This window comes from Aristolochia californica, unplaced genomic scaffold (genome assembly GCF_029961685.1).
Source record: "Aristolochia californica isolate CCGP_79_NKW_82.1479 unplaced genomic scaffold, dmAriCali1.0.hap1 SCAF_15, whole genome shotgun sequence".
Classification (NCBI taxonomy): Eukaryota; Viridiplantae; Streptophyta; class Magnoliopsida; order Piperales; family Aristolochiaceae; genus Aristolochia; species Aristolochia californica.
In genome coordinates, this window is record NW_027181826.1 from 4767087 (window position 1) to 4839175 (window position 72089).

The 72089-nt window shown below is 37.3% G+C and overlaps 2 protein-coding genes across 2 annotated transcripts; one reads left to right on the forward strand and one right to left on the reverse strand.

Annotated features, from left to right (window-relative positions):
• Positions 1 to 14857: 14857 nt before the first annotated feature.
• Positions 14858 to 15551, reverse strand: LOC137951126 (secreted RxLR effector protein 161-like). Its single transcript, XM_068797725.1, has 3 exons — positions 15437 to 15551; positions 15165 to 15328; positions 14858 to 14899 (listed from the first exon to the last, which is right to left on the reverse strand). The coding sequence occupies exons 1-3, from the start codon at positions 15549 to 15551 to the stop codon at positions 14858 to 14860; spliced, it is 321 nt and encodes a 106-aa protein (XP_068653826.1).
• A 10410-nt stretch (positions 15552 to 25961) lies between these two features.
• Positions 25962 to 38853, forward strand: LOC137951481 (guanine nucleotide-binding protein subunit beta-1). The gene is made up of 6 exons (XM_068798157.1): positions 25962 to 26170; positions 26268 to 26362; positions 28406 to 28830; positions 36272 to 36635; positions 37025 to 37138; positions 38555 to 38853. Exons 1-6 carry the CDS (start codon positions 26065 to 26067, stop codon positions 38588 to 38590), a joined length of 1140 nt encoding a protein of 379 aa, XP_068654258.1. The 5' UTR covers positions 25962 to 26064; the 3' UTR covers positions 38591 to 38853.
• Positions 38854 to 72089: the final 33236 nt, after the last annotated feature.

A 72089-nucleotide genomic window follows, 5' to 3' on the forward strand; every position in this document is an offset into this window, starting at 1 on the left:
CATATTATCTACTTGAACTGGTTAAATCGACATTTATTAAGACCATGCTTTTCGTTTTTTTTTTCTTTAGCAGCATTGTGACACATAACATCTCTTGTTACCTTGGTGGTTTTCAACTCAGTGTTATTTTTTAACGAGTTTTATACTTCATTTCACTTTTGCTTTTGCTTGATGAATGGACAGTAGAAAATTTCTTCATCATATGGAATTGTTAAATATGACATAGCCTTTCCTCATCATATTCTTTGATCCATCTCTCAGTTTCTCCCTTTTGTTTTTGTTGTTATTGGATTTATGCTTTGCTTTTTACAACTAGTTGCATGCTAGAAACTCCATTGTCACAACAAACGAAATACAAATGTAAAATTTTCTCTCTCTATGTTGTCGTTTTATTTCAATTAATTACCTCTATTTTTCTTTTGATATTATTAAAGTCACGACTTAAATATTGAAAATTGACGGTAATGTATGTGAAATGTAAAAACCGAAATCCAGAATGTTGACTTTACACTGTTCTGTCCATAGGAGGTTGATCGCTTTAGTGATCTAGCTGATTTTCTCCATGAGGATGGTTACAAAGGTGTTAAAAAGGTATCTAAGAGAAATTGGCTATATACACTTAAGTTGTAGTGCTTCATTTCAAGGCCAATGTTTAAGATCTGATTCCCTTAAAAAAACCTGTTATAAGGTCACACAAGGGAAGCATGTGATGGGTGTGCTATTTTTTGGAGGGAAGACCTATAAGGCTCGTAAATCTTCAAGCTTGTATGAACCTGTTATCTTGGTTTCAATTTGCTCTTTCCATTGATTTTAAATGATTGTGGGCATCATGACTGTCTTCCAAAGTCTAGCTAAAAAATGTTGTTAAATCGAAGCAGCCACCTAATATCTAGTCACAATCTATTTTTAGATAGGTAATTAGATTTAAAATATATGAAGCTGCAAGATAAGTGTTAAAATATATGTTGAGGGGCATTTTAGTCACTTCCGATTAGTAGTATTTGCTTCTGGAGTTAGCGATAGGTTATATATCATGTAGGGAACCTATGGTTCAGTTTTGGTTAAATTCTAATGCGTATTCATAAGTTATATATATAGAAGCTATGAGGAGCATTGTTGTTATTAGTTGAAACAAAAGGAAAAGGAGATCAACTTTTTGAGCCTATGAGAAGTGCGTCACATGTAGGGGTGGCATCGAATCGAGCCGGTTCACGAACGGCTTGAACTCGGCTTGGTTCCAGCTCGGTTCGATTCGCCTTATTTGGATCTTAAACTGAGTTCGAGATCGGATAAGACTCATTTAAATTAACGAGCCGAGCTCCACCGACCGAACCATTGTTCGGTTCGAAAGTTCGCGAGTTAGCTTGTTAACTTAACGAGTAGCCCGAGATTTGGGGAGGGAGTTGTAATTTGATATTGATATTTTATTTAATTTTTTAATATTTGATTATTGTATAAAGTTTAGTCATAATATTATGTAGTGTTTATGGAGTGTATAGATAATTTTATGTAGGTATTATGTATATAGGTTATGCCCAATTTTAAGTAGAGGTCATGTCCAAATTTATGCATCCAAATTTATGCAAGTATTATGTACATAGGTCATGCCCAATTTTATGTCAAATGTATACATAATTTTATATACAATTTATTTGACATGTATTTTTTGAAAAGTTTTAAATGTATGTTGAAACTCAAACTCGGCTCAAACTCGAGCTCAAAATCGGTTAAAAATATTGGGCTAGAGCTTGATAACAATTTTAGGCTCGAGGCTGGGTTGGGCTCGGCTCAAACTCGAGTTCGAAATATTTAAATCATGCTCAACTTGAACATAGGCAGGTTCGGGTTCGGCTCAGCTCAATGCCACCCCTAATTGCATTCAGTTAAGTCAAGAACTATATCAAAGCTTGAACACTATGATTCATTTGGGATCTGTTGTTGCACTTGGAGCAGCAACTCATGTCTACCACTTAATCAGCAAAAAAACATAATCTTTCAACTTATAAAATTATCTCTTGGGGTACTAGCCAATAGGTGATAATTTGCCATGCCTAATATCTCAACAAGGAACAAAGCTCATTCATAAAAGGAATAATAATTTTGAAAGTGTTGGAAAATGGGCCCAAGCCCACACGACCAAAGAAAACCCACATATTCAAGGACCCACCAGCTGGTGGACTCATCATGATACCTCGTGTGATCATGGTGAGTCCCACCAAGTGGTGGGTCCCATGATCATGTGAGGTATCATGATGAGTCCTACACAATAAAAAGTCTTACAGAGCTAAAATTATTATGGAAACAGGTCTCACAAAAGAGTTTCAGTTTAAAGGTATTTTAATTATGTTAGTTTATTTAATTATACTAAAAGTTATCTTCAAGTATTAAAGTTTAAGTGTAATTGAGACAAGGGTAGTTTAATTGTAATTGGACTCTACTACTTTCCTCTATTATAAATAGGGTTCATTTACTCTAATTATATAAGTCAATAAAATATTTCTATTTTCCGTAAATTCAATAGGAAGCAGCAATTAGAGTTCGTAATTAATTTTACCTTTTTTCTCCGGTGTAACTTGATTCTACCGAGAAAATGTCTCTTTCACCCCCCTTGAGCAACAGTGTTTTATACGGGGAAAACCACAAGCGAAGTACATAAGGCAAAAATATTGCAAAAATAAAAGTTGAGGCCTAAAAAATAGATTATGCAAGTCGGAGAAAATTCAGAGAAAGAGCAGAATCAACAAAAATTTACAGATTTGAATAGGTGTTGAACAAGCAATTTTGTATGAATTCAATGAAGGATAGAACACTCGGTGGAATCAAATCTGCCGATAATACCAAAGAAAGAGATCATTCAATTCCAAATACCATTAGGTGCAAGGTCAGAATCTAAATCTACGCATCCTAGTTCATAAAAAAATAGTAAAAAGATACCACATCACAACAACACAAAATCAAATGAAAGAGGAACTGGGAAACAAATTCCCAAACCAGAAAAGGGAAGCACTGACTTCTACGAAAATGGAAACAAAAAATAAAATGAGAGGCAGAGGAAACTAATTCCCAACCAAGAAGAACGATTTCAGCCCCATACCTCCGATCTCCAGGAAAAAGGGTTTACCCTAATATCTGCTGAATCGAGCGCAAAGCAGGAAACAATGTTACTCGCGGAAGGTCGTTCGTGTCAAGAATCGTTGGGGACAGCGAGAGCAAAGGAGGATCAACGAGAGAAATCGCCAAGGAGAGGTTGTAGAGGGGGGAGTCGCTAGGTTGCAGAGAGGCGTCTCGTGATTTTTCTGCAGCTTCCTTGCCAATGATGATATAATTGAACGAGAGAAAGTGAATTCACGTTCACTCGGATTATGACTAAAAAGTGGTTTCGGCTTAGAGTTAGGAGCCTTCTCTTCAAGGTCCTGTTAGTGCCCCCGATTGGAGATATAGGGCACTAATGATCCAGGAAACACATTTCTGCTTAAAAATATTTTTCTAGCATTTCTTAGCGAAGGCACTACATGAAAAAGTACTAGCAACGAACCCAAAAGTAGAGGTTATCGCTAGGAACTTATATGTTGTTATGTTGTGATTATGGGTTAAGTATCTAACATATCAGTCTTTTTTTAGTATTAATTAAGTACTTAATAATTGTTATTAGAGCTGAAACAATAAACAATTCGGGAATCGTTGATGCAATATGAGCAGTAATATGCCAAGAAATTTCAGTAATGTTACGTCACTTTGTGATTGAAATGGAAAAGAGGCAGTTGGAATTCAAGAAGCGTAAAAAAAAAATAATCAGAATGGGAAAGAATGGTCACCGAAGATGAACAGTCGATGTTGTTCGTCGGCCGACCTCAAATCGCCGAGCATGGAATCCCAGAGACGTAATCCAGAGCCCGGAATTTTGAACACGGGGAGCAGTTTGATGAGCGCCAGCCCTATTCGAAACCTCAGCCCCAATTTGTTGTTGTTCGCCGTCGGGAACAGGCCAACTACTACGTGGATCGAACATTGGCAAAACGGGAATGGTGGCCACCGTGGGGCCTCTGTCTCAGAAATTCCTGAGATTTCCTGTTCGCCGTCAAGAACCGTCGTCCAACAGAGGGTTGACCTAACTCCTCTGAGCATGAAAATCTTGTTATGTTGTGGTTCAGGATTAAGTACATAATGTATCATTCTTTTTGGTAGTATTAATTAAGTACTTAACAATTGTTATTAGAGTTGAAACAATCAACAATTCGGGGATCGTTGATGCAATCTGAAATCTGAGCAGTAATACGCCAAGAAATTTCAGTAATGTTACGTCACTTTGCGATTGAAATGGAAAAGAGGCAGCTGGAATTCAAGAAGCGTAAAAACAAAAAAAAATCAGGACGGGAAAGGATGGTCACCGAAGATGAACAGTCGATGTTGTTCGTCGGCCGACCTCAAATCGCCGAGCATGGAATCCCAGAGACGCAATCCAGAGCCCGGAATTTTGAACACGGGGAGCAGTCTGACGAGTGCCAGCCCTATTCGAAACCTCAGCCCCAATTTGTTGTTGTTCGCCGTCGGGAACAGGCCAACTACTACGTGGATCGAACATTGGCAAAACGGGAATGGCGGCCACCGTGGGGCCTCTGTCTCAGAAATTCCTGAGATTTCCCGTTCGCCGTCAGGAACGGTCGTCCAACAGAGGGTTGACCTAACTCCTCCGAGCATGGAAATCTAGCGCCGACCTGTCTCAAAATTTTCGAAGACTCCTCGTTCGCCGTCGGGAATGGCCGTCCAGCAGAGGGTCAACCTAAACCCTCCAAGCGTGGAAATCCCAATCCGAAACCCAGCGTCGTGAAATTTGAAGTCGGGGAGACTCAAAATTCCTAAGCTGAGAAGCTCCATGACAAATTCCGACCAGATGCCTCTGCTTTTCACCGTCGGGAAAAGCTTCCTACGGTAGTTCTTCTCGGCGACGACGGTGGTGGGAACAGGAAAGAGCCAAATTCCAATAAAATTGACTTCGCCGTGGAGCGTGTCGCATTGACGGAAGCAGACACTTCTGGAACATTGAGTCTTGGTCGGACATTGCCACCACAGGACGGGGACCCTGATGATGGTGTGGAGGAAATCGCACAGTGTGCCCTGGAGATGAATTCGATGTTGCAGAAGCGTATGTGCAGTTCCTATTCGTCAAGCGCAATGGAATACTAGTTGAAAGGTCCAATGTGCATGTTCCATTATCCATCACCAGAGGTGAGGACTGCTTCTTCCTGGCTTCTTTCAGACCATCCCCTGGCTTTTCTATTGGCTGCCAAGATTTGTAGTGCAAATCATCATCTTGCTGCAGTGAGGTGTGCCCAACAATTTATTGTTGGGACAGGGGAATCAATATCAAAAGGGTGGAGGTTGCTGGCTTTAATTTTATCTTCTCAACAGAGACACTCAGAGGTTGAAGTGGTTATTGATGTAGCTTTAGATGAAATTGCCAAGGACCAGGGTCCACTGCTAAGAATGAAGGCAAAGTTGCAAATTGCTTAGTCTTTGCCTATGGATGCAGTCAAAACATATCGCTTCCTTCTTGAACTGGTTCAAGCTCATAAAAAATCATTTGGTTCATTCCAGAGCATAGCTAAAGGCTGGGATGATAAGGTTGGTGAGTTTGAAGCTTGGCAAGGACTTGCCAGCCTGTACTCGGGTCTATCACATTGGAAAGACGGCGAAGTAGGCTTGGAGAAAGCCAGAGCATTGAAGCAATATTCTACTGCTACACTACATATTGAAGTCTTATGCATGAAGCATGTGGGCAACCCGGAAGTGCTTTAGTGGCTTATTCTAGTGGACTTGCTTCAGATGTGGACAATGTGGCTTGCGAAGTTGCACTTGGAGCTATGGCTGGTCAGCTTTCAGCATTCAGATATGGGATGTGTGATAATCCAGAGGAGGCAGACCCCTGGTGGAAGAATACATGTACTGTGAAATTCCCGGGTCCATCAACCAGGGAAACTTTAAATTCAAAATGCCCAATGGATGATAGGTCCCCTGTAGTGGATGGATGTGTGTTGCAAGGAAGGAAATGCTGGAAGGAGCTTGCAGGTTGCAAACAAGGGGAAGTCCTCAGCAGACCTGTTGTAGACCCTACGTGTCCATATGTGATAAATACACATGTAAGAGATGACTTACTATCTACCGAAAGGGAACCAGCAGAGGTAGTTATTAAATCTTCTATCACTGTTGTTATTGCATTAGGTTCGCTTGAAATGACCCTTTGGTACCTAGACTATGCATACTTCAATGCCATAGGGACAAAACAGTTGGGATCACAACTGGGGTGGTTAAAATAGGAACTAGAATGAAAACAATCTCAAGTCTTAGTATACGTAGTGTTTCTATGGGGTATGGCGTGGTGTGGCCCACTCTTGGTGGACTGACCTCACAGGGGGTTCTAGTTGGATTGACATATTCCCAGGCAGCAGAATTACTGGGTATAACGGAAAAAGTGGGGACTATGAATGACATAGCATACAAGGCAAGAAGAAGCTCAGTTAAGCTGGATAGTTACATGAAGTTCACTAATGCATGGGCAGGAGCAGGGATTGCTAGAACAATTTTGGACCAATTAGCATAGAGGAATTTAAAGTGTTGGACAACAATCACGCTGGGACACTGGATTCGTGGATATCTTGTAGCAGTGGGGAGACAAAGCTCTAGTAAAAAAACAGAGGCATGTAATTGTGTTGTGTTTCTCGCCAACATTGGAACAGAGGTTGTTGCTACGGTCAGTTTCAGGGGCACCTCACATTGTTTACCTGCCTGGCCTGTGAGCATCATGTTTGCTGACCAGCATGTGGTCTTCACCACAGCACAGATAACCACTCTCTTGCAGTGGACTAATCTTATATTTAATACAATGCTTGCAAACATGGGGTAGTACGGGATTTCTGTGCTAAGAAGTTTTATTGAACAGGGGAATGTGAGGAATTCTTCTACTGTTGTTGAGAATAGAACCATTGTTATTACTGCTAGTGCCATTCTTGGACATCTTGAGACTGAGAGGATGATGCAAATTAAACTTTCTGCTGCTGTTGCAGTCAGCATGGGGATCTCTTTTCATCACTCCCCTCTAAATTTGGAACTTAATGACCAATGTCATCCGAAATGGATTCAAACAGCAGTGGTAGAGTCTCAAAGAACATGAAATTTATGTATGGTGAGGTGTTTTCTGTACTCTAGGACAAGGAGCAGCAACTTGTGATGTCTAGATTTTTGGAAAGGAACAACTTGTTGGATTCATGCAAAGCTGGGTTTTCTGCTGATGATGGTGATGAGGGAACAACATGCAGTGGGCTTCCTAGTGTTGTTCAGTTGCCTGACTGCTCTTCTGAAATACAGGAAAAATGTGACATGGCTAGTTCTACGGGGGAAGCAATTTTTGTTATCTTGGTTGATGGAGGGCAGAGATGCTACTTGGGGAGATGTGGTGATGTTTGGCACGCCGCCCTTCCTTCGATCTTGAGGACAAGTTCATTCTCCAGGAGGGGTGTAATGTTATGAACCCAACAGCCCGAGTCATGCAGATATCGTGGCTGAGTCAATTACCTTGGCTGAGTCAGTTACTTAGTCAATTAGTTTACTTTTCAAGTTAAATGCCATGGAGCGCCAAAATTGTAATTCTCTCTGGAACTCTGGAACCTTGTGCTCATCAGTCCTATTTAAGGGACGACCTGGAATGAAATGGACAAGTCTATTTTCACCCAAAAACATAGGATAGGCGTTCTCCTCAATGAACCCTAGGATCGGTGTTCTCAAAAAACGAACCCATGGATCGGTGTTCTCCACAATGAACCCAGGGTTTCAAGCTCCCCTTCGAGCTTGATTTGTTTCTACTCCTTCCCTGCGACTCACCTTGTGGGATCTGGGACCATAACAATTGGTATCAAAGCAGGTGTTACGTCGTGAGTTTGACTCCCAACAGGAGTGGGATATCGCACTGCCCGGATGCAAAGGATTATGGGGTCCACATCGCTAGTGTTAGGCCGCCATGGTAGTCGGCTCGTGACGGTGGGTGTATTGTTGTGGTCCTGGGTTAAGTACCTATGCCTTCCGCTCCTAACGGGCCAGTCTTTTGGGTAGTATTGGCTAGGTACTCAACACGTTACCTAGCCATATTTAGTTCATTGTCTTGTGCGTGAAAGGCGAAAACATTTAGCAATGGAGTGACCTAGCCACAAAGTCAAGGCTCATATACATACACAAACAACCATAAAACAAGCACATAAGAATAAACAACGATTTATAGTGGTTTACATTCTTCTCCATGGATTGTTAATTCATTTTGAAGGTGTTTTGCACCTCAGAGTTAATTTACTAAGTTTGGGTTGTCCAAAGGTGCTTATAGAAAATTGCCTCTAGGGCAATTATAGTGTTATTACACAAGGACTTATACCACTCAATCAACTATAACAACCAATTAACTTAAACTAGTTGCACAACTTGGACTCTGAAAGGGATTTCTAGCAACTAACTATATATAAAGTTTTGCCTATATCCACACGAGGATTGATGGTAGCAACTTAGTAGGTTTTCAATACTACCCATCTACATAAGGACTTATGGCTCAATAGTACCAGTAACAAGACTTTCGAGCCTCTTATCCTCAGCCACACATGACTTCTCTCAATAAAATCGAAATGAGATTTCTAATTCTCAAAAGTGTAACTTACTTTGGACGGGTTACTTGCTTACAGTTAGTCCAATATATAAATAGCTCCCAATAGGCAAATTTTACTATCAGCATAACAAATACGTAAACCAAACCTAAGTAACTATTCCATTGCAATTTAGATTGGTTTTAAAATCCATTGCAACACTTAAAAAAATAGCCCATTTCAAAATTGATTTCATAATACAAACTCGTAAGAAGTGATCTAAAATGTTGACTTTGATTTCAAAATATTGAAACTTTAATTCAGATTTACTAGATCAATACTAATCGAAATATTTCAAAGTGTAAACTCAATGTTGCTTAGATCTTTTAGAAATAGTAAAAAATAATTAATATTGTGTAATCCCTTTAAATTTTAATGTAACATGACTTTTAAATATGAATGCAACGATTCTAGCACAAAAGATAAGGGGTGGGACATTGGGTTGGGTTTTGGGGGAACCTGATCCAAAAACTCATGTTTGGGTTTTGGGTTCACCCCATGGGTCAAGGACGGGGTGGGAAGAAAACCCATCAATTTCGGGTCGAGGAAGGGTTTCCCCAAACCTAACCCACAAGGACAAAGCGGGGATATGAAATGGGGTAGGAATGGTATAGAGATGGGTCAGGTTTTAGGGGATGGGACGGGGATGGGTCAGGCCTACGAGGATGTGGTCGGGATAGGTTGGGTTTAAGCTAGTTTTATGGGGTGTTTACCGGGATGGCGCAAGGACGAGGTTACATGGATGGGGATTGGGTGGGGGTTGGATTTGAAGTTTTGAGTTTTTTTTTTAAGTTTTTTTGAGTTCATGTTTCAAGGTCAGGGTTCAAGTTTTGATACACCCCACCCTGACTTGACTTGTGCCTACCCCTACAATAAATGTTAAGTAAATGAAGATTTCAAAGTATAAACTCAAAAATGCTTAGCTACTTTAGGGGTGCTTTTTGAAAGCATAAATCAATCTCCAAGGTTGATTTTGCTTTAGATTGGACAAGGAGGCCTTTAGGAGTTGAGAGTGAAATCGTTGGTTGTTGAATCAACTTAAATAAACATGTTCTGAACGTTCAAAAATTGAACCATTGAGAAGGCCATTGTCCTTTTTGCAATTTTTTTTATGAAATCTAGACTAAGAATCTTGATAAAGAACTTAAAAATTTTGTTTTGAACTATTAATCACATAGATAAGTCACTTAAAACCTTCTCTTTCCTGCATTCAAAAATTTGTCAAGTTTAAACTGTGATGTGTGTCAATTGAGCAAACACAAAAAGAACACATGTTCTTCTCAAACTGAACTTAAAGGTGTTGCTCCTTTTTCTTTGATCCATACAGATGTATGGGAATAATTGAGTGTCCCAAACATTTCCAGAGTAAATTATTTTATTACCTTTATTGATGATTTTACTCGTGTCACATGGATATTCCTCTTTAAAGAGAGATATGAAATTTTATCCATCTTTAAGTCTTTTCATGCTATGGTAGTCACTCAATGTGCAAAAAAAATAAAAGTACTTCACTCTGATAATGCCAAAGAATATCTCTCTAGTGATCTTGGATCTCTTTTGTCAAAAATAACATTATCCATCAAACATCTAGTGTGTACGCCCCTCAACAAAACGATGTAGTGGAACGGAAGAATTGTAATCTCTTAGAGGTAGCCCATGGCTTATTATACTCCATGAAAGTATCATACTTCTACTGACAACATGTCATACTTACTGTGTGCTTTCTCATTAATATGTTACCCTTATCCGTTCTCAATCATAAATCCCTATACTCGTTATTATTTCAAAATGATGAACCTTTTTCGCTTTCTTTGAGAGTCTTCGGGTGTACATGCTTTGTTCATGTTACATCACCTCAGGGAAGTAAGCTTGATCCGAACTATATCAAGTGTATCTTTTAGGATACTCTTGCACTCAAAGGGCTACATTTGCTATAATCCTACTCTCAAAAGGTTACTTGTGTCTAGAGATGTGACCTTTTTTTAAGACACTTCATACTACTCCAAAAATGCTCCTCCATGTCTCTCATCTATACAAGACTCTCCTTTACCCGTTGTGCCTCGTACAATGAAAACTCTTCAACCCCTTGAAGCATTAGCTGATACCACACCTGCAGAGTTTACGGATCCCATCGAGGTAAGTCCATCTCCTCCTGTTATATTTGGACCACAATATGATACTCGGCCTATTGCTTTTAGGAAAGAACCTAGAACTTGCACTAGGCCCTCAACTTCTCACCCCATATCCAATTTTGTGTCTCACCATCATTTGTCTTCATCATGTTGTCAATTTCTTGCATGAGACTCCATCTTTGTACCACAGTCCTATTAGAATGCTTTAAGACATCCAGGATGAAAAGCATGGAAGAAGAAATTTAGGCACTATATGAGAATCAAACATGGGTTCTAGTTAATCTTTCTTCAGGCAAGAAACCTATTGGCTGTAAGTGGGTATATACAGTTAAACATAATCCAGATGGATTAGTTGCTCGCCTTAAGGCATGCCTCATTGCCAAAGGCATACTCAGTGTTATGGAATTGATTATGAAGAAACATTCTCTCATGTGGCAAAATTGAACTTGGTACGTATATTGTTATGCTTTGCTACTAAGTCCTCTTGGTCGACCTATCAGCTTGATGTAAAAATTGTTTTCCTAACTGGGGATATTCAAGAAAAAATTAATATGTAACAACCATCTAGATTTGTGGTTGAGGGGGAGTTAATATGTTAATTGAGGAAATCTCTATATGGTATGAAACTGTCTCCGTGTGCATGGTTTGATAATTTTAGCCAAGCACTGATATGGGTTGGAATTCATCGAAGTTCAGTAGATCATTTCATGTTTATTAAAGACACTCTCAAAGGGAAAGTACTTATGGTGGTATATGTTGATGATATTGTATTAACCGACAGTGATTTTGATGGCATTCAGGAAGCCAAAAAAAAATATGTGAAGAGTTCAAGCTAAAATATCTTAGACTACTTAAATACTTTTTGGGTATTGAGGTGTTACAGTCCAAGCATGAGACTATAAACTATCTCATAGGAAATATGTCATTGATCTACTGGAGAAGATAGGAATGATGACGTGTAGACCAGCAGATACCCCCATGGATTCAAATACTAAATTATTTGCAGGCTCTGGAGAAGATGTGGATATCGAGAAATATGAAAGACTTGTGGGAAAACTTATTTATTTATGTGTAGCAGGATCGTATATCTCATATTTAGTAAGTGTGGTAAGGCAATACATGCACAAACCACAACTTACTCATTAGCAAACATTGGAAAAAATATTGTGATGTTTGAAAGGAGCTCCAGGAAGAGGGTTTCTCTATAAGAACCATGGTCACTTCAACATAGAAGGGTTCTCAGATGCAAAGTGGGCCAGATCCTCGGATGACAGAAAATCCACTTTTGGGTATTGTACAATGATTGGAGAAAATTTGGTTATGGAGAAGCAAGAAGCAGAATTGTTAGGAATTAGACACCCTAATTCCAAACTAACTAGAGCAATAATAATAAACACAGAAGAAGAAGAAAAAACACGAAGAAAGACACAAGATTTATATAGGTTCACCTCAGGTGAGACTACATCTTGTCTTCCACAGTTGCAAGAATCACTATGAAGATGTAATAGTTTATAAAAGACATCGCTTTTCTAACCTCTCTCAGCAGTAACTGATGGTCCTTCTTGGTGATCTTACTCCGGGTGATTAAACCCTAACAACGGTGTCACCAAATATAATGAAAAAATCATGGCAACCGAATTACAAGTATGAAATCCCCAAACTACCCTTCATCAGTCAATATATAGTGGATCTTGGTGGGGGGCTCCCCTCCCCCTTCCAACCCCTACGACGACCTTACCACAAAGGTCGAATCGCTTACCGACCTAGCGTAAGGCATTAATTAGGTCCCACAACTTAACAAGAATGTGGTTGCAAGGTCCAGTGCAGAAGCAGAACATAGGGTCATCACACACATAGTCTGTGAGCTTCTATGGATCAGGACCCTTCTCACTGAATTGGGATTTTATAAATGAGCCTCTATGGATCTATATTGTGATAATCAAGCGGCAATTCATATCACTTCAAATTTGGTCTTTCATGAATGAAAAAAACACATTGAGGTGGACTACCACTTTATATGAGAAAAATTTCAAGCCGGCATATTATCCTCCCTCAGGCATATCTCCTCACAAGGACAAGTTGTAGACATCCTCACAAAGCTAGTCACTCACAAAATCATGTCCACCATTTGAAATAAGTAGGACATTTACGATGTTTTCCCACCTCCCCAACTTGAGGGAGAGTGTTAGAAGATGGGCTCAAGCCCACACGAGTATGGAGAAAGCCCACATGTCCAAGAATGGTGGCATGATTGTAAATAATGTGTTATCTCATAAAGATGGCACAAGAGAGTAATTAGTCAATGAGAACATGTCTACTTATGTCTTTTCTCATGTAAAGCTTGTGGCCCTAAGGGCATTATAAACATTGTAACATCCTCTCAAAAAATATAAATAGAGACCCTTAGCTTGGTGTAGAGCATCAAGTCTCTCTCCCCTTTTCTCAATTCGTCCAAGCTCTCTTAGCGTCAAGGTTCTCTCCCTTTTCTCTCCTTTTGACTTCTTTACCCGAGTTCTCTTCTCTTCTTCTCTCTTTCTCTTCCCTTCTCTGTTTTTCTTCTTCTCTTCTTCTCTCCCTCTCTTACTTTGATCAAGGTTCTAATCATGAAGTCCTAAATTCAACAAGCAAGAAAGAGATGAGAGTATGGTGTCTTATTGCCAATTACCAAAGAAGGTAACCTGTTAATGAGATAATAAGCTGTAAGGATGGAATGTGACCTGTTGAAATGAGGACATGCATATGATTTAGTAGAGCACATGCAACCTTAATAAGGTGTCTATTTTTTTTTCAGCCACACCATTTTTGTTGTGGTGTGTTGACACAAGAAGTTTGGTGAATGACGCCTTTATTGCTGCAAAAGGATTGGACGTCTGCTAATAGATATTCCTTGGCATTATTTGAGCAAAGGATCTTCAAGGTAGTGTCAAACTGGGTAGACACTATAGCACAAAAAAACTTAAAGAGAGGTAAGTCCTCTGATGTTTCTTTCAAGAAGAACAACCATGTAACTTGAGAGATATCATCAACAAATATAACTAAGTACTTTGAACAGGAAACATTAGAGATGTTCATGGGTCCCACACATCAGTATGAATTAAGAAAAATGGAGCAACACCTTTGGTTTCACCTTGAGGAGAATAAGTAATGCGTTGGTGTTTACTTACTTGACAATCTTTACATTTTAGACTAGAAAAGGAAAGCAATCAAGGAATCATCTATTTGAGAGACTGCATGGATGGATGGCCTAACCTATTGCACCACTGAAGATTCGTATGTTGAGCACTAGATGTGGTATTGACTGCTAGCGAATCAAGATAATAATGCTCGCCTCATTCACGACCTCCACTAATAACCTGTTTTGTCTTCAAATCTTAAGAACACAAGAAGTAGGGGAAAAAAGTAATGGAACAGTTAAATTTCTTTGTTAGTTTACTAATGGATAAGAGATTTAATGAAAACTCATGAATAAAAAGGATATCTTTCAAATGAAGGGTAGGTGTTAAAAATGTGGATCCTGGTAGAAATTAGATGCCCTAATTTCAAACTAACGAGAGCAATGATAATAATAGGTGTTAAAAATGTGGATCCTGTTAGTAATTAGATACTCTAATTTTAAACTAATGAGAGCAATAATAATAATTGCGGAAGAAGAAAAAATCAACCACAAAAATACAACAAGATTTATACAGGTTCGCCTCAAGGTGAGACTATGTCCTATCTTCCGCCGTTGCAGTAATCTACTATCAAGATGAAATAGTTTACACGAGAAATCGCACATACTTACAAGTGTTTTTATCTAACCTCTCTTGGGTTGTAACTTGTGATGGTCCTTGGATGATGAATAATAAAATCCTACTAGCGGTGCCCTCCAATTATAAAGAGAAAACTAGGGCAATTGCAATACAAGAGTGAAATCCCCAAACTACCCTTAATGAAACAACAATCAATATATTGTGGACCTTCATACTGACTCAGTGTAAGGCATTGATTAGGCTCCACAACTTAACAATCCCTCACTTTGAGACTAATCCATCATCAATATCTCCTCTACAACGACAACAACTTCTCAATCCTCGGAGAGAAGTCCAACTGAAGTTGCACACAACTTCAGTTTCTCAATCATAACAGTCTTTGTCAACATATCATTTGGATTCTAACTCCCTTGAATCTTCTCAAGTGCTAATACTCCATCTTCAAGAGCCAATCCAATGAAGTGAGAAAACACCTATATGTGCTTTGTTTTGGAATGATAAATAGGGTTCTTTGCTAAATTAATAGAACTTTGAACGTCACAATACAAAACATTTTTCTCATGTTTGAGACCTAATTCTTCCCAGAAAGACTGCAACCATACCATCTCTTTGTTGGCTTCAATCACGATGACATATTCTGCCTCAGTAGTAAAAAGAGCAACGATCTTCTGCAAGTTAGAGACCCAGCTAACTGTTGTACCACCCAATGTGTATACATATCCAATGGTACTCTTCCTACCATCAATATCTTCAACCATGTCAGCATCTACATAACCCAGTAATCCCTAGTCTGACTTTCTAAAACATTAAGTTGAGTCTGCAGTGCCTCTCAAATACCTGAGAATCCACTTCACTGCTTCCCAATGTTATTTACCCGGATTGCTCATATATCTGTTCATAATTCCCACTGCATGATCTATGTCTGGTCTAGTGCACACCATGACATACATGAGACCACCAATAGCATAAGCACAAGGCACATTGGCCATGTTGGCTCGCTCCTGCTCTATAGAAGGTGACTGCTCCTTAGATAGCCTAAAGTGACTAGCCAAAGGAGTACTCACTATTTTGCATCATTCGTGTTGAATCTGCTCAGCACCTTCTTCACATATTCTTCTTGTGATAGTTTCAAGACCTCGATATCCCTAATAATCCTCATCTCAAGGATTTGTTTTTCAGCACCCAAATCCTTCATTGCAAACTTTTTGGACAACTCCCTTTTCTACTTTTCTATTTCCTATTTGCAAGCACATGTTATCAATATGTCATCTATTGAATTTATGAAAAAGATAAATACTTCTTTGACTTATTATATAATCAGAGTATATGAACCCTTATTTATAATAGAGGGGAGTAGTAGAGTCCAATTACAATTAAACTACCCTTGTCCCAATTACTCCCAAACTCTAACACTTAAAGATAAGTCCTAGCATAATTAAATAATCCAATATAAATAGAAGACTAACATGACTAAAACACCTTTAAACTACCCTTGTCCCAATTACTCCCAAACTCTAACACTTAAAGATAAGTCATAGCATAATTAAATAATCCAATATAAATAGAAGACTAACATGACTAAAATACCTTTAAACTGAAACTCTTCTGTGAAACTTGCTTCCATATTAATTCTGGTTTTTTAAGACTTCTTATTGTGTAAGACTTATCATTGTGTAAGACTCATCATGCCACCTCACATGATCATGGTGGGTCCCACCAACTCGTGTGATCATGGTGGGTCCATATATTGTGGGCTTAGGCTCGTCTTCCAACACTCTTGAATATGTGGGCATTCCTTGGTCGTGTGGGCTTGGGTCCATCTTCCAACACTCCCCCTCAAACTAGGGGGGGGGGGGGGGGGGTGGGGTTTGAGAGAACATCATGAACTCCCAACTTGCTGCAAATGGTGTATCGGATCTTCTTATAAAAATGGTTGTCCTCCATATCTTCCAACACTCCCCCTCACGCTGGTGGTCTCTTCCATGAGGCCTAGCTGGCATAAGATAAGTGAGAGTAAAATCACTCCAAGCCGTATGACATCGCTCCATACTCCAGTCATTCTCAGGTAGTGGGTCTATACGCAATGCTCAAAAGTATAGTAAAACTCCTCCATCAGCGTGTCCCTCCACAGAACAATGATTCTCAAGTGGTAGGAGTAATAAATGCCAATTAAGAGGGATAACATATATGTAGTATGCTCCTCCATCATGGTGTCCCAACCCGGGCACCGACTCTCAAATGTGATAAGTGGGTAATGTCTGTCATTCACAAGATGATGATAAAAGATCCATGGTTATATATATATAAAAAAAGTCTTAATGGACTTAAAACACCTATATGTATACATATGGACTTAAACTCCCAACCGAAGCAACACGCAAGAGGTTGGCCCAAAGGGGTATGTGAGAATCAAATAAAGGATGGTAAGAGAAAGGTTGCCAAATAACCAATGGGTAATGGGTAAAGACGAAGATAGGATGTTGGGGTCACCACTTCTTAATTAATAATGTCTCATCCAGAGAAACACAATAGTTGCAGTTGAAATGGGTCGGGCCCCATATAACACGAACCAAAATAATAAACCTTGTAAAAGGACCCATGAAATAATCCAATGCGAGTCTGTACCAAATAATATGTTGTGAATACCTCAAAATAATAATCCAGCCAAAGAAATAGAATCGAGTTCAGCCAAGTTAGGTATCATCAATAATTACCATAATTATCATTACGAGTCAGGATTCTTGATCTTCAATTTGTTTTTGCTCTTTCTTGTTCTTCTTCTTCTACTTCTCTCCCTCAAGGTGGGAGGTAATGATAGTGATCCCAACTTGAACCATATAACATAGATGTAAAAAAATTGCAGTAGTATAGCAGTAGATAACCAGTAAATGATGAAAGTTCTTAAGAGTAATAGGGACACATGAAATAATTCTACTTAAATTTGGATTTTTCAATGCAACATGATACTAGCATAACCTTTGATTCTTCCAATGTGAATATATCCTTAAATATAGATCAGATTGATATGAAATTTTCTTATTTTCTAACTAGAATTAAATAAATTTCATCCAAGTATAACTTCTCTTCATAAAATATACTTTTATTGAGATATATAATCTGGTAGATTTTAGTCTCTATAATCTGGCCAAACTAAGTACTCTTTTTACTTTTGCCAGCATAACCATTGGCTCTTCCAAGACCAACATCTCCTTATAAAAAACTCAGATAGAGAATTGGTTGAATATGTAAGAAAATAGACTTAGATATATTTCTTTTTATATATAATTCTCCATATAAAGTCTCATTCTTGATAGCTTAAAAATAGCTCGAAAGTTGAAACTTTCTGCTATTGTTTGAACTTCTTTTGTAATCTGACCTTTTCTGCTTCAAATATCGATTCCTCTTTGTAGATAACTCCGATTGAAAAAAAAAACCTTTTTCCTTGAAAAATAGACTCGAATATCTTTTTATCAATATATAATATAAAATATTAAAATCTCCTTATAGAGGTTAAAATGCAAAGAAAACAATGGGTATAGGGACTAAAAAGAGAAAAAAAAAAGATAAATACGAACCTAAACTACTAGAGATAATAGATCAGGTAAAAAGGATCACATTACCTCTATGGGTCGACTGAGTCAACTCATAGAACCTGCTCTGATACCATGTTGAATTTATGGAAAAGAGAAATACTTCATTGAATTATTATATAATCAAAGTACATAAACTCCTATTTATAATAGAAGAAAGTAGTAGAGTCAAATTACAATTAAACTACCCTTGTCCCAATTGCACCCAAACTTTAACACTTAAAGATAAGTCCTAACATAATTAAATAACCCAATATAAATAGAAGATTAACATGACTAAAATATTTTTAAACTGAAATTCTTCCGTGATACCTGCTTCCATAATAATTTTGGCTTTGTAAGACTTCTTATTGTGTAAAACTTCTCATTTTTTAAGACTCATCATGCCACCTCACATGATCATGGTGGGTCCCACCAGCTCGTGTGATCATGTTGGGTTCATATCTTATGGACTTGGGCCCGTCTTTCAACACTCTTGAATATGTGGGCCTTCCTTGGTCGTGTGGACTTGGGCCCATCTTCCAACATCATCGACATATAGCAGTAGCATGATGTAGTAGTCATCAAGCTTCTTCACATAACAACAATGATCCGCCTGACACCTTAAGAAATCATTACTACTCATAAAGGTATCAAACTTCTTATACCATTGTCGTGGACCTTGTTTAAGACCATACAAACTCTTTTGAAGTTTGTACACCATTCTCCTATTCTTGTGCTTTGAAACCTTGTGGCTGCATCATATAAATTTCTTCCTCCAAATCACCATGAAGAAAAGTTGTCTTTACATCCAACTACTCTAAGTGCAAGTCTTCATTTTCCACTAGTCCAAACACTATTCTAATAATAGTCAATTTCACGACTGGAGAGAAAATCTCAGTGTAGTCAATGCCTTCTTTTTGTTGAAAGCCCTTTACAACCAGTATTGTCTTGTACCACTTTCTACCATCATGTTCATCTTTTATTCGGTAAACCCATTTTTTTTGCAAGGCTTTCTTCCCGTTTGGTAACTCAGTTAGCCACTATGTCTTATTAAATAACAGTGAATCCATCTCATCCCTCATGGTCAACTCCCACTGATTTGATTCATCAGGTTGCACGACTTCCTCATAAGTCTCTGGTTCACCTTTATCACTCAACAGAATATAATCCAGCACAGGAGAGTACCTCTGTAGTGGTCTACTAGTTCTGGCAGATATCCTAAGTTCAGTCATAGAAATATTCTGATTTATTTCTGGGGGTATGTTTTCTGGTCCTCCTCCTTCTCAATAACTGGAAGATCTCTCAACTGAATCACTTCAAACTTCTTGGCTTCATAACTTGTGCTCTCAGACTCTGTTCTCAAACAGTCTTTATATAGGGCACCTTCATTGAAGATCACATCCTTGCTCCTGATAACCTTCTGACTTTAGTCATCCCAGAAGCGATAACCAAACTTGGTACCACCATAGCCAATAAAAAATATGTTAGATTTAACATCAAATTTACTTCTAACAGCAGAATCAATATGAATATAAGAAACACAACCTAAAACTTTCAAGGAAGAAAAGTTTACCTCTTTACCGCTCCAACCTCTTTTGGCATTTTGCAATCCAATGGTGTTGAAGGACCTCTGTTGATCAAATAGGCAGCGGTGCTAATAGCCTCAGAACATAACATTTTTAGCAATCCCACATGTAATCCCATGCTCTTAGCATGCTCGTTCAAGGTCATGTTCATCATTTTAGTCAAACCATTATGTTGAGGTTTTCCAAGAATAGTCTTTTTCATCTTGATTCCATTATCAACACATTATTACTTGAAATCATCCTCTATGTATTCTCTCCCATTATCTGACTGCAGACACTTCACCTTCAAATATGTCTCTCCATCTATTGAAGGTATAAAAAACATCAGATTTCTTTTTTAGGATATAAACCCATACATTTCTACTTGCATCATCAATCAATGTCACATAGCAGTTAGAACCACCAAGAGAAGTAACAGTTGAAGGCCCCCCCACATCTGTGGGAACCAACTCCAATTTTGTTATCTTTTGTTCCTTTCCAGCCTTAGAAAAGTTAACCCTTTTCTGCTTGCCAAAAATTAAGCCTTCACTTAAGCTATTGTTTACGATTTTCAATCTTGGTAGCTTCCCTTTGGACTAAAACACCTTCATTCCCTTCTCACTCATGTGACTGAGCCTATAATGCCACAAATCAAAATCAGGAACAACATCAGCAATTACAACCGTGTCTCTGCAATTGGAAGTGATGCAAAGAGTTCCAGTTTTAACTCCTCGTGCAACAACCATGGCTCCCTTAGTGACTTTTTAGGCAACACCATTAAAAGTCACATTATGACCTTCATCTTGAAGCTGCCCTACTGAGATCAGATTATGCATCAGTTTTGGTACATGTCTCACCTTGTGAATTTTCCACACTAACCTATTTGACATCCTCAAATTGACATTACCAATACCAACAATATCCAAAGGTTCTCTATCAGCAAGATACACCTTCCCATGATCTCCAACAACATAATTCTCCGTGATCTCAAGGTGCGTAGTGTGTGAAAAGAAGCTTCTGAATCTAACACCCAAGAGTCAATAGTGTTATCAACCTACAAGAGTAAAACATCTTGTACTTCTTTAGTCACTGCATTTGCAACATCAATTTTCTTTTCATCTTTCTTCGGTGTTCTACAATTTTTCTTTATGAGACCAGAATTGCCACAATTCCAGCACTTAACATTCCTTCCTAATTTGGACTTGCTTCTTCCATTCCTTGACTTCCCTCTATCGTTGCCCTTGTTGGAATTCCTCTCGAAGTTCCCGCCCTACTATCGACATTTAGGACATAATTAGATGTCGACGATTCTCTGAAGTCCTTTCTATGAACTTCATCCACAAGAATGGTATCCCGAACATCATTAAAAATCAACTTTACATTGCCTACAGAGTTGCTGACTGCAACCGTCATAGGCTCCCAAAAATTTGGCAAATACGCCAAAAGAATTAAAGCATGAACCTCATCATCAAATTTAATTTAAACGAAGGTTAATTGATTAAAAATCATGCTAAACTCATTCAAATGCATTGTCACTAATGTAATTTTTATCATGTTTAAATTGAAGAGTTTTTTCATGAGATATACCTTATTATTTGTGGGTGGCTTCTCATACATATCTGACAGAATCTTCATCATCCCCGTTGTGGTTTTCATCGATGCCACGTTATGAACAACGTTCTTCGACAGTGTTAACTGAACTACTCCCAACACCTGTCTATCAAAGAGATTTCACTCATCATCTTTCATACCTTCTGGTTTCATATCCAGAAGTGGTGAGTGCTGCTTTTTATAGTATAGATAATATTCGATCTGCATCCTCCATAACACAAAATCCATACCATCGAACTTCTTGATTCCTAACGCCAATCCTTCTCTGCCAGCCATTGCTTTTAATCACGAACCAAAGCTCTGATACCACTTGTTAGGAATTCAACGCCCTAATTCTAAACTAGCGAGAACAATAATAATAATCGTAGAACAAGGAAAAACAAGCAACGAAAATAACAACAAAATTTTTACCGATTCGCCTCAAGGTGAGACTATGTCCTGTCTTTTATCACTATAGTAATCCATTATGAAGATGAAATAGTTTACAAGAGAAATCCCATACACTTACAAGTGGTTTTCTCTAACCTCTCTCAGCTGCAACTAATGATCTTTCTTCGGGTGATAATACCCTAACAACAACACCTCCAAATATAAAGAGAAAATTAGGGCAACCGAATTACAAGTGTGAAATCTCTAAACTACTCTTAATGGAACAACAATCAATAAATCGCAACCCCCATGGCGACCTTACCGCGAAGGTTGACCTGCGGACCGACTCAACGTAAGTCGTTAATTAGGCTTTACAACTTAACAGGTTTGTGGTATGAGGCATCATATGCTTTATCATCTGAAATAGTTCGAACTCTTCTATAGAGATAGTCTTCTTGTCTATTGTTTTTGTAGGGGCCATCATAGAGCTTAATTCTCGAACAAACCAAACCCTTTTAAAAGGGTTTATATCAAGCTGTCAATAATCAGTGAGTAATGAACCCGAGGTAATTAACCAAGGATTTCCTTCTTCTACACTAATGTCTTGTTAGAAAGTGGGACCAAGCCCACACGTGTGTGGAGAACACCCACACATCCAAGAGGGTTGGCATGAGGTGTCATCTTGTAAGGATGCTAGAGTCTCTCATTGATTTGTAATCTTCCCTTGATTGATGTAATTAGGAAGACTAATTGATTGAGGAGTTTCCCTAAACATGTAATGGAAAAAGTATAAATAGGGGTCTTGGATGAAGGGATTTTAATCAAACTCTCCTCTTCTCATAATTCATGGAAGAATATCTCTCTTAGCCATCTCATAAGGATGTTAGATTCTCTCCATTGATTTGTAATCTTCCCTTGATTGATGTAGTTAGAGAGCCTAATTGATTGAGAAATTTCCCTAAACATGTAATGAAAAAAATATAAATAGGGTTCTTGTTTGAAGGGATTTCAATCAAACTCTCCTCTTCTCACAACTCATGAAACAATCTCTCCTAACCTAATTTTTTTTTCTCTTCTCTCCTCTCTATCCTTTGCTCTGTCCTTTTGCTCTGATACCGCTGTGAGTCTAATACCCTTCTCTTCTCCCTCTCTCATCTTGCTCGAGGTTCCAAGCATGGGGTCCTAAATTCAACATGTCTCAATCAAAGAAACACAATAGTAACTGAAGTAATGAGCTAATATCCAAGTAGCACATATCGTAGTTGTTGTTATATAGCAGCGGATAACAAGTAAATAATAAAAGTTCTTTAGTGTAACAAAGACACAGGAAAGAATTTGCAACAAGTCTAACCATGAATAAGGAGGTTGTACACCAAGTAAGAAGTTGAAACCAAGTAATAAGCTGTCAATAATAAGTTGAACCGAGTGTTGTCAATCCTCTAAAAGAAAAAAAAAAGAAAAAACTGAACTCAATGCTGCTAGGTCCAACAATTGTTGCAAGAACTTCTCGAAACAGAGAAGGAGACAAGGTGTCTAGCTGTTGTAATCAAGCACTCGAGTCAAGTTACAAGATTTGTTGCTTCTCGATGGCTGATGTAATTATTTCTCAAAAGAAACTAGAGAGGAAAGTGAACTCTAAAGCTGAGCCACTCGTCAGATTTAATCTGTAATGGATCTCATTTAAATCAGGAAAGGTTGCTGAAAAAACAAATTGTGAGAGCCAACATACAAAAGAAGGCAAGGCAATCATGAGTTTAGAATTCTCCTTCAATCTTGTCTAAACTTGAAAACTTTCCTTCTAAGTTCAAATCTCCTTGTCAACATGGGAAAAACCTTATAATTTGGGCAATATGCAAAAAGAATATTGCTGAAAATAAAGATGAGAAATAAGATAACTTTCTATCTTGAGAATTCTAATTGAGGCAAGATAATTTTCTATCATGGGAACTTGCCCATTTTAAAACTGCAATTATGGAAGATCAAACCAATAATAGTTGTTGGAAGATGGGCTCCCATCTTCTAACAATGTACAAGTAGTCCTCTATTTGGTGTACATCCCAAAAAACCTTATTAGCACACACTCTACAAGGACAATAGATCTAGTTATTTGAAGCTACCACAGATTTGTTGTAAGTCATTTGAATGAAAACCTCTAACCCCTTTCTCATATTATTTACTCGATGGTTTTCTCCACAACTTTAGTCCATTTTCTGTTTGATACCAATTTGTTTCATATACAAATTAACCATCGATAACAACCTTGTACATTTGAAATTTCTAACTTTAAATATAAGAGGTCCTAAACTAAGTCTCCTAGATCACATCCAAATTATTTGTTCGTTTGAATTCAAAACTCCACCTCGACATTTAAGACTCAAAATTGTTTACTATTGTATAGTTACACTTTAAGGCACATGTCAAAATTTTGGTAGCTTCTTCCTACACCCATCATGTTATATCAATATAACTTGTTGACATGGGTGCACCATACTCCGGCATCAAAGTACATTGCATGCTAGTCAACAAAGTATAAAATAGAAAACTCAAGTAAATTAGGGAGATGCATCCAAAATACATCTCCAATTATTTCAAATTATAACACCAACAATAATAAATAAAATTTTGAATCCCAAACTATCATGTAAAACAATTTAAGAGTTGTATGAGTATATATAATACTTATGCATTTCATTTATAAGAATGTATATCCCCAACCATCCCAAGAAACTAAAATATACATTATAAGCTCTTGAACAAGTAGTCATGTTTTAATCCAAGAATTTAAATCAATAACATGAGATATGATTTCATTAACAAAAGTTTATTGGGCTATGAAAAATGGAAAACCCTAAGTCAAAATAGTGAATTTAAGGGCGCATTATCTTCTTACACCAACATGATTCTCTATATTTGCTCATCAACAATTTAAGCTAAAGTTCAGTCAAGCATTTCATAGTTTGTGTATTGTTATAAACTATTACTTGTCGTAGTTATGATTTTTTTAAATTCTATGTTCATATTATCTATACCATTAGTTTCATGTTATATAGAATTTAGATACATATTATGCTCAAAATTGTTTTTGTATTATGCATCAAATTAGTCTAGAATTTGTTGTTCGTTCGATCGTATTATGCTAAAAAAATTTCTTCATATTACTTTTAATATTAATTTTGTATGTAGTAGGACATTAATTTCATAGTTATGTTTTATCTTAATTATATACTATGGTCGACATTAAATTTGTATTATGCTCAATTTTTTTTATGTTATGCATAGGGTGTGCTTTTATTGTGTTCATATTATGCTAATTTAATTACACATTATGCTCAAGTTATGCTCATTTTGGGGATTTTAGATTTATGTTGTTACGCATATTTGGCTCATCTAAATGGATATATCTTCAAAAAACATTTCTTTCATGCAACAAAAAACATATACCATTAACATATAATTTGTCCACAAATTATAAATTAATTAATCCCTAGTTGTTTGCTTAATTAACTACTTAGTTAATCATATTTTTATATCAATAATTAATTTTAAATTAATCATTCAATTATTAATTAAATAGAATTACCTACATATTAATTAGTAATAATTAATTATAAATTATTATTCAATTATAAATTATTAGTTTTTAATTATTCATACCTATTAATTAATAATTAATATTTTTTAAGTATTCAGTCATTAATTTTAGTTATTTGTTTTATTAATTATGGTTTAATTAATAAATTTTTTACAAATTAATTATTAGTTATTAATTAGATATTCATGACCTATCCAATAACTAATTATTAATTAGCTATTAGTTATTGATTAATGTTAATAAACTATGAATCAATTATTAATTTGAAATTATTGATTACTTATAAATTATTATTAACATAAATACTTTATTGACAATCACATAGTAAATCATACAAACAACACACTATCTCCATAAATTAACATTATTAAACCATCTTATTCCGATTCAAATGTTATCCAACATTTCATATCAGAATTCGAATCCAAAGCATATCTTAATATTATTGTTTGGATATGTTTATAGTCATACTCTCGAGCCTCTAGAAGACACCCCACAAGCCCCGCCGGCCGCCACCTACCGCTTCAGCATCCCTTCCCACACGGAAACTCGACCTAGAGCTGACTAATAAGTCGCCGTACTTAAAAAGTCACACGCCACGTGGACTCCAGTGGTCCTGGCGGCTCAAACGAGACAGATGCCCCTTACATCACGTCCACTGTGTCTCTCCGCACTGCCCCTGCGTTTTCCGCTTGCTGCTGCATCTACGCAGGGCGTTCCAAGCGGGCGGCGAGGGGGTCGGTTAAATGGCCGAATGTGTGTAAGAGTGTGTGAGAGTTGAAATTCGGGGTTGATGTCTGTGGCGGAGCTGAAAGAGCGGCATGCTGCCGCCACGACCACGGTGAATACTCTAAGAGAACGGTTGAAGCAGAGACGACTTCTCCTCCTCGACACCGATTGTACTGAATCAATGATTTCTTTCTATCTCTTGTCATGTCTTTCTTTATTTTCCTCCTTTCTTGGTGGATCTGTTTCTTAGATGGCTCTTTCTTATAGTGGCTGCTTATGCGAGAGCCCAAGGGAGAACGCCGGTGACGTTCGGTCCAACTGATCTGGTTTGCTGTCGTATTTTACAAGGGCACACTGGAAAGGTCTGACTTTTCCCCATTCTATTTACTTCCTCTTCCCGAGTTAGTGGTTCGCTATGATTTTAGCTTGCAAAATCATCCGCCGACATTCTTAACTAAATAGTTTGGTTCGGAGCTTGTTGAAAACGAATAAGAGAAGAATAGTTTGTTCCCTCGATCCTGCTTCTTTTTTAACGAAGTCTTAATCGGGCTTGATGTGAAATTGGTGACTGAAATGGTTAACCTGTCGGTAAAGGGTCTAAACAGTTACTTGCCTTGTAAATTCGCTGATCTCAAAAACGGTTCTGACTTGTGGAATAATTTGGGGCATAGTTTTGGAATTTGTATCAGCAGAGATTTACCAGAAGCTTCTAGAATTAGTTTTAGCGGTGTCGATATTATCTGATTACCCAATTTTTCCTTTGCCTTTTATTGAATGGAATGGAAACACAACAAAAAGTCTTTCCTATATATGTAGTTGGGTAATGTTATGGTCCTGGGGTTAAGTACCTATGCCTTCCGCTCCTAACAGGCTGGTCTTTGGGTAGTATTGGCTAGGTGCTTAACATTTGGTATCAGAGTAGGCGTTACGTCCCGACTTCAAGTCCCCGCATGCGTAGGTGGACCGCACGCCCCTGGCGGGGTGCCGTAAGGGACTATGGACTCCTGATCCGGTCCCCATTGCTGTGTTAAGGCCGCTGTGGTCGTCGGCTCGGGAGGGCGGGGTGTACTGTTATGGTCCTGGGTTAAGTACCTATGCCTTCCGTTCCTAACAGGCCGGTCTTTTGGGTAGTATTGGCTAAGTGCTTAACAGGTAATTTTACCCGCTTATCATATATTAAACAGAATGAAAATGGATAACACCTATTCCATACCCATTTACCCGTTTACCAATTATGTAAGGGTATTATTATAATTTTTTATACCTACATAGGGGTGCTTTGTTATGTATGTTGTTATATGACTTTTTACTGTTTTCAGATATTATAAGCATGTCGTTATGTTTTTTTTTTTTCTAATTTTTTAAAAATTTATATTTTTTAAATTATTTTTTACTAATTTCATTTATTTACCCATTTATCCAGTTGTTAGCTGTGTAAATAAACAGAACTGAAATGCCATAAAAATAATTGGACGAAATAGAAATGAATACCAGAATAATAATTGGAAGGGTATACAACATAGCCCACTCCATTTCATCTGTATATTGTTTACATTCCTAATTATTCTGCTTGGTTATTTCTAAGAGTGTAGTCAGGCAAACTCACAAATTGATGGAAAAGTATTTACAGGAGATAGAGGCAGAGATGAGAATCTTGAGCTCTGTGACAAAAATAGAAAGATAAAATCAGAAATGGATATAGAAGAGAGTGCTTAAAAGTTGTGTAAATAGATAAGACATTAATAGTATCCTTTGTTTGCATTTTCAAATGAAGCCTAATGCGTTTTCTAAGGAGAACATTGTATTCATTAGTTGATGGTTTCACATATGAAATAATGGAAGGCTGAAAATGGTATCTGTGGAGGTGATAAAAAAAACTTGAAGAAGCTTAACATTGTGATGGAGTTAGAATGGAACAGGAGAATTCGTGTAGAAAGAAGGATGTTGGCAGAGTTCGAGTAAATGCAATGTAGAAGGAGAAGGTGTGAGAAGTATTGACATTAAATACTTCTCTCTGATGGAAATACAAAGAAATAAATAGGAAGCTATTTTCTTTGGTCATTTAACAATAAGAAGCCATCACTAGTGATGAAACTTATTGACGTAAATATAAGATCTGATGACCTTGATAAGTAAGGATTTATGTTCATCATGGTGTGAGTAAATGCCTTGACATGGCTACAATTTTTTCTTTGTATTATTGTGCTAAATGCATACCTGCATTTGATAGTAAACCGGACTCCCTAGTAAGTTTGTGCAAGCTAGTAGTTAGACAGCATAACTAGTTATTTTTACTGTCTGATTTTAGCTGCCTGACCTCTCCTGTAATTATGCTATAGTTTTTTGTGATATAATTTGAAGTGTATGCTCTGAAACTGATATATAATATAAAAAGCTTTCAACAGGTTTATTCACTGGATTGGACCCCTGAGAAGAATCGTATTGTTAGTGCATCTCAAGATGGAAGATTGATTGTGTGGAATGCTCTTACAAGCCAGAAAACACATTTGATAAAACTCCCTTGTGCATGGGTGATGACTTGTGCATTTTCCCCCAGTGGTCAATCTGTTGCATGTGGTGGCCTAGATAGTGTGTGCTCTATCTTCAGCCTTAGTTCTCAAGCTGACAGGGAGGGCAATTTACCAATATCAAGAACCCTTAGTGGGCACAAAGGCTATGTATCTTCATGTCAGTATGTTCCAGATGAAGACACTCACTTAATCACTGGCTCTGGTGATCAAACCTGTGTTTTGTGGGATATCACCACAGGCCAAAGAATTTCTGTTTTTGGAGGGGAGTTTCCATCTGGGCATACATCTGATGTTTTGAGGTATGTCTATTGTTTTTTGGTTCTAAAAAATGGACATTTGCTTCTTTGTTTGGTGACTTTGTGTCCAATTGATATCTGATTATGTTTAAGAACTGAAGCCTAGGTTTAGTTTTGAATCATTCTGAAACCATCGACTAGAGAAAATTTTGAACTATATAATCTTGCTCTGGAGTACTGATTCATTAAATGCTTCTTGATTATGGTGCTGGGTATACTTCCCAAAATCAAGTTGGAAATTACTCAGTATAATTAAAAATGAATTGTTCATTCATCTGATTCTTTTTTTTTTTTTTTTTTTTTGGGTTAATACCTCAGACAATACTTTTCTGAAAAAAAAGAAAGTTGTGCTTGTAATGCAATGTCACGTGAGTTGCTGTCAGCAACTGGATCAGTAATTCTGAGTAGACTTGTTTGTTGAAGATCATTTTATACTTCTTGTGAGGTCATAAAACCTTTTAGAACCTAGTCTGTTGGGTAACCATATTACTTTTTCCATTTTAGGCTTTAAATGAGTAGCCTTCATGTTCAGAAAATATTAAATGAATAGCCAGTTTCTGTTGAAAGGTGTAGAATTTAGGATCTCATGAAAGGAACTTTAGATCAACAAGAAAGAAGAAGAAGAAGAAGAAGAAGAAGAGGAGAGAAGGAGAAGAGAAGAAGAAGAACGTGGAAGAAGAGAGTTTGGATTAAGGGAGAAGAGGGTTGCGTCAAAAAGAAAAATGAGGGCTGGACGAATTTGTGGAAAGAGAGGAGAGTGCTTCAATGCCCTACCTCTTAGCCAATGCCTTTATTTATAGTTTTACAATACCCTTAGGGCTACAACTTGATAAAACAAAAGACATAAAAGGAACACATATTTACACTTCTATGTCATATTTATGGAAAGTACCATATTTTACACATATGCCACTCCTTTGATGTGTGGGCTTCTTGTCTTGAGCTTGTGGGCTTAAGCCCATCTTCCAACACTCCCCCTCAAGCTGGAGGAGAAAAGACATCATAAATACCCAGCTTGCCACATATAAACGATAGGATTTTAGATGTAATGGGTTTAGTGAGAATATCAGCTACTTGCTCTTGAGATGACACATGTTTGAGAGAGATTATTCTTGCTTGAAACTTCTCCCGTATAAAATGATAATCCACTTCAATGTGTTTAGTTCTTTCATGAAAAACTGGATTTGAAGTGATATGAATGACTGCTTGATTATCACAATGCAGATTCATGGACCCCTTTTTATAAAAACCTAGTTCGGTAAGAAGGGTCCTAATCCATAAAAGTTCACTAACGGTATGGGCCATAACTCTGTATTCTACTTCGGCGCTAGATCTTGCAACCACATTTTGCTTCTTACTTTTCCATGTAACCAAGTTTCCCCCAACCAAAGTATAATATCTTGATGTAGATTTTCTATCATCAGGAGATCCAGCCCAATCTGCATCTGAGAAGCCTTCTATGTTGAAGTGTCCATTTTTTTATACAACAATCCTCTTCCTGGAGCTCCTTTTAGATAATGTAATATTCTCTCTAAAGCCTGCCAGTGGGTAATTTGTGGTTTGTGCATGAATTGACTCACCACACTTACAGCATATGATATGTCTGGCCTAGTTACCGTGAGATAAATTAGTTTTCCCACGAGTCTTTGATATTTGCCAATATCAATATCTTCTTCATTTGTGGCACATAATTTTACATTTGTATCCATAGGTGTGTCAACTGGTCTACAACCCTTCATTCCTGTTTCTTCAAGGAGATCCAAGACATATTTCCTTTGAGACAATATTATTCCATGTTTGGATTGAAGAACTTCTATACCCAAAAAATATTTAAGCATACCAAGGTCTTTAGTCTTGAATTCCTGACATATCATCTGTTTCACCTCTTGTATGCTCAAAGCATCATCACTGGTTAAGATAATATCATCCACATATACGGCCAATAATATTTTCCCTTTGACCGTATCTTTATAATATACGGAATGATCAACTAAGTACCGATGAAAACCAAACCGTAGGAGTGTTTGACTAAATTTATTAAACCAAGCCCGAGGGGACTGCTTAAGCCCATATAAAGATTTTTTTAACTGGCATACTGACTCCCCCTCAACCACATAACCAGGTGGTTGGACCATATAAATTTCCTCACTGATATCACCATTTAAAAAAGCATTTTTAACATCCAACTGATAGACGGGCCATGAGGAGTTAGCAGCAATAGATAAGATGATGCGTACCGAATTCAATTTTGCAACAGGAGAGAAGGTCTCCTCATAATTTATCCCATAGCACTGCGTATAGTCCTTAGCAACCAGTTGAGCTTTAAGATGAGCAACCGATCCATCCGGATTATGTTTCACCGAAAAAACCCATCGACAACCAACAGGTCTTTTACCTTTTGGGAGTGATGTTAAGTACCAGGTTTGGTTTTCGTATAAGGCGTGCATTTCTTCATCCATAGCCCCCTTCCATCCTGGATGTCTCAAAGTCTCCTGATACGACTGTGGAACGGAAGTAGAAGAAAGGGACGCAAGAAACTGAAAACACTCGGAAGACAAGCGATGGTGAGACATAAAATTTGAGATAGGATGCGAAGTAGTACAGGAGCGACGTTCTTTTCTTAAAGCAATAGGCCGAGTATCAAATTCAGGCCCATACATAGGAGGAAAAGGACTTACCTCGGGTGGATCCGACAACTCCACAGGTGAAGGTACGGCCGGTGCATCAGGGGATGGATCCACTTCAAAATTGAACGACACAAGCGGACAAGGAGTAGTTGAAGGACAAGTCCATCCTGGAGGAGCATCATGGGAGGAGTAGAAAGGAGTGTCCTCAAAGAAAGTCACATCCCTAGAGATAAACATCCTCCGAAGGGTAGGATTGTAACAGACATAACCTTTCTGGGTGCGAGAGTATCCCAAAAAAATACACTTCATAGACCGAGGATCAAGTTTATTTTTATGTGGAGATGTAACATGAACAAAACATGCACATCCAAACACTTTCAAAGGAAGAGAAAAAAAATCTTCACCATTAAATAACACAAAGTAAGGGGTTTTATGATGAAGGACTGATGAAGGTAACCTATTAATGGGAAAGCATGCTGTAAGTATAGCATGAGGCCAATAGAAATAGGGTACCTTCATGGAGTAGAGGAGCCCCCGAGCAACTTCAAGAAGATGACGATTCTTCCTTTCAGCAACACCATTTTGTTGAGGAGTATAGGCACATGATGTTTGATGAATAAGCCCATTACTCTCTCAAAATGATTTGAAGTCATGAGACATGTATTCCTTAGCATTATCAGATTTAAGGGTTTGAATTTTCTTCCCAAATTGTGTCAAGACCATAGCATGAAAATTTTTAAACAAAGGAAGAATTTCAGAACGCTCTTTAAATAGATATAACCAAGTCACTCGAGTAAAATCATCAACAAAAATGACAAAATATTTAACTTGAAAAATATTTGAGAGACATAAAGGGCCCCATACATCAGAATGTATTAGCTCAAATGGAGCAGTACTTGTAGTTGTAAGATGAGGAGAATATGTACTCCTGACATGTTTACTTAATTGACAAACCTCACAACTGATATTAGAAAGTCCTTTTAAAGATGGAACCAAAGAACGAAGTGAAGGGGTAGACAGATGACCAAGTCAGTTGTGCCAAAGTTGGGCCTCAGATGTAGTGGAAGATAATGCAGCTAATGGTGGAAGAGTGAAGTAGTACAAACCCCCCTTTTCATGGCCGCCACCAATCACCCGCTTCGTAGTGAGATCCTGAAAGACACAAGAAGACGGTGAGAAGGTGATAGAGCAATTTAATTGTTTGGTCAATTGGCTAACCGAGAGCAAATTTAAAGGAAATTGAGGAACAAACAAAACATCTTGAAGGGGAATAGATGAAGTAAGAGAGGAGGAACCTTTGCCAAGGACCTTGGTTTGGGTACCATCAGCAATATTAACGAATTTATGAGGATAACAAGGAGATAAGGACTGCAACAAGTATTTGTTACCTGATAGATGTTCGGAGGCCCCGGAGTCGATGATCCAAGAGGAAGAGGAAGACGAGGAAGAAAGCATACCTGAGGCAATAGTAGTGGCAGCAGTAGATGATGAGGGAATAGATGATTCCATGAAGGACTTCATTTTCTGAAATGCAGCATAGTCCTCAGCCGTAAGAGTCACATTTCCGGATGATGATTCAGCCTTATCTTCATTTTTCTCAATGTTAACTGAGACTGGGTTAGCTGTGGCCCAATCAGGCTTGCCATGAAGTTTCCAGCATGATACCACAAGGTGGTTCTGACGGCCACAATAAGTGCAAAGTTGAGGCTTAGTACGGAAAGAATTCTGACCCGTTCTACCACCTCTATTTTCAGCCCCTCTCATAGTTCGACCCCCTCTCATATTTCTGCCCCGTCCTCGGGATGAGGAAGATGTTCCCCGATTGCCAGAGAACATCGCCTATGGAGCATCAATAGGAGAAGGAGGGGATGGATCCGGTATCCTAAGTAATGTAGCACTAATATCATCGAAGGATGGAAGAGCAGAAGAACTTAAAAGTTGAGTTTTGGCCACCTCAAGGTATGGTTTAATATTCGATAAGCAAATGGCTGCTGCCAAAGCTTTTCTTTGTCGTTCTTGAACGGCAATATCAGTGGAATATGGCTGAGCTAGTTTCCATTCTTGAAGAAGACCGCGAAACCGTGCCAAAAATTCGTGAATATTATCTCCATGTTTCGTATGCAGCATGTTTTGTAAGACATCATATATTTTTTGTAATGAAGCAGTGCTTGAGTAAAGCTTGGCACAAGTGTCCCATATGTTCTTGGCGGTTTCCAAGTGGACCACATTGTTGGCCACCTGCTCTTCCATGCTATTAATGAGCCAACTTATCACCATGTTATCATCCTTAACCCATTTGTGGTAGGACACATCTTCTTCATCAATCGGAGGAGGAAAGTTAACAACCTGGCTCAAGAGGTCACGAGTAATAAGAACCCTCCGAACCGATTGTGACCAGCTCATGTAATTGGAGAGACCTCTAAGTGGAATTGTAGTAATACAGAGTATATCACTCTTATTACTATTGTATCCAATCTCCATAATGAGGCAAGTAGAATATGGAGGTCAAGGGAAAAAGCCTTCTTCAAAGAACAATTACTCTATGTAATTTGAAGAACCCGTAGACCAAATCAATCACCAACAAAAGAGAACAAGAACCAATTTCTTTCACACGGGCAAACACCAAATTATCAACAAATTTGTGCCTTTAGAAAGTGATAATAACATCCAGCCATCACTCAACTTCTCTTGTATTCATAAGAACAAAGAGAAGAAAGTAGATGCAACCGATTAGGCCTTAATCCAAACTCCAGCACAAACGAGCAATAGACAAAAATTAGAGAAGATTTAACGACAAACCAAGACACTTGGAAGAAATTTATCTTCAGCTCATGGGAGACTTCAACGTAAGAAAAAATTCAATTGTTGAAGTTAAAAAAAAAGGGAACTACAAAGGGTAAATGGCTGTTGGCATTTCATCAAACATATAATGGGCATCCAACAACATAACACAAACCCATGAGCAACCTTAAGTAGGAGAAGATACAGCAACATGTGCTAGAATTCTACCTCAAATGAGATGGATCCAAATTACATAAAGGTAATTGAATTTCACCCATAAATCTTAATAAGATGCAAACAGCAAATAATCTTGATCACTCTTGTAATTGATTTACAAGGAGTCAAGATTATAACATCAATTTAGTCATAGAAATAAATCTTTACAACATATAAAGATTTATCTTGACTTGATGTGACTCAAAATTCAAGAAGTAAAGAAAAACAGTAAAAAGGAGTATGTAAATAAGAAAAGGAAACAAAAAAAAAACGTAAATAAGAAGATGATGAACTTATCTCTTTATGACTGAACTCCTTTTACAACTTCTTGAACAGATTTCATAATAACTCCATGAAGAGATCCTAAACTCCTTGCTCTGATACCATGTAGAATTTAGGATCTCATGAAAGGAACTTTAGATCAACAAGAAAGAAGAAGAAGAGAGAAGGAGAAGAGAAGAAGAAGAACGTGGAAGAGGAGAGTTTGGATTAAGGGAGAAGAGGGTTGCGTCAAAAAGAAAAATGAGGGTTGGACAAATTTGTGGAAAGAGAGGAGAATGCTTCAATGCCCTACCTCTTAGCCAATGCCTTTATTTATAGTTTTACAATACCCTTAGGGCTACAACTTGATAAAACAAAAGACATAAAAGGAACACATATTTACACTTCTATGTCATCTTTATGGAAAGTACCATATTTACACATATGCCACTCCTTTGATGTGTGGGCTTCTTGTCTTGAGCTTGTGGGCTTGAGCCCATCTTCCAACAAAAGTTAAATATCTTCCATGATTTCTTTTTCCTCAGGCCAATCAGGAACTTGTATCTTCCTTTTCCTCAGGACAAATGAAGAAGATACTACCTTTGATTTGTTTATTTTATCTAAGGTTTAGCAGCAAGCATAATATATAGGTCATAATTATGTCTAAGTTAACCAGGAACTCTTTTGGAAACACAAGCTTGTGTAAGTTATACTAAATCTTATTTTAGATTTTGTGATGACTTCAGGGCCACGGGGTTGATTAAATTACACAGTCTTGAGCTAGGAAATAATCCTCTCTGCAATCCATTTCATGTTACTTTATGAATGAAGAGTATGTAAAGTTGGCTTTTTTGGTTTCTCAAATATCTTACACCACATCATATGCCATTATTATGTGGATGTTTGGGATGTCCTTGATAGTTATTTGCATGCCATTGTAGTGCTAAATCCTGGGTAATCAATTTCTTGCTGAGGTTTCTGCTTTGAAGATTCTTGGGAAGTAATCCTTATTATCTGTGTTCATGTGGAGGTGACCCATTTCAAAAACAGAAAACACGTGGAAGTGACCTTTGTGCTTTGGAAAATGAATTTATCTTTTCAGTTTTCTAGTTGACAGCCAAATGTGACTAAAAAATTCATAATCATGTATCAAATATAGGATGCTAAATGGTTTCTATGCTAGAGAGAGATTAAAAAGGTTTTGAAAGGGGATGATTCAAGTAGAACATGGGAATGAGCTAATGGTCATGAGGTTTCGATTTTGATCAGTTTGCTCGATGACAGCTAAATGTGACTGAAAAAAACTCAATAGGATATTTAGTGGTATCTCTACATTAGAGAGAGCTTAAAAAGGTTTTGAATGGGGATGATGCAAGTAGAACATACAAATAAGCTAATGGTATTAAAAAGGTTTTGAATGGGGATGATGCAAGTAGAACATACAAATAAGCTAATGGTAATGAGGTTTAAATTTTGATTATTTCAGAAGGCATTACTTTGAGATCTTGAAGCTTTAATTCATGTTCTATGTATGTCAAGCTCTATCTATCTTCTTGCAGTGTCTCGATCAATGGGTCAAACTCAAAGATGTTTGTTTCTGGTTCATGTGATACAACTGCTCGATTGTGGGATACTCGTATAGCAAGTCGAGCAGTTCGAACATTTCATGGACATGAAGGAGATGTCAACACTGTGAAGTTCTTCCCAGATGGGATGAGATTTGGAACGGGATCAGACGATGGTACATGCCGACTATTTGACATGAGGACTGGTCACCAGCTCCAAGTTTACTACCAGCCTCATGGTGATAGTGATAATGATGTCCCCTATGTTACTTCACTTGCCTTCTCAATATCAGGCAGGCTTTTATTTGTTGGATACTCAAATGGTGACTGTTATGTTTGGGACACTCTTGTGGCTAAGGTATTTGATTAGATATTTATTCTGTGCTTGTTGTAAATAACCAAGAATGGAACTATTTTGCAGCCTCAGAAAGCGGCAGCCTGGGATATATGGTCAATGAAAGAATTTTTGCTAGTTTGTATTGACTTACGGAGTTAATTTGTGATATTTTTCTGAGATGGAAGGGTAGTCTATATGTTTTTTATTCTTTTTTTTTGGGGGGGGGGGGGTTGGGGTAGGGATGGGGAGTGGGTTGGGGAACTTCATGGTTGCTCAACTTCAAACAAGTTTTCCGTCATACTAATTGCATGATATGGCATGTATGGCCTGTATGTCTTTTAGTGGGATATTATCTTGAGAAAGTAGGAACTACACTTGTATGTATCTGACTTTTGTTTTCTCTATTTCAGGTTGTCCTTAACTTGGGATCTTTACAGAATTCGCATGAGGGCCGAATAACCTGTTTGGGTTTATCTGCTGATGGTAGTGCTTTATGCACAGGAAGTTGGGATCGAAACCTGAAGGTGACTTTTCTGTTTCTTCTCCTAACTTCCTTGCAATTGAGTATGTGTGCTTGTCTCATACTCTCTCTCTCTGTAGTGTACATGAGCACACATGCAAATACATACTCACAAGCATGCATACACAACCCACATGCACAAGCACACGAGCACACTCTCCACTACACCTGCATCAACTCTCACTGACCCATTGGTTTTCTTTGAACTGTTTTTCTTTCACCGGCTTGAAATGATTACGTAGAGAACACATGTTTGTTTGAGGGCTACAAACAGCCATACTGAATTCGAAAACTATTGTTGGTCGTAATTTCCAGTTTATTATTGTACATGTACTCCAAGTCCCTAGAGTGAGAATTAGTTTTTGTGGGAGAATTGTCCCACATGGTTTGGGCTTGAAAATATTTTATTCTTATTAGTTGGGAAAAGGCATCATAGTTTTGAATAGTCATTTTAGGAGGAATGCACCTAACTTACTACAGCATAGAGCTAGCTCAAGCCCCATGTTTCTGTTTTGTCTCCTTGGCCTGTGTTTGTCAGTTCTCCATGTCTTGAGTCAGGTTGTCAGTTTAAGCCAGAAATTGGTGGTAAAAAAGTCTGCCGGTTTATAGGCTCCACATTTTAGGTTTGTTGTCTGAGAGTGAGGCTTGTTGTGTTGGGGAGAATAGTCCCACAATGAATTGTGCTTGAAAAGTTTCAATACTTGTTAATTCAGAAAAGGTCTCTTAACTTTGACTGGTCATTTCTCCGGGTACCTGCCCAACTTTAACAAATTTGATGCCATTTCACAATTTGGAGAAGCCAGTTTGCTTCTGGGTTCTCTTGCTCTCCTGCAGAGACTGACAAGTCAACATCTAATAGAGTGAGAGGATTCGCAAATTTGTTTCCTTCTTTTTAGTTTTCCATGAGGGATAGTAGGCCTAAGTGAGTAGAGGCTTTGCTGTGCTGGAAAAGTACAGTATCTCAGGTGTGCAGTGCACATTAATCAGTAAAACCCTTTTGGTGCCCTTTATTGAACTATTTTTTAGTTGTATTTTGTTATTTACTAGTTTGTCTCAGAAAGAGGCTTTACTAGTTTTTTAGTTGTACTGGTGGCTCAGCAATTTGATAAACACCAGATGAAATGCCACCTAGTCGCAAAAAAAGTGATCATCTGATTTTAGGAATATGTTTTCAGTGAATAGCTTATATCCCTCATTCTTAAATCTCAAGTTAAACTGTCTGCATATCAATGGTTGGGTCATGTACTGCTCTTTCTGATAATCTCATAAGGCAAAAGGATTTCTAATGTAAGATAGGTATTAAATGTGAGTGGTGCTAAGTGGTGATGGTATTCTTAATTCCTAAATACACTTTCTTGGAGCTCGGTAAAAAAAATTGCCATTGAGTTTCAAGTAAACCTAACTTCTTTCTCCTTCGCAGATATGGGCATTCGGAGGACACAGAAAGGTGATTTGAATGTTCTGAACCATGTGAGCTTCTATCCATTAATTGTCTTCATCCAGGTTTGGATGCGTTTAAGATGTAAAATTTGTACCCACTCTGTATGGCAAAAATTTCTTCCTTTCTTCCATTGTTTTTTCTTCTATCCCCATGTGTCATAAACGGACTACTATAGATTGCATATATGTGAAGAAAGTAGAGAACTTGGAGGCAACTAGTCTTCTGAGCTGTGGAATAGATTTATGTGAAGTGGCAATGCAGTTGACAGTTGTGCGTGAGTTCTGAACGAAATTAGGAAATTTGGTAATTTTGAATGGTTTGCTTTAGCTTGTTTATTAGATTAGTTATCAAACAAAGTTTTTACAATCGAGTACTTGCAATATTTTAATTAAATGATTTCTTCGTTCTTTGAAAAATTTCTTATAACAGTTGTTCAGCATATGGTTCATATAATATAAGGTTGGGGGCTCTATGGTGTAATATTATATAATGATTATATAACTCTGATTATCACTAGTGAAAGATTTATCCCTGTCGTCCCCGTGGATGTAGGCTCCGCCGAACCATTGTTTGTCCTTCCTTAAGTTTTTTGTTCTTCTTACATCAATTGGTATCAAAGTCGTGCGGCAAGAGGAGAATTTTTGGACGAAGTTGTCTGGTTCTGAAACTCCAGAAACAAAGAAATTTTTTTTTCGTTGGCGACCACGTAGAGGAAGTTTCTGTTGAGTATTTTCTAAATTAAGACTATGTGTCTTAGTCTTTTAGGAGTGTCAATTTTAGTTTAGGTTGTTATGGTAATTTTTTTTGCACGTTGGATCGTGCGTGTCTAATTTTAGTTTCATTCAGTTATGTATAAGTTTATATAAACAGACTGTTAGTTTATCATTCAATTATCAGAAAAATTATATCCCCTGCTTCGTGTTCTTCATTACATTCTTATCAGTGGTATCAGAGAAAGTTAGCAACTCCTAGAAGAAATTCTATTTGGTGACGACGCAGTTGCAACTGTAGCCTTCGTCTTCCGTTCGATTTCCTACGCCGCAGCTGTAGAAGGAGAAAGGAGAGAGCGAGACCTCTCCAGAAAAATTTTTCGGAACGATCCTGAAAATCAAAGCTTTCGTTGCTGAAGATACAGAGCCGAAAACAAAAATTTTCGGCACCTGTCGCTAAAGAAACAAAGCTGAAATTTTTTTCGGCACCCGTTGTTGCTGTTGCCGCCGGGAAGAAATCCGCAAATCAAAGTCGCCGTCGCATATCTTCCATTGCCGCTAGGAAGAAACAGAGACAACCGCAAAAAAAAAAATCGGAACTCATCGCTGCCATTGCCGCCGGGAAGATTCCTCGCCGTTGCCATTGCGGTTGCCGCCGTCGGTAATATTGGTATTTGGTATTTTTTCTCTCGCTAAATTTTTCAGTAGAAAATTTTAGTTAGCATCTGGTTCGCCGATTCTTCTCTTTCGCTCTGGTCTGAAGAGAAGCGAGAAGACGCTTCGCTGAATTAAATCGGCGATTTCCAAAGGTCGGATCCCAAATTAAATCCGAGCCAAAACCAATTGAGCCGAGCAAAGCCATACTAGTTTAGCCGAGCTGTAATATTGAGTCGAGCCAAAATAATTGATCAGAACCAAAATCAATTGAGCCGAGTCATACCAGTTTTTCTTTCTAAACTTCTGAAATTTTATACAGCCAGCCATTCCACGCTTTGATGGTCACTATGATCATTGGAGCATGTTCATGAAATTTTTTTTTGAGGTCCAAAGAATATTGGACGATTATTGTTTCTGGAGTAGCAGAACTAGCAGTAGGTGTTGTGCTTACAGATGCACAAAAGATAGAAGTTGAAGGGCAGAAGTTAAAAGATCTTAAAGCAAATAATTATCAATTCCAGCTATTGATTGATCAATCTTGGAAACTATTCTTTACAAAGACACAACTAAGCATATTTGGTATTCCATGAAGAAGAAGTACCAAGGTATAATAAGGGCTAAGAGACAACAACTTCAAACACTTCGTTCGGAGTTCGAAATACTTCGAATGAAATAAGAAGAATCAGTTACAGATTATTTTTCAAGAACGATGACAATTGTTAACAAAATGCGGATCCATGGCGACAAGACAGAGGATGTTCTCATTGTTGAGAAGATTCTTCGATCTTTGACACCAAAATTTAATTTTGTTGTTTGTGCTATAGAAGAAGCTAATGATGCTGATTTACTGTCAATTGATGAATTATAAGGTTTTTTGTTGGTTCATGAGCAAAAACTTAACCAGCAAGACAAAGAAGAACAAACAGTGAATGCTTTATTAGAAAATCACTCTATATTCAGTAGAGCTGATAGAGGACGAGGAAGAGGCAGATATCGAGGTAGAGGAGGCAGAAACAACAATGATTGTGGGCACCAACAACAAAATCATCATCAACAAAAGAATTAGTTTCAAGGGAGAGGCAGAGGACGTGGAGGCCACCACTCAAAAGGTAGAGGACGTGGAGGCCACCAATCCACAACTTATACATCAAAGTTAGCTGACAAGTCTAATGTTGAATGTTTCAGATGTCGTAGGTATGACCATTATAAATCAGAATGTCGAATTAATTTGAATAAACAAAGTGGAGATTAAACTAACTTTGCAGAAAATAAAGAAGAGGTGTCTCTTTTGATGGTAATAGACTTGTCTTTGTTTAAATAGGTATCAGAGCGTAGGTTTAAACGTCTTACAGAGCCATGGAATCAGTTTCCTGGCATAGTCTAAAAAAAGAGCCAAGAATTAGTATAGCTCTTTTAAGAGTGTAGAACTAAAGATTAGCTTTGGATTCTTCCTGTTTAGGTATACATACTCCCAAAACAGTTATGACCCAAACCGGTCACATCCCAGATAACATTTATATGATACAAATGTATTAAATGTACCAAAGACCTCACTTGGTCGGTCAGAAGGAACTTAACGGTCCTTCATATGACACTGTGTTAAAAAATGGACACACATGTTTGTCCAATAATAGGCTATCCACATGGATGACATGACAAGAATAATCCAATATTAAATAACATAATGGATTTAGTTGGTGATATGCATCACAATTTCTTTATGAAAAGTTGCTGTGAAAAATACATCGCAGAATACGTTGCCTTCCTATGCCTAGGATTAGAAAGAGACGTCAATGAACAAGTACAAAAAATCAAGAGAAGGATTAATGCCCATCTTGAGGTACTAAAAACAGGAAATACTGACGAATCAGTAAGATTCCTTATAGATCTACAAAGCTATGTAGATTAAGAAATAAATCACTCTAGGATACTAGCACCTATCCGAGAGATGAAAACTAAATTGGTTAATAACAAACCAAGTAGAAAATAATTACAAGAAGTCATTTGTAAAATAGCTTCTGTAAAATATCACCATGGTACAGACAAAGATCGTCTTGTATGAGACATCTGTGCCTTAACTCAAAATGAGGAATTGAGAGAACTTGTTATACAACATACCTCTCCATTCATCACTTTGTACCAATTGGAACTTATTAAAATTTTGTTCCGAAAATTAGAAGAGACTTCATCTCAACTAAAATTCCTAAATGTCTGAACAAATAGGAATATAATGTACTTCTCTCCAAAACAGTGTTCATATACACCATGAAACACAGGGAGAATACGACGAACATCCTAATCTTATGCAAGATGGACAAAAGTGGACAATAAGTATCCCTACGATAACTGAAGTCTACAATAAAGATTGGATTGAGTTTCAAAAGAAATCCTACGTTTTCCAGAAGGAACTATCTGTAGAAATATAGGATACCGACTCAGGTACCTTCTGCTATAGATTATTAAGTGAAGCCGACTTAGCTACTCTAAAACAATTCAAATATGTCCATTATGGAGTAGTTTGTATAGGATTAGACCCCTTAATATGAATTTACCCTTCATAGTAGCTATCGTAGATAACTCTGTGAGGAATAATTTTGAAAAAGCTCTACTCGGAGGAGTTAGAGCAAATTTAGGATTAGGACCAGTTTCCTTCACAACCTGGCCCAATCTACAAATAAATTTAGAAGACAAGCACATCCAAGATACCTTGTCCCTAAAAATCTATACAAACAATTGGTCAAAAAATGGAATTCAACCACGAAAAAGAGTTATGCGCATACTCATATGCGTAGTAGCACGAGGAATCAACACTAGAAAGGTTCTAGTTAAAGATTCAAAGAAACTCACAGAATTAGCCAAGAACATTGGTTATTCTGAAAACTTGACCATAGAACCCCAGAGAGTTAACATGGCCAACAGAATGGGTAGTACAACCTTTGGCACCCAGACACCTTCCCCTCTCCTGAAAAACAATAAAGGAGATAGAAGGAAAACAAGTGATCACAAACGCTAGATCCAGTTTTTCCATCGAATAGGATATGCCCTCTACCTCTACCAGTAGAGCCTCAACCAATTCCCGTTTCGAAGGAATAGGAAACCCAAGGCCCAATGCTTATGTTTTACTTCACATCAATGATGGCACATAACCCATATAAAGCATTAGGCCCACCAATAGGAAATAGTGATATTGTCGCCAATTCCAATCAAACCTTAGAGTTTTATGGAAAAACCCTTAATAGGTTAGAAAATGTTGTTGACAGTCTATAGCAAAAAAATGATTTCCTCTATGATGAACATAAACATAGAGAAATAATAAAATGTCAAAACATCCTAGAAAATATTCTAGAGAAAATTGACCAAGGAAATAGTCCTGTTTTCTTTACAGAATTAACAGAGCTAAAACAAAGTTTAGATAATCTAAACAAAGATAAAATGCACGAACTTCTCACCAAAGTATTAGCATTAAAAGAACGTCTAGGTTCTCCTAGTCAATTAAGGTATAAAACTCCTTTTACACATTGGACTCCAGAATGATCTATAGAGAAAGACTATTAGATCAAATCGTATTGGTACGCTCAATGAGAGATTGAAATTTGCAAGCCAGAGAAAATCTCAGACCCGCAAATGAAACCAATATAGCTTATCAAACATATTTGGTTGAAAGGTGGAGATTAACCCATAGAGAAATTCTACTATGGTATATGCAAAAAAGACTTCAAAGGAAACTTCAAGAATTAGCTCTATGACTGAGTTTTTCTATTTAATGGATATGGAAACTCCATTACCATTAGGCCTTCCTGACATTACCGGATGGCTTAAAAACCTAGTATACATTGCAACACCTTGCATTACACCTAAGAAAAAAGATCCCAAACCTTCGGCTTTTAGGATCGCTTCAAAAGCATCATCCTCTATCGATGATGAAGTTTACGCATAATATAATACTTTCGGTCGCCAACCGATTTATTATTCAAGAGGAAAAACCTTCCTATAGTAAACAAAAAGAGCAACAAGACAGTGAACCAGAGGTATGGGAATCTGATGAAGTTGCAGAAGAAAATACCAAGAAAACAGACTACTCTGCTAAAGACAAAAAGGCAGATGATCTTGGTAAAAGATTTAGAATGCTTCGCGGTAGTAACCAACATGAAGCAGAAACATCAAGGGTATGAAACACCCATATGGAAGATAGCTTTCAAGATAACTTCCAAAATCGCACAACGGTTCATTCTCAAGAACGAGAAAGTTTCTCCCACTCCAAAATATCCCTGGGAGGACAAAGGTATTCGACAAAATACACAAATGTCGATCCTTCACCTGCTACTAAGGGACATCAATCCATAGATAGCATAAACCCTTTTGGATTTTATCTCAACTTGGATTGCCCCAAGGATGGAAAAAAAGTCCATAAAGAATGGGAAAGAAGAATGAGCAATGCTGCAAATATGCATGAATCTTGGGACAAAGATTTAACATTTAATTTCTTTACCCATGCTTTACAAGGTAATGTAGCTCATTGGTGGGACAACCTTCCCGAAGACCAAAAACGGGTTAATACCTCAATATCTATAGCCTCATCTTGAAAGGTCTAGTAGCTAAGATATCAAAAAAATTTCTAGGAATACACCCAACCCTAGAAGCTCACAATGAGAGTATTAAACAAAGAAAACGTTGAGAAACTCTTCAAAAATTAAACAAGTTACAAATTTGTAACATTTTTTTATGAGAAGTATTATTGCGAATTTGCAAGTTATATCTACAAACTTCAAAAAGACGATCAAAAACCTTATCTGTCAATCTTTTTCTCAAAATTGCCAGAACCTTTTGCACATGTAGCTGAAAAAGACTACATTACGAAATATTGAAGCCCAAAAACTACAAAAGAAAGTTGGTAAGACAAATAAACAAACATTATGTTATTCATACCAGAACAAAAATGTAGGAGTTTATGGTTGTAAAACCACTTCCCATAAACAAAGAAAATATCCTAAGAAATTTCAACAGAAAAAATTTAGGATACAAAAAATTTCTAAAACTAAGTATACTCCCAGCAAGAGATACTTTAGAAAAAGAACGAACTCTGGCCCTATCCCATCCAGTAAAGGGTCAAAGGCATATTGCCCAAAGGGGAAATCCCCAAGCAAATGCAAATGCTGGATATGCCAGAAAGAAGGACATTTTGCTAAAGATTGTCCCAACGATAAGAAAACACGACAGTATAATACCTACATGATATTAGCCAAAGAAAATGGATTGGAAATCATCCATTATTATGACATCCAGTCAGATGATGAAGTATATGAACTTCATCTCGAAACTGAGTCTTCCTCCTCGGAAAACTCAAAAAATATGTCTGACTCTTCAGGCACCACCTTTACCTGATAGATTTCTTATATTCGGTTATACTTTAGCTTTCCCGATATATAACCCTGCAGCAAGTGTGGTGATTTATTCCACTATTGTCGTAGTAAAATTCTCTGCTACTGCATCATGCATTTAATGGAGAACTCATTTATAAACCTGATACTCTTACTCGAGAATTTTCTTGTGTTATAGAGAGGTAAAATGGATCCCCTCAGTAGCACATTGACGAACCTAGCAACAACAATTACCACTCTCACGGTATTGCTCTCTACCCTACAGTCTCTAGTTGACAATCTTTTAGTTCTCTCTGAACCAAGAGACTTATCTGAGAACTGTGCCCGTTACGGGTTAAGTGGAGATCTCTTACAACTCAAGGTTAAGGAATTAACCGAAGAGTTAAAAGAACTCCCTAAACGGCATAATATGCCTAGCTCCTCTGGGACTTCTACCGGATCTACATCGTGAGAAAAGGAAGCCTCAAATCAGCTACTCAATAGACGAATGACTTTAGTGTTTTGATAAACACAAGTCGACCCAGGATTTCTACTGGTCAGGCCAGGCATGAGAAGCAAATCACAACCCAGTCTTCTTTGAAGATAGGGGAATCAGGGATTTCTACCTGCCAGACTAGAGCAGGAAAGGAAACCTTAACGATTTCGTCGAAATTGGAATCAGGGACTTTTACCTGTTAGTTTCGAGCTGAAAAGGAAGTCTTAATGGATCCATCACTGATGGAAACGGACTTGTCTAGCAATGAGAAATCATTCAAGACGAAATTAGTTACCCCGTCTGAGTTTAGTAGGTTGAAAAACCTCAATAAACCAGAAAAAACAAGTTTTAATGAGTTTGAGTTTTTAAAGAAATTTAAACCTTTGAAACTTTTAGACATCATGTCTACAGAACCTTCGCTATGCCCTCAAAAGGTGGACAACGTTCGTTCACAAATTGAGTCCAACCACACCGTTCAATTCCAAAGATGGAACACGCAAATTGGACAAGGGATGAATACTCCCTTCTTCACGACTGAGTCTAGCAATAGTTGGAACCAAGTGAAGCTGAGTCATGAAGTAGATTCTAAATATGCATCTATACTTTATTCTTATGGATTCATAAAGTAAATAGTGCTTCCCTCCACCAATTTAGCGGTTTTGGAGAAGTTGCCAAAAGAAATTATGGAGGCTTGCAAAAGTTTTATCTCCATAACAAAAATCAAAGGAATCAAGATTAATTTCGTTTCTTGCATAGTTGTGATCGTTACTGACATCAAGATGTTTCCAAACATTTTTGTCGTAACCCTTGAAAACATCAAAGAAGGTGAAACTACAGTGGAATATGATCCCAGACATATTCCTAAGGCGAAACCATGTCCCGAAGCAGTTTGGCCAACCAGACGAGTACAAGGACTCAAACTTCTGACACAGTACATACAACAGCTAGTCCAGAAGAAGAAAAGTTTTATCTTTAAGACATTTGTCCCACTGACGATTGTCTCGAAGAGCTATAAAGAGACTCATGCACCTGTTCAAACCAGTCTCAAAGCAACGATAAAGAAACTCCTCAGAGGAAACATTCCCTTTAGCAAAAATACAAAGGAAGGTTTCTACAAGATGGTATAGAAGACGTTTCCAAAAGAGCACACCTGTAGATTGTGCACAGGAAGGCAGCTGTCCGAATGAACAGTCAACAACCATGTCAGCAGGCACTTCAGCCGACAAGTCAGCAGTCACCAAGGCAAAAGACAATCAAGGTCAGCATTAACGGCTACAAAAGTCAGCAAAGGTGGCTACAAAAGATTCCTGAATGTCAACATGATGATGTCACAAAACGCAAAGACATTTCTACCCTTGCTTTCGGTGCCGAAAGGTAATAATGCAAGGGCAAAAATGAAAAGCCAAAAAGACAAATGTTACCCTTTGTCTTTAAACACACACCCTTCGTTTAAGGGTAAAAGAGGAAGAAAAGAAACTTCTTCACTTATAAATTCGAAGCTCTACCAGAGGATGAGACATTCGAAAAAGGGGGAGATTCGAAAAACGGAGATGCATTAGCTGATTCGAAAATCACTTCACTCTTTCATTCGAAGAAGAAGAAGAAGGCGATTTTCGGTGAGCATCCTCCGGCAAGTTCCTTAAAAGCATGGTATGTGCTTAACAACTGTAATGGCTGAGTAGTAAAGAGGGAACCGACTGGTAGCACGGTCGGTAACTTGGGAGTTAGGTAGATATGTAGTTTTTATTTACCTTTCTTAAGGATATGTATTTAGTTTATTTTTATTTTGTTTGAAACAATGTTTTATATGTTTTTATAATTTTCGCATGTTGTAATATTTTGATTTATATTTGTTTATACTGTTCATCTTCCATATATATATGAATCTCCACAGTGTTTGTTTTTACTATTCTCAAGTTACTGTTCATTCACTGTTCATGTTTACTGTTCATCTTTACTATTCATGTTTACTGTTCACTCGTCAATTGTAATAGTATCGAAATAGGGCCAAATAGGACAGAAGCTAGAGACTTGGAATTATTCGGCTACACTCCGAGGTAGAAAACAAAACGGAGTTGTGCTCTACCCTGCTGAAGCAGCTATGGAGCCGCATCGATTGACATGTACGGCTTAGGGACCTCTGAAAACCGCGAGGATGCGTAGCGATAAACCCACGTGGTGGTAAGCCGACAAGAATATGGTCAAACCCCGAAGAAGTTTTGAGTAGCAATTGAAGTCATGTTGGGCCTATTAGATAGGTATTAAAATAGATACAAACGAGTCAATAGTAGTGACATGTGGTAGGAACGGGCACAATCATAATTGATGGTGAAAGGATAGGATGTACAAATAGGACTAGATGAATAGTTTTGTGTGAGTCATCATTATTTTTCGTTGCCCGTAGATAGTGTGTAGTTGTGGTGATATCAGAGCAATAGTGCTTTTGGTATCATAATAGGTTGTTTTAGCCTATTTTAGCCTGTTTTAGTCTATTAGAGACTTGTTGTGTTAAAAATGGTATCAGAGCTTTTACAGCTTTAAGATACATGTTCACCCTGTTTTAGGCTGTTGAGTCTGTTTGTGTTTAAATAAAATGGTATTAGAGCTTTTAGAGCTTTAGGTACCTTTTCACCCTGTTCATTATAATATGCTGTGTTAAAGTCTATCAGAGACTTGTCTTTGTTTAAATTGGTATCAAGCATTTTTTGAAGACCTGATGGAGGACATCTCCATTGCTAGAAATGGCAAAGGCTTCAATGGGTTTTACTGCATAAACAAATACAGTAGAATTATTGATTTCACGGTCGAGTACGACATCGAAGTTTATAATAGGCTATTGTTTGCTCTACAGGGGCGTGGAACATGAGCCATACATTTCCAAGGACTAAATCTGGTCTTGAGTTGATGTTTGGTCCTAAACTAATAAGTTTTGGGATCATAAACTTTTCACCTCCAATGTCGAGATGAATGTTTCGGGCCTCTACGGGGAGCGAAATAGTTTCACCAGAGCCCATTGTTACTTGAAGAGGTAGTTCAAGTGTTTTCCATAAATGTGTGGGAAGTAAATTATGTCGGGCTAGACAATATGAACTTCTTATGTCAACTAGAGCGTGTATATGGAATTTAATATATCCGGGTAGCTTAAGCATGACCGTGATATAAGAATTTCCAGAAGCTACATGCTCTGCGTTTATGCGGATACTCATTCAGAGAAGGTGCCTGAAGAGTCTGACATGTTTTCTGAGTTTTTCGAAGTGGAAGACTCAATTTCTAGATGAAGCTCATATACTTCATCGTCTGACTAGATTTCATCATAATGAATGATTTCCAAGCCTTTTTCTTCAGCTAGTAGTATGTAGGTTTTGTACTGCCGATTTTTCTCATTATTGGGACAATCTTGAACAAAATGTCATTCTTTCTGGCATATCCAGCATTTACATTTGCTTGGGGGTTTCCCCTTAGGGCAATATGCATTTGACCCTTTACTGGATGGGATAGGGCCAGAGTTCGTTCTTTTTCTAAAGTATCTCTTGCTGGGAGTATACCTAGTTTTAGAACTTTTTTGTATCCTAAATTTTTTCTGTTGAAATTTCTTAGGATATTTTATTTGTTTATGGGAGGTGGTTTTACAACCATAAGCTCCAACATTTTTGTTCTGGTTAGAACAACATAATGTTTGTTCAGCTGCCTTACTACTTTTCTTTTGTAGTTTTTGGCTTTCACAGAGATTTGCCAACATGTCTTGAACAAACCTGTGTCTTCTTCCTAAAGTGTCAAAGTTTAGGAAATTATCCATGGTTAAAATACCAAGTTCTAGATTATTTTGCCAATATTTCGTAATGTAGTCTTTTTCAGCTACATGTGCAAAAGGTTTGGGCAATTTTGAGAAAAAGATTGATAGATAAGGTTTTTGATCATCTTTTTGAAGTTTGTAGATGTAACTTGCAATTCGCAATAATACTTCTCATAAAAACAAATGTTACAAATTTGTAACTTGTTTAATTTTTGAAGAGTTTCTAAACGTTTTTTTTTTTGTTTAGTACTCTCATTGTGAGCTTCTAGGGTTGGGTGTATTCCTAGATTTTTTTTTTATATCTTAACTACTAGACCTTTCAAGATTGAGGCTATAGATATTGAGGTATTAACTCATTTTTGGTATTTGGGAAGGTTGTCCCACCAATGAGCTACATTACCCTGTAAAGCATGGGTAAAGAAATTAAATGTTGAATCTTTGTCCCAAGATTCATGCATATTTGTAGCATTGCTCATGCTTCTTTCCCATTCTTTAAGGACTTTTTCTCCATCCTTGGGGCAATCCAAGTTGAGATAAAATCCAAAAGGGTTTATGCTATCTATGGATTGATGTCCCTTAGTAGCATGTGAAGGATCGACATTCGTGTATTTTGTCGAATACCTTTATCCTCCCAGGGATATTTTGGAGTGGGAGAAAATTTCTCGTTCTTGAGAATGAGCCGCTGTGTGGTTACAGAAGTTATCTTGAAAGCTATCTTCCATATGGGTGTCTCTTACCCTTGATGTTTCTGCTTCATGTTGGTTACTAACGCGAAACATTCTAAATCTTTTACCAAGATTATCTGCCTTTTGTCTTTAGCAGAGTAGTCTGTTTTCTTGGTATTTTCTTCTGCACCTTCATCAGATTCCCATGCCTCTGCTTCACTGTCGTGTTGCTCTTTTTGTTTACTAGAGGAAGGTTTTTCCTCTTGAACATAATAGATTGGTTGGTGACCGAAAGTATTATATTCTGCGTAAACTTCATCATCGGTAGAGGATGATGCTTTTGATGCGATCCTAAAAGCCGAAGGTTCAAGATCTTTTTTCCTAGGTTCAATGCAAGGTGTTGCAATGTATACTAGGTTTTTAAGCCATCCGGTAATGTCAGGAAGGCCTAATGGTAATGGAGTTTCTATATCCAGCAAATAGAAAAACTCATTCATGATTTTTGAGATGCGGCTAAGGCTTGCTCTACATTTTCTTTTGTCCAAAAATTTCGATGAGAATTTTTGGGAAATTCTATGACTTGTGCCTGGGCTTCTTCCCAACTGTCATATATTCCTGTTTCTCTTCTGATGAAGACAACATACCAGTATTTTGTTTTTTCTGGTTTTCCGTATATACTTGTAGAAACTTCTCTTGTTGAAGCGGTGTCAACATGTTGGGAAACGGTTTCTTCTTGGTTCATTCTGCAGATTTCTCTTGGCAAAATGAGAATCAATTCTTCCAAGAATTGCTTAGATAACAAATTCTTGAAGTTCAAGTTGTTCAATACTGATTTGATGTTTCAGGTCTTTGATAACTTGTTTTAATCCTACTGGATCGAGTCCTAAGAAATGTCCATCTTGGATTATCCTTCTTCCTTCGTTGTTAGAATCTATAACTAAAGGATTTTCTTCTAACTCTTTGAGTTTGACTTGAACTCGTAAGAGTCGATCTTTTAATTGTTGAATCCAGAACTTCTGGAATTCGATTTGATTATCATACCTTCTGGTCATGATATATTCTCGCAATCGCGAATAATTTATGTCTTATCGCTGGATTAGACCTAATTTGCTCCATATTGGAAGTCTTGGGTTTTTGTACATTTGTTCCTTAAAAATGTTACTTGGGATGTGACCGGTTTGGGTTGTAACTATTTTGGGAATATGTATACCTAAACAGAAAGAATCCAAAACTAATCTTTGGTTCTACACACCTAAAAGTCCAAGACTAATTCTTGGCTCTGTAGGACGATTAAACCTACGCTCTGATACCATTTTAAAACAAACAGACTAAACAACCTAACACAACACAAAGCTCACTGACATTTATGACAGTAGATGGGGGCAGCAGAAAACAACTATGACTCACACAATACTATTCCTATAGTTCTATTCATACATCCTATCATTTCACTATCAATATGACTGTACCCGTTTCTACCACATGTCACTGCTATTTACTCATGTGTATCTATTTTAATAGCTATCTCATAGGCCCAACATGACTTCTGCTGCTACTCAGAACTTCTTCGGGTTTTGACCCTATTCCTGTCGGCTTACCACCACTTGGGTTTATCGCTAAGTGTCCTCGCAATTTTTAGAGGTCCCCAAGCCATACATGTCAACTGATGCGGTTCCAATGGCTGCTTTAACAGGGTAGCGGACAACTCCGTTTCGTTTTCTACCTCGGAGAGTAGCCGAATAATTCCAAGTCTCTAGCTTCTGTCCTATTTGACACTATTTCGATACTATTACTATTGACGAGTGAACTGTAAACATGAATAGTAAACATGTACAGTAAACATGAACAGTAACTTTAGAATATTAAAAACAAACACTATGGAGATTCATATATATATATATATATATATATATGTGGAAGATGAACAATATAAACAAACATTGTACGAATCAAAATATTACAAACATGCGGAAATTATAAAATCATTATTGCAGACAAAAATAAAAAACAACTAAATACATAACCATAAAAAAAGAAAAAAAAAACTACATAACTACATGAATCCCGAAGTTACCGACCGTGCTACTGGTCGGTTCCCTCTTTACTACTCAGCCATTACGGCTGTTAAGCACATACTGTGCTTTTAAGGAACTTGTCGGAGGATGCTCGCCGAAAATCGCCTTCTTCTTCTTTTTCAAATGAAAGAGTGGAGTGATTTTCGAATCAGCTAATGCTTCTCTGTTTTTCGAATCTCCCCGTTTTTCGAATTTATAGGTGAAAATTTTTCTTTTCTTCCTCTTCTACCCTTAAACGAAGGGTGTGTTTAAAGACAAAGGGTAACTTTTGTCTTTTTGGCATTTTTTTTTTGCCCTTGCATTATTACCTTTCGACACCAAAAGCAAGGGTAGAAATGTCTTTGTGTCTTGTGACATCATCATGCTGACATACAAGAATCTTTTGTAGCAACCTTTGCTGACCTTTTTGTGGCTGCCTTTGCTTACTTTTGTAGCCGCCTTTGCTGACCTTGATTTTGTCTTTTGCCTTAGTGGTTGTTGACTTGTCATGGCTGCTGACTGTTCCTTAGGACAACTGCCTTTCTGTGCACAATGTGCAGGTGTGCTATTTTGAGAAAGACTTCTAGGCCATTTTACGGAAATATTCTTTTGTCTTTTTGCTGAAGGGTATATTTCCTTTGTAGAATTTCTTCAGCGTGTCTTCGAGACTATTCTAGACTGGAGCAGAAGTCTCTTTGTAGCTTTTCGAGACAATTGTCAGTGGGACAAATGTCTTGTAAATAAATTTTTTCCTTTTCCTAATCAGCTGTTGTATGAGCTGAATCAGGTTCTAGAACCCTTGGATATGTCTGGTTGGCCAGACTGCTTCGGGACATGGCTTTGCCTTAGGAATATGTTTGGGATCATATTCCAGTGTAGCTTCACCTTCTTTGATGCCTTCAAGAGTTACGATAGAAATGTTTGGAAACAACTTGGTGTCAGTAACAATCTCAGCTATGCAATAAACAAAATTAATCTTGATTCTTTTGCTTTTTGTTATGGAGATAGAACTTTTGCAAGCCTCCATAATCTCTTTTGGCAACTTCTCCAAAACCGATAAATCGGTGGAGTGAAGTACTATCTGTTTTATGAATCCATAGGAATAAAGTATGGATGCATATTTAGAGTCTACTTCGTGACTCAACTTCACTTGGTTCCAACTGTTGCTAGACTCGGTCGTAAAGAAGGGAGTATTCATCCCTTATCCAATTTGCACTTTCCATCTTTGTAATTGAATGGTGTGGTCGGACTCAATTTGTGAACGAACACTGTCCACCTTTTGAGGGTGTAGCAAAGGTTCTGTAGACATGATGTCTGAAAGTTTCAAAGGTTTAAATTTTTTTTAAAAACTCAAACTCATTAAAACTTGTTATGTCTGGCTTATTGAAGTTTTTCAACCTTGTAAACTCAGACGGGGTAACCAATTTTGTCTTGAATGATTTCTCATTACTAGACAAGTCCGTTTCCATCAGAGATAGATCCATTAAGACTTCCTTTTCAGCTCGAAACTGACAGGTAGAAGTCCTTGATTCCGATTTCGACGAAATCGTTAAGGTTTCCTTTCCAGTTCTAGACTGGTAGGTAGAAATCCCTAATTCCCCTATCTTCAAAGAAGACTGGGTTGTGATTTCCTTCTCATGCCTGGCATGATCGGTAGAAATCCCGAGTCGACTTGTGTTTATCAAAATAATAAAGTCATCCGTCTGCTTAGTAGCTAACGTTGAGGCTTCCTTTTCTCGCGATGGAGATCCGGTAGAAGTCTCGGAGGAGTTAGGCATGTCATGCCGTTTAATGAGTTCTTTTAACTCTTCGATTAATTCCTTAACCTTGAGTTGTAAGAGATCTCCACTTAACCCGTAACAGGCACAGTTCTCGGATAAGTCTCCTCGTTCAGAGAGAACTAAAAGACTGTCGAAGAGTGACTGTAGGGTAAAGAGCAATACCGTGAGAGTGGCAATTGCTACTGCTAGGTCCGTCAGTGTGGTGCTGAGAGGATCCATTTTACCTGTCTGTAATACAAGAAAATTCTCGAGTAAGAGTATCAGGTAAATAATTTTTATCTCCTTTAATGTGTTCTACAGTAAAAAAGAATTGGAAGAACCATTGCTACCAGCGGAGTAATCTACCGCGGCAAAGTGAATCTTCTAGATTTCTTGTCATAAAACCAACAAAGTTTTTACAATCAGTTATAACGAGAAATTCTTTAGAGGCAAGATAAATATAAAATTTCTTTATCCCATTTTTTACTGCTAAAATTTCTTTTTCATAGGAATGATAGTTTATTTCAGTCGATGAAAATGTTCCTGAGGTATATTTACATATTCACTCGGAATCATTGGTTTTACATTTTAGTACTGTTGCCCAAGTATGATCTGAGGCGTCAGTTTCTAAAATTAGTTTTGCATTTGGATCTAGTAGAGTTCTGGGAGGTGTTTCATCATTTGTTTGATCTTGATTACATCTAGACTATCAGTGGGTGTCAATTCCCATTTGATATCTTTATTTAGTTTCTTTTGAAAGGGTTTCCTAATTTCTGCTAAATTCTTTATGAATTGTTCAACATATGTTAGGCATCCTAAGAAACGTTGAAGTTGTTTTATATCTTCAATTTCATTTCGAAAAGCTGCTAATTTTTCCAGAATATGATTTTGGAGGATGATTTCTCCTTTTAAGATGTTTAGTCCTAAGAAGTCTATCTTGGTTTTAAGCAACTCTAATTTCTTTTTGCTGAGTGCTATCCCAACATTTTTAAGGCATATAATACCTTAAGTAATTGCTCTTTATGTTGATCTTTGGTTTCAGAGAAAACTAAGATGTCATCAACAGAAACGAAGCAAAATTTAAAGAATGGTTTGAGGATGTCGTCTATTCTTCATTGAAAGATATTGGGTGCTTGTTTTATCCCAAAGGGCATGATAAACCACTCATACTATCCTGAAGGACAACTGAATGCAGTGAGGGGAATAACTCTTTCAGTTAGAGGAATTTGCCAAAACCCTGATTTGCAATCAAATTTAGAAAACCATTGTTTTCCTCTTATAGCAGTTATTAATCTTTCTATGTTTGGAAGATAGTAGTTATCCATTTTTGTGGCTTCATTAACCTTTTTATAGTTAATGACCATTCTAGCTTTTCCACGTTTTATCTCTGCAAGAATCCGAACCAGGAAAGCAGGAGATGTATGTGGAGAATAACTTGCACGGATTAAACCTTGAGTTAGCAAGTGATTTATCTCTATTGAGAATTCTTCAACATCAGAAGGAGTGTAAACCATAGGTTTTTCTCGAATTTCTTTTTCAGGATCAAGAAGTTTGAGGTCGACATATGGTTTTTGTTTATTCCACCATTCTAAGGGTTTCTGAGAACAAGTCTATTCGAGAAGCTACTAAACTTATTATTTGCAGGATTCTGGGAGGAGGTGTCATGTGAAGGAGGAAACTCACCAAAACATGTGTGGAGAGAAGGAGGCATTTTCTAACTTGGTTGAATTCTTACGCAACTCTGTTAAGTTTGGTTACAACTTCACAATTTCTGTTATGGGAAAAGGAAAGGTAATAATCCAAACCAAAGGAAATTACACCCACACTATCGCTAGTGTTCTTTTTGTGCTAGATTTAAAGACCAACTTGCTTAGTGTGGGTTAGTTACAAGAAAAAGGATACGAGATTGTTATCAAAGATGAAGTATGTCAAATTCAAGATGCAAAGTTGGGCTTAATTGCTCAAGTTAACATGACGACGAATCGTATGTTCCCACTCTATATCCACAAAAAAGCTCATTCGTGCTTCTCAGCAAAATTAAAAGATGAGGCATGGCTATGGTACTTTCGCTATGGGCATCTAAATTTTGGCAGATTAAAAACTCTGCAACAAAAGAATATGGTGACAGGGCTTCCTCAAATTACAATATCTTCTCAAATTTGTGAAGAATGTGTTGTTAGCAAACAACATCGTAATCAATTTCCGCAAGGAAAAGCTTGGAGAGTGAAGAAAACATAGGAGCTTGTTCATTCTGACATTTGTGGGCCGATAACACCACATTCTAATGGAGGCAACAAATATGTCATTACTTTTATTGTTGATTATAGTCGTAAGATATGGGTTTATTTTTTGCAAGAAAAATTTGAAGCCTTTGTAGCTTTTAAAAGCTATAAAGCTCTTGTTGAGAAAGAAGTTCGCAACCCAATTAAAGTTATTCGCACGGATCGTGGTGAAGAATATAACTCACATGTATTTGCAAATTTTTGTGAGAACCATGGAATCAGGAGACAACTTACAGCAGCTTATACACTCCAATAGAATGGTGTATGCGAGAGGAAGAATCGTACTATTATGAATATGGTGCAAAACCTTTTGACTACAAGTGGCATTCCAAAAAGTTTTTGGCCTGAAACAGTTAATTGGAGTATCCATATATTAAACAGAAGTCCCACATTTGCTGTTCACAATATGACACCAGAGGAAGCATGGAGCGGAAGGAAGCTTGTTGTAGATTATTTCTGAATTTTTGGGTGTATTGCCTATGCCCATATTTCAAATGAGAAGAGGAGGAAGCTAGATAACAAGGGAGAAAAATGTATATTTCTTGGTGTTAGTGTAAGTTAAAAGCCTATAGACTATACAATCCTATTACCATGAAAATTGTCATCACACCTGGTCATGGAATCAACAAGGTGTTAAAGAAAGTATTCTAGCAGATTTTGATGATGATGAGAAAAGGGCAGCAACCTATGGAGAATGAGCAAGTAGAAGAAGTCACTCAAAATGTTCCAACTGATCAAAGCCCACTTGCAGCTGAATCACAACCTCAACGTGTTCGAAGAAGACCAACATGGATGACTGATTATGAAGTAATTGGAGTTGACCAAGGTGATGACCCACTTACACATTTTTCTTTGTTTTCAGATTGTGATCATACCATTTTTGAAGTGGCTGTCAAAGAATCAAAATGGGGGAGCTATTTCAAAAGGGCTGAAGACAATTGGTGTAAAGTGGGTTTACAAGACAAAGCTGAAAGAGAATGGTGAGGTTGACAACCACAAGGCACACTTGGTAGCTAAGGGCTACAAGCAAGAGTTTGGTATTGATTATAAAGAAGTATTTGCTACGATTGTAAGGCATGATACAATCAGATTGGTGATTGCTATGACAGCTCAAAACTCATGGCCTATCTTCCAGTTGGACATGAAATCAGCATTCCTCCATGGAGATTTGAAAGAAGAGGTATTTATCGATCAACCTCCTGGTTATGTTAAACTTGGCAACGAGCATAAAGTGTATAAGTTAAAGAAATATCTATATGGATTAAAACAAGCTCCACAGGTTTGGTATACTCATATAGAAACTTATTTTTTGAATGAAGGATTTCAGAAATGTCCTTATGAATATACACTTTTTATAAAAATTGAAGATGGAGGAAAGATGTTCATTGTTTGCTTATATGTAGATGATTTAATCTACACTAGAAATAATACAGCCATGTTTGGTGGTTTTAAGAAATTCATGATGGCTGAATTTGAGATGTCTGATCTGGCTTGATGTATTATGTTCTTGGCATAGAAGTAGTGCAGTCTTTTACTGGAATTTTTATTTCTCAAAAGAAGTATGTGCGAGAAATCTTGGACATGTTTCAGATGAAGGATTGTAATCCTGTAAATAGTCCATCTGAGTTTGGTATGAAGCTATACAAAGATAATGGAGGAAAGAAGGTTGATGACACTCTTTACAAACAAATCATGGGGAGTTTAATGTATTTGACAACAGCAAGATCTGATATAATGCATGTTGTAAGTGTCATTAGCAGGTACATGGAATGTCCTACAGAGATTTGTCTCTTAGCTACAAAAATTTCTTTTCGTTACTTGCAAGGTACTATTGTTCTACAAGAAAGGAGAAAAGTCAAATCTGTTTGGCTTTACATATAGTGATTATGCAGGAGATTAAGATGATAAAAAAAACACATCTGGTTATGTTTTCATGATGGGGGCAAGAGATGTTTCATGGTCATCAAAGAAGCAACCTATAGTCACATTATCATCCATTGAAGCTGAATTTGTTGCTGCAATAGCTTGTGCTTGTCAAGCTATTTGGCTAAAGAAAATCCTTAAAGAGCTACATTTTAAGGATGATGGACCTACTCAGATTTATTGTGACAACAATTTAGTAATAAAGCTTTCAAGAAATCCAGTTTTACATGGTCGAAGCAAACATATAGATGTGAACTATCATTTCTTGAGGGATCTCACAAATGATGGAGTCATTGATTTTATTTTCTGCAGAAGTGAAGACCAGATTGCTGATATTCTAACCAAGCCTCTCAAGTTTCATGCATTTCAGAAGCTCATGAAGCTACTTGGTGTTTGCATTTCAAATGATTCAATTTGAAGGATGACACTGCAAAGTTTGATTCTTATTGAACCGCATGTTATGTATGGAACATCAATTTAAGGGAGGGATAGTTGAATATTTTATAAATTAAGACTATGTGTCCTAGTCTTTAGGAGTGTCGGTTTTAGTTTACGTTGTTAAGGGAGTCTGTTTTGCACGTTGGATCGTGCATGTCTAATTTTAGTTTCATTTAGTTATGTATTAGTCTATATGAATAGACTGTTAGTTTATTAATCAATTATCAAAAAATTATATCATCTGCTTCATGTTCTTCATTACATTCTTATCAGCTTCAACCACGCTCTTGAATGAGGTTTGCGGAAACGACGGGGCCACAGACGAGGTTACAGGACGACGGAACCAGGAGAGGGAACGTCGCCGTTGCTGGAGACCACTAAAGGCGGCACTCTATTTCTTGCCGTTTTTCGGAGTGGAGGAGAAAGTTTCCCGTTACCGTCACCCCAGTTGCCACTATATGCCCGAAGGTTTCCCGTTGCTTTCGTCGGTTCCGCGCCACTACGCGCCACCCACTAGCTATCGTCGCCATCGCCACAGAAGGTTGACGACGACTCTGTTACAGACTTTATTCCGTTGTCATCGCTGGTTTCGTGCCACTGTGCGCCGCCCCAACTGCCTTTGTTGTCACTGTCATTGCTGGACCCGGTTCCCCGTCATCGTGCGCCGCCCCCAGCCATCGTCGCTGCCCCCAGCCGTCGTTGCCGCTGAAGGTTGGTCTTCATCCCGCGCCGTTTAAAACAATGATGTGGGGAAGAAGACGACGGGCCGCGTCGTCACTTAATGCGGTCCATTCAACCTGGCCCAATTTTTGTTCAACCCGGTCTGGGTCAATTGGTTTGGTTTTGTGGCCTGTGAAAACTCGTTTGACGTCATTTTAAAGTGATTTTGGAGGTGTTGGATTGTCTCGTCGAGAACCCAAGTTAGGCTATGATAACTGGGGTTTCTTCTGCCAAATTTGATATGATGAAATTCAACGGCATTGGGAATTTCGGATTATGGCAGAAGAGGGTGAAGGACCTGTCAGTGCAGTCGGGCATGTTGAAGGCGCTGTACGGAAAACAATTGACAGGAATGGATGACATGGATTGGAAAGAAATGGAAGCGAAGGCTATGACGACTATTAGGCTTTGTCTGGCTGATGATGTGATGTATTACGTCATGGATGAGGAATCACCGGCGGCTGTTTGCTTGAAATTGGAAAGTCGCTATATGTCCAAGTCGTTGACGAACAAGCTCTTATCTTAAGCAAAAACTGTATGGTCTTAAGATGATAGAGGGCTCGGATCTGAGCTAGCATATCAACGTTTTCAATCAGCTCATTAGTGATTTGAGGCGGGTTGATGTGAAGTTCGAAGACGAAGACAAGGCGTTAATGATACTAAATTCCCTACCGAATTCTCCTATGTACGAAGATTTGGTTACAACTCTGATGTGGGGAAAAGAAACTCTCGAATTGGAGGAAATCATAAGTGCTCTATTAGGCTTCCATCAGAGGAAGAAAGTCAGTGATGAGGCTTCACAAGGTGAAGGACTTGTGGTGAAGGGTAACCAAGAACGTGGAAGAAACAAGTCTCGGAGTGGATCGAGTAACAATAAATCTCGGTCTAAATCCAGGAAAAGGAAAGACATCAAGTGTTTTAAGTGCCGGGAAACGGGGCACATAAAACGGGATTGTCTAGAGAAAAAAAACGGAACGCATAGAACAGAGAAAATCCATCAAAGTCTGCGAATGTAGTGGAAGAAGAAAACTCAGAAAGTGGTGACGAGGATATGCTTTTTGTCTCATCCAATTCAGATCATCTTGGAGATTCTTGGATTCTGGATTCGGCATGCTCTTATCACATGATGCCAAATAAAGATTAGTTTCACACCTATAGGTTAGTAAACTCTGGTTTCACACCTACAAGTTAGTAAACAGGGTAATGATGTTTCATGTAAAATTGTTGGAATAGGGAGTATACAAGTTAAAATGTTTGATGGTGTGATTAGAACGTTGTGTGATGTTAGACACATACTTGATTTAAGAAAGAATCTGATTTCATTAGGCACTTTAGATTGTAATGGATATAGTTACAATTTTGCAAGTGGAATAATGAAAGTTAGTAAAGGTGTCTTAACAGTGATGAAGGAGCAGAAAATATCTGACAATATCTATACACTACAAGGTACCACAGTTGTAGGTGGAGTTGCAGTTATAGAATCTGAGTCAGACTGTACAGTCTTGTGGCATATGCAGTTAGGTCATATGGGAGTGCGTGTCATAATGGAGCTTCATAAGAGAAATCTCAAGAAGGGTATTAAAACATGCAAGCTTGATTTCTACAAGTTTTGTGTCCTTGGGAAACAGAATAAGATGCAGTTCAAGGCAGCCACACACAAGAGGGAGGGGATTCTAGACTATGTTCACTCAGATGTTTGGAGGCCAGTAAGAGTAGCATCCCGAGGAGGACACATGTATTTCGTGACCTTTATTGATGACTACTTACGAAAAGTTTGGGTGTAGTTCATGCTGCACAAGTCAGAAACGTTTGCCAAGTTTAAGTTGTGGAAAGCTAAAGTAGATAACCACACAGGAAGGAAGATTAAATGCCTCCGATCAGACAATGGTACTAAGTACACGGACTCAAAGTTCAAGGAGTTGTGTCAGTAGCATGGAATTAAAAGATACTTCACAGTAAACAAGACACCACAACAGAACGGTGTTGCAGAAAGGATGAATAGAACTATAGCTGAAAAAGCTCGATGTTTCAGGTTGAATGCAGGGCTTGCAAAAAACTTCTGGGCTGAAGCAGTGAATATGACATGTTTCTTAATTAACAGATCACCTAGAGCAACACTAGATGGGTATCAGAGGAGGTGTGGACAGGTAGCGAGGTAGACTACTCTGGCTTGAGAGTGTTTGGCTGTCCAGCCTATGTACATGTTTCTAGTGAGGAGAGGTCGAAGCTTGATGCGAAGCATAGACAATGTATCTTTCACAGCTATCAGAAAGGGGTGAAAGGTTTTAAGCTCTGGGATCTGAAGACAAACAAGACGATGATTAGTAGAGATGTGGTTTTTGATGAAAAAACCATGTTGCAGCGTACTCAGGAAGAAGAGAAACAGGTGCCAGAAAATTGCAGCACCAATGAGCATGTGGTGCAGGTGGAGCTAGAGAACCATGGTAGAGAAAAGGATACTCAACATGCAGAAAGTTCTAGTTCAGGTGATCAACAACATCACCGTATAGCCACAGACAGATCCAAACGCACTATCAAGCTACCTACCAGGTATGGTTTTGAAGATTTGGTTTCTTATGCTCTTATTACTAGTAGAGGGGATCCTACTACTTTTTCAGGAGGTAGTACAAAGCCAGGAGAAAAGTAGATGGAGTCTCTGCATAAAAACCAGACATGGGAGTTGGTGGAGCTTCCCAAGGGGAAGAGAGCAATAGGGGACTTGATAAATGTATCCAGTTGCTAGATGAGAGATGACCCCCAACCTATTGTCCCAGGTGGAGTCCTTAAGTTATGTTTTCTTTTCTTAAGGAGTGAATATTTGCCAAGGTGGAGATTGTTGAGCATATGGCTCATATAATATAAGGTAGGGGGGGGGGGGGAGATATTAATGTAAAAGAGACAAATACTTCTAGGGTTTAATATTATATAAGGATTATGTAACCCTAATTATCATTAGTGAAAGATGAAAGATTTATCCTTGTCGCTCCGGTGGACATAGGCTTAGTCGAACCACCGTAAATCTTTGTTTGTCCGTCCTTAATTTTTTGTTCTTCCTACATCATCAGTGAATTTTTTCTTCAAGTGAGAAAACTCCACCTAGAATGATCATTCTGGTTGTTTATTTGGAAATGCTTAAAAAGAAATTTGATGCGATTCTTGGGTATGGATGTTGCAAGAATGATCTTTGTCTTCTCCTTACCATATCAAGCACTAATTACTGATTTAGTGATGCTAAATAAATGACATGATAGATTAGGTCATGCAAACATTCCTGTTTTGAATTTGAGCCATTTGTGTTTAATTCTAAAACGTTATTTTGGTGCTAACACCTGCATTAATTGCAGATTAGGGAAGTATACTCGGCTTCATTTTCTTACTCATCCTAAATACTCCAATCATATGTTTGAAATATTGCACATGGATGTATGAGGCTCTATTCCTATCACTTCTCATTTAAGCCATAAATTATATGTGTAGAACAACCGAAGGAAGAAGAAATATTTTCCATGTATTAAATTCTTGAATCATAGGTATTTATAGTTTACAACTTACATGATAAGGGTTAATCGATTACATGATAAGTGTAGCAAGATAAGGATTATCTTAGAGATAAAAAATAAGTGTTATCCGTTGTCTCTATCATGCCCCCGCAAAATGGAGCTCCGAGAGGAGAATCCAATCTTGGTCTTCAAGAGGATGAAGTGTGTTCACGGAAATGGTTTGGTGAGAGCATCTGCTAATTGATTAACAGAGGGACATGAGCAACCCAAAGAGTGCCACTCTGAACTTGTTTTCGAATGAAATGGTAATCCAAAGCTACATGATTCATTGCGAGAGTGAAATATTGGATTGGAACACAGGTTTATAGCACTAACATTGTCACAATAAAACACCGGTTTTTTGTGGAATAAAAACACTTATGTTTAGTGAAAAGAGAGCAAATCCAATGGATCTCAGCTGTAATGGTTGCAACAGAGCGATATTCTACTTCAGTAGAGGATCAAGCTACAGTTCGTTGCTTCTTAGAACTCAAAGAGATAAGATTGCGACCTAAGTAAACAACATAAACACCCGTGGAAGTGAAATCATCTTTGTTTCCTTCCTTGTTTCCTACCCAGTTAACATCAAAGAACGCATGAAGAGACAAAAAAAGATTGTCGATGAAGTACAATACCATGATCCAAAGTCCCACAAAGATATCACAACAGTCGCTTGACAAGATCCCAATGTTCAGTAGTAGGGCAATGCATAAATTGAGATAACTTATTCACCGCATAAGCAATGTCTGGGCGGATAAGAGATAAATATTGGAGACTACCAATAACTATATGATATTTAGATGGATCAGAGAGTATCGTGCCAGATTGAAGTGTGAGTGTAGATGTCGTGGCAAGAGGCGTAGCCACAGGCTTTGCATTTGTCATGCATGTGCGAGCAAGAAGATTAGAAATATATCGTCGTTGAGAAAGAAGTAATCCTTGAGAATAAGGAATGACTTCAATTCTGAGAAATCAAGTCAATGACCCAAGATCCTTAATTGAAATTTTTTGAGCAAGAAGGTAGATGAACATTATCATAGCTTGGTCATTGTCTCTTGTAATAATAATGTCATCCACATATACCAGAATATACAACACAACAATACTTGTGTAAGATATAAATAGAAAGGAGTCTGCATGAGAGTTGGTGAAGCCAAAGATGATGAGAAACTGGCGCAACTCATGATACTTAACACGTGGAGCTTGAGTAAGATCGTAGATAGCCTTGCGAAGTTTACAAACATGATGGGGATCATCACAATCAATGAAGCTCGATGGTTGTGCCATACAAGCATTCTCAGATAGGGTACCTTGGAGAAACACATTATTGACGTCAAATTATCGAAGTGACCAGCCACAACTTACTGGTATTTAGTACCAGACATAGCCTGACGACATTTGGGATCAGTGAGAGTTTGAGTCATGGTAGTTGGTTCACGGTTGACAGATGTAGAAAAATTGGTTATGAAGTTTAATTTTTGGATGGGCTTGTAAATGTTGTTCTTGGATCTGGTGACAATAACATGGGGAGGGGAGGAAGCAAGTAGAAATGATGGGTATAGGTTGGCCAATGAGGGAGGTGTTTGAGTGGGATTAGGTGTTGGAGTGGGGTTTTATGTTTGAGTGGAGTTTGGTGTGAGGTCTTGAATGAAACTTGCAGAGGGTGCATGGATCGAAGCAATGGTAGATGTGTCGATAGTCGGAAGTAAGGATACAAAGGAACACCAATGGGAGAGTGTATCAAATTAAGGACGGTCAAGGTGAGACTGAAGTGTACTAAAGGGAAAGATAAACTCAATGAAGTTAACACGACGTGATGCATAAAGATGAGACATAATGGTTCAAGACATAGATAAACACTTTGAGTGGTAGAGTACCCAAGAAAGACACGAGGAGAGGAACGTGGAGAGAGTTTGTGGAAAGAGTATGGCCAGAGCCACAGATAACAGAGACAACCAAAACATCAAAGTTTAGAGTAGTTAGGAGGAATGCCAAAAAAATTAGCATATGGTGAAAGAAATCCATTGAGAGATGGTACTTTCTCCCACCAAATTTCCCATTTTCATTGGGAGAAATCCAATTCTCAAGATTCCCAGTTTCCAATTTCCTAATTTTGCTCTCCTCTACAAAGAAAAAGGAGAAGAAGGAAAAAGAGGATAGATGAAATGAAAAAAAGGAGAGGAAGTAAAGAAAGAAGAAAATGGAAAAAAGAAAAATAGGAGGAGAAAAAAAAGAAAGAAAGGAAAAAAATAAAAAAAAGGGAAAAAAGAAAATGAGGGAAAAGAAAAGAAGGAGAATAAGAAAGAAAAGGAGAAAAGGAAAAGGAAAAAAGAGAAAAAGAAAAAAAAGGATTTGGGAAATTCGTTGGGATAGGGCACCTTCTCCTAGTGATTCCCCAATTTTGCTGGAAGAAATCCAATTTCCAACTTTCCCAATTTCGCTGACCTCCTCTATAAAGAAAAAGGAGAAGAAGGAAAAAGAGAAAGAAGAAAAGAAAAACATAAGAACGAAGAAAAGGAAAATAGATAAAAAGACAAAAAAGAAGAAGAAGAAGTCAATGAATTTCCCAAGTTTGTTGGGAGAAGTCCAATTTCCAGGTTTTCCAATTTCTCAATTCTGCTCTCCTGCTTTACAAGAAAAAAAAGAGGAGGAAAAAAATAAAGAAGAAAAGAAAAAAAGGAGAAAAGAAAATTTATATTGTTTTTTTTAACAAACTATGAAAGCAGTAAGAACTAAGCACAAAACGATAAAACCTATAACAATTAAAAGTGCTATCATTAATCTATAAAGGTATAAAACAAGTTGTTGTAAACTCCCAGAAGGTCTGTCCTAAACTGTTACTATTTGAATCCTTATTTCCCTTCATCAAGTATAGAGCACCTAAGACAAAGCGAATTGAGTACGTTCCTAGCAAAGTGTTTCTACCACGAGCTCCATCTTTATCCCAAGAAAACAAAGCCCTAACGCCACCTTTGGCAAAAACGGGCGAACACAAGGGACGTAGGACCGTGCAACAACAAAGGAACCGTACTATGCTTTTACATAGAACATGGGATGAACTCCAGATTAGGAAAAGAGATTACGGATTCAAACAGCAAAAGTTTTAGGAGTTCCCTTCGGGGAGACCCCTAAGTAAATAAATAAACTTTGAAAATTAACACTTACTTGGAAAAAGGGCTTTGATGAAATTAAAATTTCAGCTTGAGCATAAAAGAAGAACTCATGGGTGTTTGGAAGAAAGAGGAGAGGAATTCAGGTTTTTCATTCGTATCTTCTGATTTGTACAAATGACTATTTATAGACAACCTTAGCCATCACATGAAAACATTGGATTCTTCATCCGGGTGCTCTTTGGGCCCCATCGTCAATGAAAGTTATCCATTTGCTTTCCAGGTGTGTGGCCTTGGTTGCCAATAGCTAAAAAACAAAAATACAAAGTCATGGTTTTTTAAAACCATGGGCTAACAGTACAACATAAGTCATAGTTTTCTAAAACCATGGGCTAAAGGTACAACTTTTACAAAAGTAAAAAACCATATGCTAGGAAAGACTAGGACGTCTTGAAACCTTGGAATTATCTTTATCTTCTCAAACTTTGTGCTGAAACCATGGGCTGAAACCATGGATTTGTCTCAATCTTTTGTTTTGGAAAGTTCTCCAAACCGTGTACCGAAAACCATGGGCTGAAACCATGGATTTCTTTCTTTGTAATAATAGTCTTTTGTCTTTTCTAAATTTTCTTCTATAGTATTTTTTGTCTTCTTTTCTAATTTAGTCTTCTCAGTACTTTTGTTTATTTTCCATCAAGTGTTGTCAAATTCTGTATGGCTTCTGAGTCAAAATCAAAATCTTCGTCTTCTTCTTGAAAATAATACTGAATAGTCTGAGTACTTGTTCCAGTAGACCCAATTTTATTGGATGTTTCTGAATCATTTTTCTCATAACCTTGTTCTTTAAGATATTCTTGAAAATATTCTTTCATCATTCTTTTTGTCTCTTTCGGGTCTGTCTGTTGTTGTTCTTTCTTTTTATCATCTGACATTTTTGGCAAATGTCCAGCCATCAACGGATTTGTTTTGTCTTTGCAGCTACCGTTTGAGCTGGACTAGCTAGTGAATGACCCTCACTTGTAGGTATCTGGGTAGAAAACATACCTGTTAAGCGTGCCTTGAGCTTGGATATCATTCTTTCTGGAAATCATTCGTTTCTAAGAGTAACCTTCTTTTTTCATTTAATCTCTTAATACGCTTGGATAAAGTCTCACAATGCTCACAGAAAATAATCTTTGTAGGAGTGTCTTTGGAGACCCCATAAGACACTTGGTCTTCTTTCATAAATCTTAAAGAATGGGCTATGTAATAATTAGTGCCAATAGTTAATTTGGTTGCTTCTAAGGCTTCTTTTAAGTTATTAAATCCTTGATAAACATGTCATTGAAAATCTTGAATACTTACAACTACTTCTATCCAGGTATGGAATACTCCTAGAGTTTTACCTTTAAAAACTACATAAAAATTAAAACGTTTTTTTTTTCTAACAAAAATATTCTGATAAACTATTAATACTAGGTAGAAAATATTTTTGGTCTGTAGGAATGCTTTGGTAAGAAAGCCATAAATTATCTAATAAGCATTGTTCTTCTTTTCCTACAGTAATATTATCATTATTTTCAAGTAATCTATCTATTTTTATTTTAATTTGCCTAGGTTCTTCTAATATCTTAATATTTGTTTGTTCTAAATTAAATACATGTAAATTTAAATTTTGAGAAAAATTATTAATAAATCTACTAAAGTATTAACAAGAGAATTATTTACGTGGAGTACATGTTCTTCTGAATTAAAATGACAGGTAAGGGTAGAACTGCCTATATATTTTGTTTCTACTTTAGAAGGTATTCTTAAGTTTAAGTAATCTATTCTTTTATATGGTTCCAGGTCTTCTGGCTCTGATACCAATTTGTCTGGGGGGTACTAAAATTATGGATAATTCTTATGTAAAGGAGAGATAAAAAGAAGCAGGTACTAAAAAATACTAAAAGATCAATAAACACTATAACTAGAGCAATAAAGAAAAATAACCCTATCTTCAATTTAGTCTGAAGGCTTTACCTAAATATTAAATTCTATAAAATATTGCAATATATATATATATATATACTATAATAAGCTTTATGAGAATTTCTTTAAAAATAAAAATTAGGACCAAAACTATAAATAAAATAAGCATAAACCAAAAGAGTACGTGGCGTTGTGACAACCGAGAGCAACCTTTGTCTTTCAATGCAGAGGGGTTTGTCAGAGCTACTAGCCCTCACCCAGTAGTTTCCAGCTAAATATATATATATTTTAACAAACTATGAAAGCAGTAAGAACTAAGCACAAAATGATAAAACCTATAACAATAAACAATACTATCATTAATCTATAAAGGTATAAAACAAGTCGTTGTAAACTCCCAGAAGGTCCATTCTAAACTGTAATTGTTTGAATCTTTATTTCCCTTCATCAGGTATAGAGCACCCAAGACAAAGCGAAATGAGTACGTTCCTAGCAAAGTGCTTCTGCCATGGGCTCCATCTTTATCCCAAGAAAACAAAGCCCTAATGCCACCTTTGAAAAAAAAGAGTGAACACAAGGGACGTAGGACCGTGCAACATCAAAGGAACCGTACTATGCTTTTACACAGAGCATGGGATGAACTCCAGATTAGGAAAAGAGATTACAGATTCAAAGAGCAAAAGTATCGTCTACTTGATGTCTCAGCAAGACTATTATTTTTACCTTTAATATGACTTATTAGAAGAAAAAGAAGAACAATGCTTATTATATAATTTCTGGCTTTCTTACCAAAGAATTCCTAAAGACCAAAATATTTTCTAGCTAGTATTAATAGCTTATCAGAATATTTTTGTCAGAAAAAGAAACGTTTTAATTTTTATGTAGTTTTTAAAGGCAAAACTCCAGGAGTATTCCATTCCTGGACAGAAGTAGTTGCAAGTATTCAAGATTTTCAAATACCTTTTTATCAAGGATTTAATAACTTACAAGAAGAGCCAAATTAACTATTGGCACTAATTATTACATAGCCCTTTCTTTAAGATTTATGAAAGAAGACCAAGTGTCTTATGGGGTCGCCAATGACACTCCTACAAAGATTATTTTTTGTGAGCATTGTGAGACTTTATCCAAGACTATTCCGAGATTAAATGAAAAAAGAAGGTTACTCTTAGAAAAGAATGATTTCCAAAAAGAATATATGAATACTTTAGAAGAAGAAAACCGCTAGCTCAGGGCACGCTTAACAGGTACGTTTTCTACCCAGATACCTACTAGTGAGGGTCATTCACTAGCTAGTCCAGCTCAAACGGTAGCTAGTAAAGACAAAACAAATCTGTTGATGGCTGAACATTTGCCAAAAATGTCAGATGATAAAAAGAAAGACCAACAACAGACAGACCCGGAAGAGATAAAAAGAATGATGAGAGAATATTTCCAAGAATATCTTAAAGAACAAAGTTATGAGAAAAATATTCAGAAACATCCAGTAAAATTGGGTCTACTGGAACTGGTACTTAGACTATTCATTGTTATTTTAAAAAACAAGACGACGAAGATTTTGATTTTGACTTAGAAGCCATACACAATTTGACAACACTTGATGGAAAATAGACAAAAGTACTGAGAAGACTAAATTAGAAAAGAAGACAAAAAATACTACAGAAGAAAATTTAGAAAAGACAAAGGACTATTATTACAAAGAAAGAAATCCATGGTTTCAGTCCATGGTTTTCAGCACGCGGTTTGGAGAACTTTCCAAAACAAAAGATCGAGAGAAATCCATGGTTTCAGCACACAGTTTGAGAAGATAAAGATAATTCCAAGGTCTCAAGACGTCCCTGGTTTTTCCTAGCACATGGTTTTTTACTTTTGTAAAAGTTTTACTTTTAGCCCATGGTTTTAGAAAACCATGACTTTTGTTGTACTTTTAGCCCAAGGTTTTAGAAAACCATGACTTTGTATTTTTATTTTTTAGCTATTGGCAACCAAGGCCACACACCTGGAAAGCAAATGGATAACTTTCATTGACGATGGGGCCCAAAGAGCACCCAGATGAAGAATCCAATGTTTTCTTGTGATGGCCAAGGTTGTCTATAAATAGTCATTTGTACAAATCAGAAGATATGAATGAAAAACCTGAGTTCCTCTCCTCTTTGCTTCCAAACACCCATGAGTTCTTCTTTTATGCTCAAGTTGAAATTTTAATTTCGTCATAGCCCTTTTTTCAAGTAAGTGTTAATTTTCAAAGTTTATTTATTTACTTAGGGGTCTCCCCGAAGGGAACTCCTAAAACTTTTGTTGTTTGAATCCGTAATCTCTTTTCCTAATCTAGAGTTCATCCCATGCTCTGTGTAAAAGCATAGTACGGTTCCTTTGATGTTGCACGGTCCTAGATCCCTTGTGCTCGCCCGTTCTTGCCAAAGGCTGCGTTAGGGCTTTATTTTCTTCGGATAAAGATGGAGCCCATGGCAGAAGCACTTTGCTAGGAACATACTCAATTCGCTTTGTCTTGGGTGCTCTATACCCGATGAAGGGAAATAAGGATTCAAACAGTAACAGTTTAGGATGGACCTTCTGGGAGTTTACGACGACTTGTTTTAATTGTTATAGGTTTTATAGTTTTGTGCTTAGTTCTTACTGTTTTCATAATTTGTTAAAAAAAAAAGGAGTATATTTAGATGGAAACTACTGGGTGAGGGCTAGTAGCTCTGACAAACCCCTCTGCATTGAAAGACAAGGGTTGCTCTCGGTTGTCACAACGCCACGTACTCTTTTGTTTTATGCTTATTTTATTTATAGTTTTAGTCCTAATTTTTATTTTTAAAGTAATTCTCATAAAGCTTACTATAGTATATATATATACTCCAATATTGTATAGAATTTTATATTTAGGTAAAGCCTTCAGACTAAATTAAAGATAGGGTTATTTCACTTTATTGCTCTAGTTATAGTGTTTATTGATCTTTTAATATTTTTTAGTACCTGCTTCTTTTTATCTCTCCTTCACATAAGAATTATCCATAGAAGAATTTTAGTACCCCCCAGACAAATTGGTATCAGAGCCAGAAGACCTGGAACCATATAAAAGAATAGATTACTTAAACTTAAGAATACCTTTTAAAGTAAAAACAAAATATATAAGCAGTTCTACCCTTACCTGTCATTTTAATTCAGAAGAACATTTACTCCACGGAAATAATTCTCAACTTAATACTTTAGTAGATTTATTAATAAATCTTTCTCAAAACTTACATTTACAAGTATTTAATTTAGAACAAACAAATATTAAGATATTAGAAGAACTTAGGCAAATTAAAATAAAAATAGATAGATACTGATTATTTAAAAACTAGCAAAGGACAACAATAAAATATCGACAAAGAAATAGACCAAAAAACTCAGAAATTGAAAGGAATTAGAGTAGATCAGCCCGTAACAGAAAAACCTAAAAAATCATGGCTCTTTCATAGGGAAATGGAAGAACCATTTCATAAGTAGGAAGTTCTTCTAGATCTCTTAATATTATTGAAAGGATAACATGAAGAAGAAGTATAGACCAACGAGATATACAACTAGATGAAATTATAGACGTACATCAAGATATTACATTATTTCAAAATAACCAGTTAAGTCTTTTAAATCCAAGACAAGTCTATAGAACAAGACCTTTAAATTTTAATACAGGATTATTTAGACATTACAGAGAAATTCAGATTAGTTGTGTAGGACAAAATTTTGTTAATCTTAACTTAATAACAAAACAAGCCTTTAAATAAATTTAAAATATCTACAACTTAGTTCATTTAGGTTTAATAGTGATAGGCATAAATGTTTAGCTAGAAAACATTTATGTACCAAAACACTTTTAAGTATTTATGATGATAGATGGGCAGATCCTAAAAAGGACATGTTAGGAATTAAAGAAGTAGATATGAATATGAATGGTGGAGTCTTTTATTGTTCACCAGACTTTCTTATTGCCATAAATAATTTTAAAAGATATATTAAGATTGGAATTCAAACAAAAGGATATGAATCTTTTTTAGGAAATAATTTGTTA

Bases quoted from the DNA above. Each gene is read 5' to 3' on its own strand.
- LOC137951126 (XM_068797725.1), bottom strand. From the start codon at position 15,551: ATGGCCAATGTGCCTTGTGCTTATGCTATTGGTGGTCTCATGTATGTC. The intron at 15,329-15,436 runs GTAAATAACATT...TGGGTTATGTAG, and splicing joins CAGATATATGAGCAATCCGG to ATGCTGACATGGTTGAAGAT. The intron at 14,900-15,164 runs GTATGGTTGCAG...GTGCAACTTCAG, and splicing joins TTGAAGCCAACAAAGAGATG to TTGGACTTCTCTCCGAGGAT.
- LOC137951481 (XM_068798157.1), top strand. From the start codon at position 26,065: ATGTCTGTGGCGGAGCTGAAAGAGCGGCATGCTGCCGCCACGACCACG. The intron at 28,831-36,271 runs GTATGTCTATTG...ATCTTCTTGCAG, and splicing joins CATACATCTGATGTTTTGAG to TGTCTCGATCAATGGGTCAA. The intron at 37,139-38,554 runs GTGACTTTTCTG...TCTCCTTCGCAG, and splicing joins GTTGGGATCGAAACCTGAAG to ATATGGGCATTCGGAGGACA.